At 31.7% G+C, this 54,621-nt stretch overlaps 5 protein-coding genes across 6 annotated transcripts; all 5 read left to right on the top strand.

Annotated features, from left to right (window-relative positions):
- Window positions 1-8,887: 8,887 nt before the first annotated feature.
- LOC125832061 (topless-related protein 4) lies at window positions 8,888-18,191 on the top strand. Of its 2 annotated transcripts, none has more exons than XM_049511193.1 (26): window positions 8,888-8,999; window positions 9,123-9,278; window positions 9,380-9,559; window positions 9,687-9,800; window positions 11,092-11,250; window positions 11,398-11,575; window positions 11,706-11,826; window positions 11,978-12,093; window positions 12,373-12,541; window positions 12,643-12,752; window positions 12,840-12,909; window positions 13,382-13,455; window positions 13,560-13,655; window positions 13,743-13,838; window positions 14,354-14,481; window positions 14,568-14,802; window positions 14,889-15,053; window positions 15,127-15,225; window positions 15,402-15,545; window positions 15,798-15,908; window positions 16,039-16,218; window positions 16,320-16,448; window positions 16,543-16,638; window positions 16,978-17,166; window positions 17,401-17,561; window positions 17,695-18,191. In XM_049511193.1, exons 2-26 carry the CDS (start codon window positions 9,199-9,201, stop codon window positions 17,885-17,887), a joined length of 3,393 nt encoding a protein of 1,130 aa, XP_049367150.1. In that variant the 5' UTR covers window positions 8,888-8,999; window positions 9,123-9,198; the 3' UTR covers window positions 17,888-18,191. The 2 variants fall into 2 exon arrangements, with proteins under 2 accessions (XP_049367150.1, XP_049367148.1); XM_049511191.1 differs by having other exon boundaries at window positions 17,689-18,191.
- Window positions 18,192-21,066: 2,875 nt separating this feature from the next.
- Window positions 21,067-23,339, top strand: LOC125832573 (phosphatidylcholine:diacylglycerol cholinephosphotransferase 1-like). Its single transcript, XM_049511756.1, has 3 exons — window positions 21,067-21,478; window positions 21,630-21,767; window positions 22,649-23,339. Exons 1-3 carry the CDS (start codon window positions 21,092-21,094, stop codon window positions 23,003-23,005), a joined length of 882 nt encoding a protein of 293 aa, XP_049367713.1. The 5' UTR covers window positions 21,067-21,091; the 3' UTR covers window positions 23,006-23,339.
- Window positions 23,340-30,295: 6,956 nt separating this feature from the next.
- LOC125832541 (palmitoyl-monogalactosyldiacylglycerol delta-7 desaturase, chloroplastic) lies at window positions 30,296-32,783 on the top strand. Its single transcript, XM_049511715.1, has 5 exons — window positions 30,296-30,918; window positions 31,003-31,143; window positions 31,226-31,366; window positions 32,231-32,337; window positions 32,454-32,783. The coding sequence occupies exons 1-5, from the start codon at window positions 30,337-30,339 to the stop codon at window positions 32,653-32,655; spliced, it is 1,173 nt and encodes a 390-aa protein (XP_049367672.1). The 5' UTR covers window positions 30,296-30,336; the 3' UTR covers window positions 32,656-32,783.
- A 7,244-nt stretch (window positions 32,784-40,027) lies between these two features.
- On the top strand, window positions 40,028-41,480 carry LOC125832474 (pseudo histidine-containing phosphotransfer protein 6). Its single transcript, XM_049511626.1, has 5 exons — window positions 40,028-40,272; window positions 40,365-40,495; window positions 40,761-40,904; window positions 41,009-41,081; window positions 41,414-41,480. The coding sequence occupies exons 1-5, from the start codon at window positions 40,204-40,206 to the stop codon at window positions 41,465-41,467; spliced, it is 471 nt and encodes a 156-aa protein (XP_049367583.1). The 5' UTR covers window positions 40,028-40,203; the 3' UTR covers window positions 41,468-41,480.
- A 9,919-nt stretch (window positions 41,481-51,399) lies between these two features.
- Window positions 51,400-52,380, top strand: LOC125832345 (protein LURP-one-related 5). Its single transcript, XM_049511486.1, has 2 exons — window positions 51,400-51,737; window positions 51,846-52,380. The coding sequence occupies exons 1-2, from the start codon at window positions 51,513-51,515 to the stop codon at window positions 52,254-52,256; spliced, it is 636 nt and encodes a 211-aa protein (XP_049367443.1). The 5' UTR covers window positions 51,400-51,512; the 3' UTR covers window positions 52,257-52,380.
- The last annotated feature ends 2,241 nt before the right edge of the window (window positions 52,381-54,621 follow it).

Genomic DNA, 54,621 nt, shown 5'->3' with positions numbered 1-54,621 from the left:
GGTGTCATTTGTGGATTAATGCACTCACATTTCTCAATTTCTAACGCCCAAATCAAATATATAGAGTACAAAAATAAAAAGTGTGCACTCGTGGAATTTAAAAAGTTCTTCGTCATTTCATTTTACTTAATTCTTAAATCAAAAATAAATATTTTCTTTTATTTATTTATTTAATTAATTATAAGAATTTTATTATTAATTTTAATATTATTTTTAGTATTAAATAATTATATAAATTAATAATAAAATTTAAAATTCCAATAGCTAGCGTTTGGCCATAGATTTCCAAATATTCTTGGCAAATATTATTTGGGTGAAATTTCACTATGTGTTTAGTCATAGTATTTGGGCAACATATTTCACTTTTTTAGAAAAATATGATTTATACCCATAAGTTTTAAAAACTATCAAAACTAACCATAAGTTTGTATTACAAGTCAATTGGATCTTCGTTGCAACAAATAACAAGTAGTGTCCATGACACTAGAGCAATGTGGTAGTTTGTAGTGAGTACAACAAGCATCATTCCATACATCGTGAAGTAGACAAAGACATGACTTTGTTACCCTGAGCCGACTGTTCATCATTTTCATCAACAACCATATCATCACTTTCATATTCACCGAATATTTCATCACTACTTTGGTGTTCACGTAAAAATTATGTAATACAACGCAAACAACTACTATAGAGGGTGTTTTTGTAAAAGATAAAGGTTTGATGTAAAATTTCACTTTTTAAAAGAACCCAAATAATGAGATTTGATCCATTACTAGAAAAAACTAGTATTTTGGAATTTGGAATATTTGTCAAATAATGACAAATTGTATGAACGAACACTATTTGTCAAATTTTTTCTCAAATATTACTTGGAAAATCTATGACCAAACGGGTCCTAGTTTAGCTTAGTAAAATTTTCCCTTTGTTTGGGAAAATTAAATTCATAAAATGAATTGGCTTTGTGGATATTCTCAATATTTGGAGCTAATTTTGTCAAACACATCAGAATTTAAAGGCACGTTGACAGCTCTTTTATCGTACTAATTTTATTTTTTTTCTAGTAAAAGATAACACTGACAAAAGTATAGAATTAGTGAGTTTGATGATTTTGTATTTTTGTGGAACAATGAACTAGTACCCTCCTCTCCTATTATTAAAATTAAAAATATTTATTTTAAATTATTTGTTAATTTATAAAATTAATTTAATTTATTCTAGCCTGCCCTTATTTTTTATTCTTTTTTCAAAGTATAAAAATTCTAAAGTTTCAAAAAAAGTTCCTTTCATCGTTAATTTTGATATTGATGGAATGTATTAAAAAATCAAAGGGTAAAAAATTGGTAAAAAAAGGCTCTTTTTATATATGAACTTGGAAAATAATTTTCAGGAAAGCACGTGAGTTTTTTTACTTATTACTCCCTCCATTCACTTTTACTAGTCACATTTTGACTTGGCATACTCATTGAGAAAATAATTAATCGTATAGGTATTTAGTATTGAGGACAAAACATGAAAATAAATTATTGTCTTTTCTTGATATGTCAACAAGTAAAAATGAAAATCTATTTCAAAAATAAGTAACAAGTAAAATTTTACCCTATATTGCTCTGTTAAAGTTTTTCTCTTTCAATTTATTCAATGTTTCTTCAAAATTGTAAGCGTGACAAAAAAAAAAGTACTTTTTGATGTTCTAAATATAAAAGAAAAAAGACATAAAGTAACACTTGAAGTTGTTCTGAATTTTTTAAAAAATATCTTAATTATGTGAGTGTCCTATTACCCCCTAAACTATTTTGAATTGATATTTTTACATCATTTTTCGATCAGTCCCAAATTTTAAAAAGCAAGTGTTGTCACACACAAATTATTACGTGATACGTGTTTACTTAATTTAAATATTCTTTTTCATTTTAAGTTTTTCTTTATTCTTTTTTTCTCTCTCTTACTTTTTGACTTATTTTATTTTATATTACTTTAAAAATAATTTCATCTTAAATTTCACTTTACCTTCCACCTTCACTCCACCCCACGTCAAGCTAAACCCCTCCCACAACAACCAAATTCATGTTGAGTTTAATCCAAGAGTACATAAGACTTTGAATACTAGAGATGTCTTTGTTCATATCGACAATGTTGCTCCAACAATTTTGATCAAGTTAGCATTTGAAGCATTTGTTTATAATGATTCCGAAATTTCAAATCAAGAAATCACTCTATACGCTTTATTTTTTAATCCGAAAAATATTTCTAGATGGGGTGCTGCACCAGAGGTGTTTGGAAGAGAAAATGAGATTAGCATGAGTGGACAAAAATTTGACATATGGGTTTATCAAATTGTTCGAAATGTAAAAAGATATTTAAATAAAGTTTTAAAATTGAAGAGAGTTAAACTAATAGTAGTAAAAGAAGAAGGATGGAGCTATGGTAAATTGGTGACATTGAAAGTGAGGAGTTTTAATGAAGATGACATGAATTTTTGAAAAAGAAAGAAGAGAAAATAATAAAGAAAAAAAAGATAAAATAATAAGAAAAACAAGAAATTATATTTTATAACAAAATACTTGTAAAAATAAAATTATATTCTTTATTTTAGGTTGTTCACGTTTTTTATGGAGAGTGCATACACTCTCTATGCCAAGTGGACATAAAATGATATAATAATATCAGTTCAAAATTATTTAGTGAGGTAATAGGACACTCGCATAGTTAATGTGTTTTTTTGAAAATTTGATACAACTTCAAGTGTCACTTTATGTCTTTTCTCAATATAAAATAATACACACAAAATTAGTTTATATGTTGTTTGGCTTTTTGCGAGTGCTTAGTTTGGAACTAATAGCAGAGAATAATTTGCAATATTTTTAGTTTAAAAACTTGGCCAGAGAAGAAAGAATCAAGTATCTGACTGAGACTATTAATTAGATTATTATTGAAATAATTTAATTTCAAGTAATAGTGTAGCACTTGGCCCATGATAAACTAATTTAAATAAAGATTACGAAGTTATTGATATTTTATTACGCTAATATGAAATTTTATTTTAAACGTTATCAATAACAATTCAGTTTTTAATACCTAAATAAGTTTGAGAAATTTTAATTTACATTCGAAATTCCTTGTCCTGCCCCATTTATAATTTTTGAAAAATGTATTTTAATCTTTCATGTTCTGCCCTAACCAATAGCTTTTGTCTTGCGTTATTATAAATTTTATTTGCGAAATTTGTTTTCCTCATGTCAACTAAGAAAGACATTTTCTAAAAAAGAATTTATTTCTTAGAAAAAAGGTATTTCCAAAAAGAATTGATCGAGTAAATATAAAAAAAATCAAAATATTTTCAAATTCTCTTATATTGATGCTAAAATATTTTTTGTTTTATAATATGTCTCATTCTCAAATGAGTGGGTCCTAGTATATATGTGAACTACTAACCATATTTATTTTCCTTTTCAGCTCAATCTAAACTATCGTTATTGCTTCAATGGTAAACATTCATGAGAAATTTCTATCGAAAGCGTAATGTTAGGTAAAAAATGCATATATTTAACTGTTATGAAGACCTCCTATGCGTTCTTTTACCATCATTTGATCATTCTTAGCATTGTTATATGCTTATTATGTGAGTTTCTTTGCATAGCAGATTTATCAGAGCTAATAGGTATGTCCGAAGGGAAAATAGACTTGTTATGGAGCTTTGAAGTCTGAGTAAAAGCCCATTGAAATGATCAAAAACGCATTCAATAGTTGCTGAGCTAAAAGAACTTAGAAAATGAACAAGAACTTGAGAGTGCAATAATAGGTCGTGCGCGAAGTGGCCACGTTATCAGGCTCGTTCCACGCTAGTTGAAGGAAACCAAGAAAATTAGCAAATAGTGGCTTCTGGAAAATTGGCCGTGCTCGGAGCGCGCCACGATATCTGGCCCGCTTAGCGTACGACCAAAATATGGCCAAGTGTGAATTGTTTTGGCTGAAGGGCATTTTTGCCCACAAATTAAATGTGTTGTATAAATAGTGTATTAACTCGATGACCTACAGGAGAGGCCGTTTTGGGTGGAGTTTTGACCTAATGAGAGAGTAGGAGCTGCCGCGGAACAAGGAAATGATTCGACAACAAGTTTTTCCTTTCTTCTTCCTATTCCATTATTTGTTATGAATTTTAGTATTGTGTTTTCACATACTTTTACGAGTATCTATTTTTCTATCTAGAGTTTTGATGGAATATTTTTGTAACACCCGACTTTCCGAAACGTCTAAACTTACTCGTATCTCCATGGAAAGACAAGGAGGATGGGTAATAAATTAAGAATGACGTGGTATGTCCTATTTTAAGTGTTCAAGTGTTGCATCTCAAGTTTTGAAGTTAGGTAAGTGGCAAAATAAAAGTTGGCGGAAGTTATCGTAAGTTCCTTCTTAAAGATTTCTCTGAAATTTGGGTCAAATGTCTTGGAGGTTTTCTCCCAATCTATAAATAGTTATGGGGCCCACAAACTATCGTATCGAAGGTCTACGAGTCTAGTTTCCAACGCATCAAACCGTTTGTGCATACGACTTCAGAATAGAGAGATATTCGTGTTTTCGTAGGACTGCGCAAGCAAGCACGTGAGGTGGGGCCCTAGGTCGGTGGAAAGTTGCATATATCGTCTTTTTCGAATCTTTTCTTCATTTTTAAGCTAATAACCAAAGAAATTAGAGAAACCCATTTCTAGGATCAAGTGAAGTATAAATTTTCTTGACTTAAGTCCTTGACGAAAGTTGTTCTACGCGTTGGGCTCATCATCGTGGTATAATTTATTTTATCGATTTCGAAGCATATCACACTTTAGTGTTGTGACAGCAAGGGTTTGAATATATTTGAAGGTTTTGAGGCGTATTATGAACCTAAGATCGAGGTAAGACCCTTATTTCATCGACTGTAGCTTTTATAAGCAGCAAATAGCAATTTGCGACGGAAATACATATCTTTTATCGTATTGTCATGGTATCTTTTATTTTGTGTGTTGATTATGGTCCTACCTTGTTGTAGTATCGAAGGAGTTATGAGTAAAAATCGTTAGCCACGTGAATTTAGTGAAAAAGGTATGTTAAGGTTATTCCCTACTTACGACATGCTCCTTAATATACTTGATATACTTGTAGCGTTATTGTTGATTATTGGCTGCTCGAGTTGATCTAATTCTCCCTTGTCGGGATTCTTATTCATTTAGTAGTGTCCCTATGTTGGACACGACTTAGAGGCTATTTGTACAGGTTCCTTATAACTAGATTGCTCGCTTTTAACGATTTGATTGTTATTGTTGCCCTTGAGGCTATTGTGGTTAGCTGTAGGAATATGATTTATGCCTAGAAGGGCTATGTTCTGCCTACGAGGCCATATGGATAACTAAAAGGGCTATATGTTGCCTACGGGGCTATATTGATGCCTAACAGGGCTATGAGTTGCCTACAGGGCTATATTGACGCCTAAGAAGGCTATGGGCTTCCTACATGGCAATGTTGTTGCCTAAGAGGGCTATGAGTTGTCTATAAGCTATGTTGATACCTAAGAGAACTATGTGCTACTATGGGGTTATATTAATGCCTAATAGGGCTAGGTGATTGCCTACAGGGCTAGGGGACTATCGATAGAGGTATATAGACTGATTGGCACCTTCCAGGCTTATAGGGGCCTGAGTAGGTGGTCTTGTGTGCTGTTTGTACCTACCGAGCTTATGGGGGCTCTGTTAGGTTGTTGTTTTATTATTTTTGATAAATTTAGATTTATGAGCAGGTCAGTACACTTATCTTATCCTTGATTTATTTATCGGATTATTCCAGTATATTAAGATACTTGATCATAGCCTATTACCTTTCATACTCTGTACATTATTTTGTACTGACGCCCCATTGCCTGGGGGCGCTGTATTCATGCATGCAGGTCCTGACAGACGACTGAGTAGACCTCCTCAGCAGCAGGGTTGACTTCTATCCCGTTGGCTAGCCCCTTTCCTCCGGAGCTGCCAGTGTTTGGAGGTTTGTTAGATTTTGTTGTACATATTTTTATGGGTAGGCTGGGGCCCTGTCCCACCAATCGTTAATACTCTTAGAGGCTTGCAGACTAGTGTGTGGGGTTTATAACTACGTTATGGCCATGCTGGCCTAGTTTGTTGGTTTGCTGAAGCTTGTTGGTTGTGTGATACGGTCTTGTTATATACATGCTTTCAGTTTTGATATAGAGATCATGGTGGCCTTGACGGCCCAATCAGGACTTTTGTGCTAGTTGACAATTTCTTGATATGAACTCTTGGGAGTAGCTGTTTCTTTTGTAGATCTGTTGATAGGGGCCTTGCCGGCCGAGGGCTTAGTTTTAAGCCGATATATACTTGTTTGTTTTCTTAATTGCATGTGACTGCCATGCGCTAGTAGCAAATAGTTCAGCAAGGTCGGCTCGGGCCTGAGTTTTGGCATTAGGAGTCAGTTGCGCCCCTTGAGTTTGGGGCGTGACAATTTTGTTGGATGAATTCTTGTTAAGTTTTATATATTTGAGTCGGTTTTTTTATAATATAATTGTTCAACTACACAGTGATTTGTAGTGAATTGACTGGCTAGCAATTAACGATGCCGTTATATCTTGTTGTTCTCGAGAGAGTTTATGAGATTAGGTTTTAGTTGAACAACGTCACTTCGAAGTATTAAGAGATTAGTGATTGAGATTTAAAAGTGGAAGTTAGAGATAATGAAGCTTTGATGCAATTTAAATAGATAGATTAATCGGCTAATCAACTAAGGTTCATTAGAGAGAATAATGATAATAAATTACTACACTTGGTCAAGATATATTTGTAGTAAGGGGAGATTCATAATTGATATTATAGAATCCGACAATTGGGGAAATCATAACTCTAGGACTCCCCTTAATCTTGAAGTCATCCCATTTTTTTTAGTTGATAATTTTTGTTGCTTCATTAATATTTATTAGAAATAAGAATTTTAATATTTGAAATTAAATAACTGTTCAAACCTATTTTCTTAGTGATATTTAATAGTCATAACTAAACTTTAGTTCTCTATGAGATTAGACTTCGGACTTAAAAACTGAATTGTATTCGCATCCAGGGGCGGAGCTACAGTAGCCGATGGGGGTTCGGCCGAACCCACTGGCTTTTCCGTAGACCCTATATTTGTATTAAATTCTGAAGTAAAATGTATATATATATATTTCTTGCGAATTCAAAATAACACTGAGGCATTTGGCCCAATGGTCACTGCGCACCCAACGAAGTCATTCGTCCGCAATTAAAAAAATAATTATTAAATGAAAAAAGAAAAAGAAAAATAGTATTTGTATCGTACTCTGAAACTACAATATCTGACTATTAATTTTTACTCACATTCAAAAAGTTTAACTCATTTTTTTTTCAAAAGTTAGGGTTCTAACTTTTATTGTTGATCTAATTGCTGCTATCCAACATCTGGTCTCCGGTGTGCATGTACTCTTGTCTCTCCCTTTTTTTTCTTCCTTATTTGTTTGCTTTGACATTGTACAATTAGTTATTCAAAAATTGATTTTTAATCTTTGATTCTAGGGTTATCCAACATATTGATAATTGATTATATTAAATTAATTATTTTGCTTTTAAATTTTTTAACTTTTGATGGCATTAATGGCTCGAGATGATAGTGAAACTAGTAAAATATTTGTTTTAGGTGCCAAAATATTAATGCTGAATTTAATAATTTTAATCTCACTTAGAACAATATTGAAGATTATACTAAAAATGATAAAAATTTTAATTAAAAAAAATATTTATCTTTCATTAAAAATGACTTGCGAAGCAGAATGGACGATGACTTTTTAAATGATTGTTTAGTTTGTTATATAAAAATGAATTATTTGAAAGTGTACCTAATGATGTGATCATTGATCGTTTTCAAAATATGACAACTCGTCGAGTGCAATTGTAATGATAATGCTTTTATATATATATATATATAATGTTTAAGTAACGTCGTTTTTAGTGAATTAAATACTTGTATTTGTTCGTTAATTTGATGATTGTTACTTTAGGTTAAGATCGTTGTTCTTTTTAAAAATTTAGAACCCATTTGACATGAAATCCTGGTTCCGCCTTTGTTTGCATTGACCTCTTATCATTTTTAGGACGAGTTTTGGGTGTGATCAGTGCACTACTCTCAGAATGAGCCTTGTTCAAAATTTAGTTTGGACTGCAATACATATACCAAACCTCACGCGAGAAACCCAAAAAAAAAATTAAATATTTAAAATTGTTATTTTAAAAATCTAAATCTCAAAAAATTGAAATTTCAACTTTTGACTTCGATTCTTACCAGATGTACCATCACTTTTACCAACCATAATGTCAAAAACATTTATTTGTTGAAAAAAATTTCAAATACTTGTATGTTAATCTATAGTCTATACATAGTAAATCATCCTTGAATAGAAGCTAATAATTGAAGAAAAGCAGGGACCACCTATTTATCAGTAGATCGAATTATTAAAGCACATTTAAGAATGGTGCTTTGGTCGCTGTACCTTATTCTTTCTCTCTAACACGCAATACTTACAACTGATAAGTAGTGATACTTATCATCAGTATCCACTTATCGTATAATGGAATCCAATCCTGATAAGTATATTGACTTATCATTATGATAATGACTCTTCTACTTATCACCACTTTCGCATTGCGACGTGGCGATCTGTTGCATTTGTTCAAAAGTCGACGCGTTTAATGGACCAAAATTTATAGTGAGATCGTGTAGTTCACGAGTTAGGGAGGCGCGTAAGGAACATTCTCGTCATGCTTTTTCCATTTTTCTTTTATCTTTTTATCTTTTTTTGGTTATATAAATAAATGCAGTGGGGAGAGTGAAAGAAGAAGCACAAAATTAGATTAGAAAGAGAAAGAAAGAAGAGGGGAAGGAAAAAGACGGAGGCCCACCGCAAAAGCCCAAAAAAACCTCACCTTCTTCATCGTCTTTGTTGTCTATGTTCTTCTGTAAGTTCCGATCTAGAAGTTTTTATTGTTGAATTTTCAGGTATAATTTTGATGTTTGTGTTGGTTTGATTGTTGTGCTGTGGTTTAATTTCAGTGCATGTTTTTTTTTTTTATAATTTGAAGCGATCGGTTGTGAAAACCCTAAATTGAGGTCGGTGATTGAGGGATTGTGGTGGATCTGTTTTGATCAGTCAACGTGATGACTTCTTTGAGCAGAGAGCTGGTGTTTTTGATACTCCAGTTCTTAGATGAAGAGAAGTTCAAGGAAACTGTGCACAAGTAAAGGCTTTTTTTAAAAATGATTTTTGTATTCGTGATTTTATCTTGTAAAGATTGTTTTTTGTTTGATGTTTCTGTCTTTTTTTTAATCGATGATGAAGGTTGGAGAAGGAGTCAGGTTTCTTCTTCAACATGAGGTATTTTGAGGATTCGGTTACTAATGGAGAGTGGGATGAGGTGGAGAAGTATTTATCTGGGTTTACTAAGGTAGATGATAATCGGTACTCAATGAAAATATTTTTTGAGATCCGAAAACAGAAGTATCTGGAAGCACTTGACAGGTACTTTAGGCAGTTTCATTTCTGTGCTTCTTTTTGATTATTTTGGGACCTCATTTGCCATTTTGGTTTTTAGCCGTTTAGGTTGGTTTGATTTGGGTGATTTTATTTTTTTTCTTTTTTGTTGCAGGCATGATCAAGCTAAGGCTGTGGAGATTCTAGTGAAAGATCTGAAAGTATTTTCCACATTTAATGAAGAGTTGTTCAAGGAAATAACGCTCCTCTTGACATTGCAGAATTTTAGGTATAGAATTTGTATGTTGAATAATTTAGAGGGTTAGTGGTTGTTAAATTTAAGATGCTAGCATTCATGATTTGGTGTGTTGTTTTCTTTGGTTGAGAAATTTAGTATTGTTTGAGAAAAAATGTGTGTTCAGCACGAATGCAGAACCACAGTTTTCAGTGTAGTCTGTTGTTTGTTGGTTTGGTATATAAATCGCTATAGGAAAGTGAGTTTGTTGTTAAGTGGACAATTCTTTGCACATCAGTAGTTTTTCACTTGCCGCAAAATACTCTAGAAGTCGGTACACTATATGAATGCGGATCTACAAGTCTATATGTCATCACCTAAATCTTAGGATTCTAGATATGCAAAGGATTACAAGTATGGGTTTCAGGATTTGGCTATAAATGTATAGTACTACATTGATAAGTCATATTCAATCATTAGTGAAGTCATTGAACTAAAACTAGTATAACTACATTCTTCTTGAATACCTAGTAAGATATCTCATACATTAGCAAAATGTTCTAATACTTATGTGAATATTTATACTCTCACAGACGCACATGTTTACCCATAAAATGGAAACCAAAAGGCCAACAAACGTATAGTTCTTGGTCATTGTAGTATTCAAAGCACCCAAGATTTGTTGACTAAGTCCAATGTTTATCCCACACCCGCACCCACACCAACATCATCTTGGATCGACATGGTGCTGCAAGGGAATTTGAAGGATCCGTGCAACATAAATTTAGAAGATCTGGCTATCATTTCCTTTATCCGGTCCCTCTTTTATTTGCTTTAAAGCCAAAGGGTTGTCCCTTTGCTTAAATGAATTTGAAAAGAGGATCTTTAAGAATCTGATTGCTACTATTCATCAACTACTCGCAAAGATTACACAAGGAGTTCATTTCTTGCTTTGCACGGGAGGTCTAATTTCGCCTACGTCTAACTCGAGATGGAAGGTTGCTAGGTTTATTTCTATGAAGTGATTTTTCTCTGTTGTCTCGATGGAATTGTCAAAATTACTTTGTACTTGTGATATATATGCTGACGTTCTTGGGAGCTTGCACTTTTGCTCGACAAAGTTGTATAAATAAAAACATGATGCCTAATTAGGAAGAGAAAATATTTCTTCTTTCTCCTATTTGTAAGGTTACCATATCAATATGCCAGTATCTCTCTGCCTATAGTTTGTTACCGCGGTGCAGGAAATTATCTGTTGGTGAGCAGTTGGTTACATTCTTTTCCTTCCAGTCTATCTTGTTCATTTCATGATAAAAAATTTATGGTGGAAAATATGTAATGTTAGGGAGAATGAACAGCTTTCAAAGTATGGAGATACCAAGTCTGCTAGGGCTATAATGCTTGTTGAGTTAAAAAAATTGATCGAGGCCAATCCTCTTTTCCGTGAGAAGCTTCAGTTTCCTAGCTTAAAGAACTCAAGGCTGCGGACATTGATAAACCAGAGGTGACCAAGGAGCACATTTATTAATATTCTTTTACTCTGTGTTTCTCGGCAACAGGAATGTGTTTTTTCTTCTGGCCGAGTTTAAATCCTTTTTCTGTTTACACCATTGTATGCTTATTATTATTATTTCTTTCTATTATCGTGCAGTTTAAATTGGCAGCATCAGCTATGCAAGAATCCAAAGCCCAATCCTGATATAAAAACACTCTTTGTTGACCATGCTTGTGGGCAACCAAATGGTGCTCGGGCTCCTTCGCCAGTTGCTAATCCAATAATTGGTTCTATGCCTAAAGTAGGTGGTTTTCCACCTATAGGCGCCCATGGAGTATGTGTTCCTTGAAATTACTACCTCCTTTCTTTCTTAGTTTCTCCCTTTTTAAAAAGTAAATGTAAGCTCGCTGAGTATATTATTTAAATTTGTTGTTGAAATTACTGTTGTTTCTTTGCCTGAAAAGCCATTCCAGCCAGCACAAGCACCTATTGCTTCGCTTGGAGGATGGATGACCAATCCTCCCTCTATGCCACACCAAGCTATTTCAGGAGGACCAATAGGCTTAAGCCCTCCTACTAATGCTGGTAATTTTGCTTTTCCTACTAATGAATGTCATTTGACTGTTACCTTTTCCTATTTCTATATCAGTGTTAACATCTATTTCATGTTCTTTAATTCCCCCGTTCTTCCCTCTGGCTGATTTTTTGGCTTCTTTCGTGTGTTGCAATACGATAGCATCCATGCTAAAGCATCCTAGGACTCCTCCTGCTACTAATGCTGCATTGGACTACCAAACTGCCGATTCTGAGCATGTACTGAAGAGGCCAAGACCCTTTGGGATGTCGGAGGAGGTACATAATATGCCATTTACACCCTCTCTCTCTCTCTGTTTGGTTTTGTTTTCGTGTGTGTGTGGGGGGGGTGGGGGGGTATTGCCATTCTATTACTTGGGTTAGTTTAGGAGTTCTGGACTCTTGATTGTGTTGAGGTACTTTTGTTGCGTTAAGGGAATTATTAATTCCTGCTAGTCTTTAGGTTTCCTTTTTATGTCATCTTAGCTTAAAATGTCAAACTGTGCTTTATCAAGGGATATCCAGTATTCACTTCTTGATTTAATTGGACTTCTGCAGGTCAATAATCTCCCCGTCAACATCTTCCCTGTCACATATCCTGGACAGAGCCATGCTCATAGTTTGCATTCTTCTGATGACTTGCCCAAGACTGTTGTGGTGAACTTGAATCAAGGGTCTGCTGTTAAGAGCATGGATTTCCATCCTGTGCAACAAACTCTTCTTCTTGGTCAGCTTTCTGTGTTGCTTAATTATTCAGATATATACTGCTTTTCACTCTAAGCATATGATGTTATTTTTCTGAAGATTGTGCTCGTCTGCCTTTTTCAGTTGGAACAAACATTGGTGACATTGCTATATGGGAGATTGGTGGCAGGGAAAGGCTTGCATTTAAAAATTTTAAAGTTTGGGAGATAGGCAACTGCTCAATGACTCTGCAGGTTAGTGCATCTCTAATAGAGTATTTAACCTTTCATGGGCTTCCTTCCAGTTTTGATAGATATTAATTTTCTCTTTCTTACTTATAGGCTTCTTTAGCAAATGAATATACTGCAACAGTCAACCGTGTGATGTGGAGTCCTGATGGGAACCTTCTTGGTATGTAGTAATCATCCCTCTTGTAATGTGAAGTGAGGATTTTCCTGGGCAGCATTTTGACAAGGGTATTGCTATGGAGAAAGTACAAGTCTGTAGATTTTTTGATGGATTGAGCTCATTTTTAAATATTAAGAATTCTCTACTATTTCATTTGATTTTCAGATTCTAAGAGGAAATTGTAGATGATTGAATTTTGGTAGCTTTGAGTGTGATTGTTTTTTTTCTTTTCAAACCACTAGTCGGTTTTTTATCCTGGTTCGAATCGGTTTATCGGGTTGGTGCGGTTTGTTGGTTTTCTTTGTACACTATACCTCTAGTGAGAAGAGTATTGATTTCCATCCATCAGATTTTGTGACAAGTGGATTGAGCACTATTTCTTCTTTTATTATGTGATATTACAAATGAAATTTATGAGGTCAGTGGTTTCTGTTAGTCAATCATGCTATTTTCTTGATTATCTATGTTGATCCAGGTGTTGCATATTCTAAGCACATAGTTCATCTATACTCCTACCATGGTGGTGATGATTTGAGGAACCACCTTGAGGTGTGTTTAACCTTCAGATTTCAGTTATATTAAGCTATATTTGTCTGATATCTTGTCACTATTTTAGAAGCAACTATGATCTGATTTTCTTTTATTTGTTCTAGATTGATGCCCATGTTGGCAATGTTAGTGATCTTGCTTTCTCTCATCCAAATAAACAATTATGCATCATAACTTGTGGAGAGGACAAGGCTATCAAGGTAAGCGTAGTTATTAGTTGTCAGTTTTCTAAAGCTGAATTTTTATCATCAAAAGGTCTCATTTTGGAGCCTATTTTGTCCACTCAGGTGTGGGATGCTGCCACAGGCTCTAAGCAGTACACTTTTGAGGGCCATGAAGCGCCTGTCTATTCTGTGTGTCCTCACTATAAGGAAAGCATTCAGGTACCATCTAATTTTTGTGCATCTCTAGAATCAGAATGATGAGATATATGGATTGTTGGTTGCATTTTTTAATTTTTGTTGATTGACTTAAAGAGTATCTAAAAGTGATATGTGGACAACCAATGCAAGTTTATCCCCCTCCCCCAAAAAATTGTGGACAATAATTATAAGATGAAATGCTATGTCAGCAAACTTTTCCTATTTTTGCTAATACATACTTGCCATCGCTATTTGCCTTTTTGACCACTGTATACTTTCAAACTTGCATTAACAAATGCTGGATTTTGATGTGTTTTTTATTGTGATCTTGTCTTTCTGTTTACGGTTTAAGCATCGTTGTAGTCATCTCCTGACTACAATTTATTGGACATAAAAGTTTGTGTAGCTTCAACTATCTGATATGTTATGTTGTTAAGCAGTAATAGACAATAAGACAAGGAAATTTTGCGTATTTTTCTTTTGAGATCCAGTCTTGAACTTTTTTTTTCTAATCAAGGTCTTCTTTTCTGCATTAGTTCATTTTTGCAACTGCTGTTGATGGGAAGATCAAGGCTTGGCTGTATGACAACATGGGATCCAGGGTTGATTATGATGCTCCAGGCCACTCATGTACTACAATGGCTTATAGTGCTGATGGAGCAAGGTAAAAGTCTAGTTAGCCGCCTCTGTTATTGAAAATGGTGAAAGATTAAAGTGGCTAAATATATTTTATTTGTCAAAAAACTGTAGGCTCTTTTCTTGTGGCACCAGTAAAGATGGTGAATCATACCTTGTGGAGTGGAATGAAAGTGAAGGTGCTGTTAAACGTACTTATGTTGGTCTTGGAAAAAGATCTGTCGGGGTGGTGCAATTTGATACTACTAAAAACAGATTCTTGGCTGCTGGCGATGAGTTCATAATCAAATTTTGGGACATGGATAATACAAACCTCTTGACTACTGCAGATGCTGATGGCGGATTACCAGTATGTAGTTAAAATCTTATTACTGCTTTGAATGTTATTGTTGTAAAATGTCGAGCACTTCTAAAAAGATACAAATTCACCTTTAGGCATCTCCATGCATCCGATTTAGTAAAGAGGGGACACTTCTAGCTGTATCAACCAGTGAAAATGGGGTTAAAATATTGGCAAATGCTGATGGTGTTCGGCTGATCCGTGCTATTGAAAGCCGTGCTCTTGATCCCTCCAGAGTTCCTCCTGGTGCTGTTGCGAAGGTATATATTATTATTATTATTTTTTGGGGGGGGAGGGTGCTTCATTATCTCATTTTTCTTTAACTGTTGACAGGCACCCATGATCAGCACATATGGTGCTTCTAGTTCAACTGCTGGAACTAGCATTAGTATTACGGATAGAACTGCACCAGTGACGGCCATTGTTCAACTGGTAGGTTTTTATGCTTAGCTCATGCAGTTGGATTATTCGGTTTTCACAGCTGCATTCACTGAAAACATTCCTTTACACCTCTATAATTAATGTTTACACGTGCAAGATATTGTATGTTTGTCAATTTGCACTCTTGATAGAATATTTTGTTAACTATTTTTAAAACTACCTTTCAGAATGGAGATAACCGCAGCTTGCAAGATACCAAGCCTAGGATTCCTGAGGAGCTGGAGAAGTCCAAAATTTGGAAATTGACTGAAATTAGTGAACCTGCTCAAGTTCGTTCCTCGAGGCTTCCAGATAATCTACTGTCCGTGAGGGTAAGGATGTGGTACCTATCTGTTTAATTTCTTCTGCTTGGGGACCAAGGTGTCTAGGAGTTCCCCATTAACTAGTTGTCCCAGAGCAAGTTTTGTCAAGTCTATTCATTTAAGTTTTTGTCTGGTTTGTTCATTTACTGAAAAGGAAAAGATAGGTAATTCATTGTGGTTTTTAAAATTAGGAGTTTATATTTCCGATATCTTATGTAACTTGACTTATTGTTGATCAATTTTTATATTTTCTGTATTCAGATCATTAGATTAATGTATACAAATTCTGGAGGTGCAATTCTGGCTTTGGCATACAATGCTGTACACAAACTCTGGAAATGGCAACGGAACGAGAGGAACGTGACAGGAAAGGTACTGGGACTTTTTGCTTGAAGTTTTTTCTCTTTCCATATATTCCATAGTGAATAATCTGTCTGTTTCCCCTTTAACCTTGATCTTTAATGTTTCTTTTCTGATGACCTTTTCCAATTTATCTCTCCAGGCATCTACTGCTGTCCCCCCTCAATTATGGCAACCTTCCAGTGGAATTCTGATGACAAATGATATAAGCGACACAAACCCTGAAGAAGCTGTTCCATGCTTTGCACTTTCCAAGAATGACTCATATGTTATGTCAGCATCTGGTGGAAAAATTTCTTTGTTTAACATGATGACTTTTAAGGTATTTATAAATCAATGTGTCTGGCTTAGCTGGATAGCTTGTGTATCAGTGTGATTGGTGGTTTTAAATCTGAGGCTTAACATACACTTAATGCCTTGCAGACAATGACAACTTTCATGCCCCCTCCACCTGCAGCAACGTTTCTTGCTTTTCATCCACAGGATAATAACATTATTGCCATCGGAATGGAGGACTCTTCAATACAAATCTATAATGTTCGCGTTGATGAGGTCCTGAAATAAATTAGGATTTGGATATCATAATTCATACAGATACGTGATATGTGCATAGCATAATGATTTAAATACTTTTTTAAATCTACAGGTGAAAAGCAAACTCAAAGGTCATCAGAAGAGAGTAACTGGCTTGGCTTTCTCTAGCGTTTTGAATGTTCTGGTATCATCTGGTGCTGATGCTCAGGTAAATTCCATGTTATACTTAGAATATCTGCAGGACCCAGATTTACTGTTGGGACTTGCTCAATGCTTTTTTGGTAGACACTTGAGAAATTAAGTGGGTAATAGAGTGTAGAATTTCTTATAAACAGCAAAAAAGCTTTCTACCTTGTCATCAAGTTGCTTTCTATTGTACTTATTACCTGATTATGGCAGGAAAGTTAAAACACAACAGTTCCCTTCCAAAGTGTTTCCATTGAATTCTCCAGAGAATTTCCATCCTGTAATTTTATTGGAGCGCAGCATTAGTAGTGTGGACTGATATCTCTCTTTATCTTGGTTTCTTACCTTTTACATTCTTCAGCTATGTGTTTGGAGCATGGATGGATGGGAGAAGAAAGCCAGCAAGTTTTTGCAGATCCCCTCTGGTAGAGCAATAAATCCTCTTGCTCAGACACGAGTTCAGTTCCATCAAGATCAGACGCACTTGTTGGTTGTTCACGAAACACAGATAGCAATATATGAAGCATCAAAGCTTGAATGCGTGAAGCAGGTTTGTAAGACATATCTTGTTTACTTGGTGCTTTGCTTCTTGGTGGGTTACGATAATGTTGTGTCCTATGTTTATTTGGCAAACATTCTATTATTGCATGGTGGGAGATAGTACTTTGATTTTTCATATAAATAGACCCCAAATCACATTCTATTAGTCTTGGTATGTTTGTCTGATCTGATCAACTCAAGGAAAGGAGGCTGTTGAACTCACATAAAGTTTGGTTCCTTGCAGTGGGTTTCACCAAATTTTGCAGTTACTGATGCGACGTACTCGTGTGATAGCCAATCAATTTTTGCAAGTTTTGATGATGGAAGTGTGAGTATCTTTACTGCTGCAGCACTCAAGCTGAGGTGTCGGGTGAATCCTGCCGCCTACTTGCCTTCTAACCCAAGGTATGCATCTTTCTTTTTCTATTTTTTTCCAAGGTATGAAGCATATCAGGGACAATAGACTAATACTAGGTTTAGTTTCATATTCTCTCATGTCTGTTTCCTAGTTGCCTGATAATGTACTTGACAGCTCCAGAGTATATCCACTTGTCGTTGCTGCTCATCCATCTGAATCAAACCAATGTGCAGTAGGACTTACTGATGGTGGAGTTTATGTGCTTGAGCCTCTAGAGTCGGAAGGTAAATGGGGTACACCTCCTCCAAATGAAAATGGTGTTGCCCCTGGCATGAGCTCTGCTACCGCTGGTCTTGATCAAGCATCAAGGTAGCGGTCTGCAGTGGCCTCTCTGATGCAAATGCTCCTGTGCTATATTTTCGGTGGGAGCTGTAGATTTTCAGATCTAGGATACAACCTCTTGACGCCAGTGATAAGAAGTTTGGCAGTGTCTCCTGTGGAAGCAGATACAGTATGGAAGATCAGTATTCAGTTAAAAGAAGGATTCAAAAAAAGACAAAATGTTGATAATTATAGGTAGATTAGGGATTCAGTTCAACCTCTGAGAAATTTTGCCTGTTAAGTTGTTTCTGTTCAAGCACTAAACTATGGCAGTGTAATTATTAAGAGCTCAAGCAAGTCAGTTGTTTTCTCTCTCTCTCTCTCTCTCTCTCAAATACAGTCATGCCGGCTAGATGAACATTAACGCAACAATAAGCTGATCAAAGCTAATGCATTTGCGTAACTCTACACAAATGTGCTCGAGTTACGCAAATGCATTAATCATTTATCAGCCTGTAGAATTTAACCAGTTTTTCATGAATCGTCTCCAGCCTATTTACGTCTTGAATTGCCAGAGAAGTGTCTTGTTAATATTGTGCCCTTTCTACTTGGTCTGTTTCAGCATCACATCTCAAAGTGGATAACTATGCTTCTGCTGGTAAAAGTTGAAACATCCCACATGATTTACTCCTTGGCCTTTTGGATTAACTTGGTCGGACACTTTCTAGCCTGAGATGCACCTATCTTCACATATATATAATGTATACTTAAAAAGTGTAGGTTAACAACTCTTGTATTAAAGTGTATACTTATAAAGTGTAGGTTAACAACTCTTATATTAAAGTATTTTTTTAATTTTACAAATATGACAATATTATACATGATTTAGAGAGGAAAATAAACTCGAGGAAATTCCTTAGATATGCCTCAGCATATAGACGGTCACATGATTGGATATACCGACCAGTTAATGCATTGTGCCCACGCCCAACATATCGGAATAAGACTGGAGACAAAAATGTAGAAACGAATTAAATAATGACAACCAAGTTCGAAGGTATTGTATAGTTAATTCCTTGTTATAATATATTATATTATATTAATAAATGCTAGGGACCTCAGTATCTACTCTCTAGATTAATTTATATTTATAATCAACAAAAAAACATTACTATTTCATGTGGTTCGGGATATTTGTCGTTTTTCTATTGTATTTTCTTTTTAAAAGTGTTCTAGAAAAACAAGAAATAACTTATCAAATTTTAATCTGCATTTACAGTGAGATATTGAAAGAATAAAGTTTTAAACATACGGGTTTATGACTAAGACTCTGCAATATCTTTCTTTAAAAGAATAAAAAAGTAGAGATAGATATATTTTGTACGCTGATCTAAAAGAAATTTAATTGTTTTCATTCATATACTGAATCTTCATTTATTTGGGATTGTGACAAAATTATGATTATATATTTGAATATTCTTCAACTATTTTTTTTTTAGAAATTTTTATGAGTAGGGTACCTTAAGGGTAATATGTGTTAGATGGATTTAAAATTAAATTAAGGGCGTAGGATCAGATGAATTTGTTATACTGTATACTAAAATAAAAAACATCCCTACTTTTGAGTCCACAAGTATTGAAACAGCTCACCACTTTTGTGTGATTCCATGCTAAACCTGTATATTTACCCGTTTGGCCCCACCGAAAAAACTTGAAAAGTGGTGTTTGGTCATATAACTTGGTAAATATATTTGTCAAGTATACCAAATTCTCAAATATTAGAAAAAAACTACTAGTATTTGTGCCAAGTTTTAATATTTGAAAATTTTAAAAAATTCAAAAAGTACCCTTAACTTTTATATTTTATAAAAAATATCCATTATTTATTAATTTCAACTAATATTTGTTGCAACCTCCTCCAAAATAATTTGAGTTATTTTTTTCTAAAAAAATATTAAGGGATAATTCCAGAGACCTCAACGTTTAATCCTATAACACTTACTTTCCTTGTGGTTTCAGATATTACACTCACCTCCCTTATTTTTAATTTTTTGTAATCAAACTTATTTAAATGATAATCTTTCAACCACAATCCAAAAATACCCTTTTATGACATTAATATAATTATTTAATACTTCTATATGATTAATAACCTAAGCAATATTTCATTCCAGTTTTTAATACTATATTTGAGCTTTTTTAGCTTGAGCTTGGATTCTAAACGATAAAAATAAATCAATGGGTAAATTCATTTTTGGATAGAAAAGTGCAACCTGCATACTTGACCTCCAAATATTTGTATAAACATTATTTATTTCATTTGACATGCGATAATAAATGTTTAGTTTGATAATTTTTTAGATTTAAGAAAAAAAACTTATGTTCATATATATATATATATATATATATATTAAATTTTCTGCACATAATTACCAATATTTTCCGACCCTAAACAATATTTTTATAATAAATTTTCAACATTCTTTTTGTACTTAAAATATTGCATATGTATTAACCGTAAAAATTACAACTAAATTTAATATGTTTAAGAAGTTCCACCAATCAGCAAGTTCGATTGTTTATAATGTTGTGTTTGATAAAAAGAAGAAGATAGTTTACAAGGAAATACATAGATGTATCTAATGAAAGATGGTAGCACCATCAGTAGAGTATTTTACGTCAGTTAAAATATTTTGGAAATTTTCGTTTAAAAAATGAATAAAAAATAATGTCAAGAAAGGGCAACTTTGAAATATTGAATGAGTTTTAATGATTAATAAAAAATAATGGCAAGAAAGGGCAACTTTGGAATATTGGATGGGTTTTAGCATTAAAACTAGTTTGTTTTTGGTTACATAAATGTGAAAAATAAGGGAATATCTGAAGCTAGAAGGGAAATTAGTGTTATAAGGTTAAACTTGAGGGGATCCTTGAAATTATCCCAAATATTAATCTAAAAATTATAATTTCGTGAACTATAATACCAAATTACCAAACTACCCTGGATAGTCCCTATTTGGCATTTTAGTCAAAAAGTTGGTTTGCCGATTGTCCTGCATTTGCAACACTTGCAATTGAAACGAAAACGATATTCCCATCCCCTCTGATTTCTCTGATATACGTATCATCGCCAAATTAAATATCTACGACAACGACCTTCGTAAACTCCGTCACTTGATCCCCATATATATATATATATACACATTCACTAGATCCACAGTCACCATGTTTTTCTCCGTCTCAATTTCCGGCAACGATGAACGGAGACACATTTCATAATCGGAACAGTTCTTCCTCCACTCTCAGCAAAAGGAACAGCACTGAAAGGAAAGGTGACGTTACAGAAATGAAGAAGAAATCGGCATCGGCAACGGCAACGGAGGTTGGTGGTTATGGGCGGTGGTTAGGTAATGCGTATTTCATGAAGTGGAGGATGGAGGATGTATTCGGTGTAGTGAAGTACCATCCGATACCGTGTATCTTCGCTGCTTCACTGTTGTTTTTTATGGGAGTGGAATATACTCTTCGTATGATTCCAGCTTCTGCTCCGCCTTTCGATCTGGGATTTATTGTTACAGTTCCTCTTAATCGATTGCTTGCTGCTAAACCCGCTCTCAACACTCTTTTTGCTGGACTAAACACGGTACGCTATACGCTACTACGCACATCACCAAATCGGTGCATGACGGTGTTATCGATCTAGTTATGAACTGGATCTACAGTTTTAATCTACAAAAATTTAGCATTAATCAAAATTCATTCAATTTTTTTTTTTTCATTTGGGTTTAATTTAGGTGTTTGTGGCGATGCAAACGGCGTACATTTTGGGGACTTTTCTAATTGAAGGACGGCCTCGAGCGACAATATCGGCGCTGTTTATGTTCACATTCAGAGGGATTCTCGGGTATGCTACACAATTGCCGTTGCCGGAGGTACTTTTACTTTCCCTTTTTTCTATTAATCCACCCCGGTATACAAGCTCTTTCTTTACAGCTAGATGCCTTTTGCTTTAAAAACTTTTAAAAGAGAGTTTCAATATCTTTAGCAAATCACCTTTATGAATTGTAGACTAGTTGTAACAGGTAACTATCTCTTGTTTTTTTTAGATTACAAATTTTATATTTATTTTTAAGATTATAAATTACAATTTTATATTTTGAGAAGGCTTATTTCTAAAATTATTAGTATTTGAATAACTTAATAATTTGACGTAATTCACCACTTAAAAAATCGTTCTTTCCGCTTTATTCGCGTAGATCACAAGCTAACCATACATTTGACTTACATACTAGTATGGATGGGACTATCTTGAACTTTCGCGTAGCCTCGTGCTCATAGAAGGCTCCCCGTTTTTTTTTACTTGGTCCATATTAACTTACATGAGAAATATTTACAAATAAGCTTTGAAAATTTAATTTAATCTGAGTAGTATTGGACAAGTAAAATTAGTATTCAAATAATATTCTATATAACAGAAATGTTAATGTTGAATAAATGTTGTTTAATACTAATATTTTTTTCCATAAAGTCATATTGGGGGCCGGGGGCCATATTATAACTTTAGCCTTAATCAGCATATATAGCTGTCTAACAAATAGCTTGGACTTGTCCTAGCTAATTAATGTTAATACTGCTTGTAGTTGGACATTACATTAGCACCACCCACATTTGAAACTGACTAGTGTACTGTGTACAGTGTCATTCTCTACCATTAAACCTCCATGTTCTGAATTATTTGAATGTATGATTCAATTTAATGCTATGAATACTAAATTTCGAAAATTGCAGTGATATATCAGTTTCTGAATTGTAGGATTTCTTGGGGTCAGGGGTCGATTTCCCAGTAGGGAATGTGTCGTTTTTCTTGTTTTATTCAGGGCATGTTGCGGCCTCCGTAATTGCTTCGCTGGATATGAAACGTATGCAGAGATGGGAAATGGCTAGAGTATTTGACGCATTGAATGTATTGCAAGTTGTGAGGTTGTTAAGCACTAGGGGCCATTACACTATTGATTTGGCTGTTGGCATTGGCGCTGGCATTTTGTTTGATTCTATGGCCGGAAACTATGTGGAGACTAGGACAAAACTATCTGCTGCTAATGGTATTGGGGTGGAATACTCTCCTAAGCATGAAAATGGAGTGAAATACCAAAGTGTTTCTTCAGATTAAAATAAAATGTATCCACTCAAATGTGTGGTGGTGGATTTTAGGTTGAATTGTAAAGATAAGTTTGGCTTTGGTCCAATTGTAGGGTCTTGTCTTAGTGCACCTCTGCTCCAATTAGGTACTTTGCAAACTGTAACTGCAGCTTCCCACTCACCCACCAAACTCTCCATGCTTTTCTTAATTTTAATGTTATCAGCTTTCTGTAGATCCCTTTTATATTCTCCTAATGTAGGGTAGATTTTAGTAATCTTGACATGTAACTAAAGACGACTCTGGCTTGGTGAAATCGTAGGCTATTAGAGCACCTATATTTAAATTATGGGTTCTTTGCGATTGCCACTGCGCCTTTTTGTGCATCTTTATTTCAATTACTTTTAGTCGTCTAACTCTGGATTTTCCACCTACTTTAACAAATAATAATAATTCACATAATTATTTTACTAGTTAACGCTAAAAGTAATACTCTCTTCGTTCACTTTTCAATTATTAGTAAAATAGATTTTAGTTTTTACTTTGACACTTTTGACATATAAAAAAAGAAAATAATTTTATTATTCATGTTTTACCCTCAGCATTAAATATTTGTTCTTCAAATTATTTTTTAAGACCTAATTCTAATCATCAATTAATAGGGATAATTTGATAAAATACCTATATTGCAATAGTTATTTTCTTAATGAGTGTATCAAGTCAAACATTGACAAGTAAAAATAAACAGACGGAAAAAAATTGTCTTTTTTATTCATTTAATATGTTAAAAATGATAAGTAAGTAAAAATCTATTTAAAAAATAGTTAGTAAAATTGAAGAGTGGGAATAGAAAAACTAATAAGCTTAAATAAGTCGCTCCCTCTGTTCAGATTTACTTGTCAAATTTTGATTTGACTCACTTATTAAGAAAACATAATTAGTAATTTAGTATAATGAGTTCATCATTTTATCTCTATTAATTGATTGAGTCTCAAACATATTTATCCATTATAATTTTCAAAGATATTAACTCAATGTAAATTAATTAAAGATATTATAGAAAGAAAATTGTACTTTTTTTATTTATCAAAAATAATAAGTAAAAGTATAAATTACATTAAAAAATATTTGACAAATAAAAGTAAATAGTGGACGGAAGTTACAACACACAACAAACATATATAAGTCTTCACCCACCGCCCAAATTAAAAGGAAACAAGTTGCGTGTTTTTCTTGCTGTTTTAATCACGTTAGCAGCATGTATGAAAATTGAAATTATGAAAGCGGACTTGGTCTCTCTTTCACCATATTTTTTTTTTTTTTAAGACTATTTTCTTTGAATAAGTTAAAGAATTAATCTTGACGAAATAATATATCCTAAAAATATTTAAGGTCTTATAAATTTCCAAAGAGTGCAAAAGGAAAAGGAAAGAAAAAGATGTAGTACCAAATGATGTGAACGAATGGGATAAAATCTATTAGAATAAGCACTTGCTCAACTCAAATAATCTTCTCATTAGCAATTCAATTATTGAACTAGGCATTAAAATGATTAGGACTACAAATATCAAAAAAAAAAAAAAAAGTATCCTTGAACTGTGCATTAAAATGATTGGGCCGAATTATAAAATGTGGCAACTCTACCATCGCAAAAAAGGACCACACTCGTGATTCTTGTGGACTCAACTGATCTCACCATCACGAGTTGGGACTATAATCACGGTTATAGTCTCTTCTTTGCTTTTTTTTTTTTCCTTTTAATCATCTGATTTTGATATTTATATTTAACTTGATTCTCATATTGCAGAGTTCATTTTCTGTGAGTTGTGAATATTTTTTTTCTTTCCTAATTCTCAAATGTGAGACCTCTTATTATGAGTGAAAGAATCTCAATCATTCTATCATAATCCACCATCCAGTTTACTTACTTTGAGCTTGTGGATATCTTGAATCTTGGTCTTTTCTTTGTAAACATCCATTTTAATTTATTATGGATTTTGAAGAATTGAAGTCTTCTTTTCATAATCATTTAAATATGTTGATGGTTGGATTAAGACTCCGAAGCCCATGATATCGATATCCACCTTGGATCATACATAAAGCAATAATTAAGGTGGATTGCGGCGCACACAACATGAATTAACACATTATTAGCATGGGTTGATCAGGTCTTCTCCGTCCAAGAACAGATCCATCACTAATTCTTGAATTAACGAACATTTAATGGTACGGATTGATACACACTTATCAAAATTTGTCTTTCTTTAACCCTACTTTTGATCAAATCAATTCTTTTTAATTCTATGCTTTGCTACTATCATAACTTCCAAATTTATTATATATTTATTTATTTTTTTGGAAAAATTACTTGGATAAGTACATTTTAATAAATAATTATTAATTTTAGTGATACTTTTTTATTTATTACCATTTATAGCAATACATAACAATACTATGATAAATTTGCAATATGTATTAAAAGTTAATTATGTATGCAATATATATGTATTATAACTGTTTAAAAATATATTATGATTGTTTGGTAAGAAATTGACACATTGTATTAAAATGTGTGATAAATATATTATTTATAAATAAAACTTGCATTGTATGTGTTTTATAAATTGTTTTCTGTAATATGGATTAAAATTGTATTCGAAATGTATTAAAAGTGATCGAGTGAAAAAAAAAATGTTATTACTATAAATGATAAATATTTTCTTAATATAGTATATTTATGCAAGATTCTCATTTTTTTTTTTTAATTTTATAATTTTGTTGTCAATTATTTTTACAATATTTTAAATGTACTTTTGAAATAATATATGTGGCACATGTGATATTTGAGAGTCCTAATTTGCAAGCCGTCATAATAAACCTAAAACAACTAAATTATCCTCGAACTTAGTGGATATTTACGGAAAGTAAACACGTCAACTGAGACGTGTGTGCCTATTCCTTCTTATATATTAGTAGTGGATATTCTCAAAAACACATACTTCTCCATTTTAAATTATCTGCATTTTTTTTCCTTACACACCTATGAGAAATATTTGATATATCTTATATTAATTGTCCACATAATAATAATAGATGATCTAAATTACTTGTCAATTTATAAAATCAAGGTAAAATGAATTGATTTTTTCTCATTTTAGCCTTATAATTATAATTATTTTTTAAAAGTGTATACAAAGTTAGTAAAGTTAAAAAAGTTTTTATAAGGTAAACTAGTAAAAATATCCTTCCTATTTATGATTTCTTAAAACAATATAAATGGAAAAATAGATAAGGAGTATTAATATTGAGGAAATTTTTGATTAGTTTAATCTTATATATATCTAAGGTATATCTCTCTGTTAAATGTTCACTCAATATATATGTCATCTTTATTAATGAGTATATATGCAATTACAAAAATCACCTTGACCTATTAACAAAAATTAGTAGAAAATCTAATAGACATCTAAAAAAAATATTAAATTAACAACTTCAAAAAGTTAACATTTGGGGAAAAAATAATAATTTTGCTTTCATAAATAATTTGAAACGGAAGAAGATTTAATAAATGTTGAAGCTATACCAGTAGATACTTGTCGTATGAGAATCGAAAATAAGAGTTACATTACAAAAACAAACAAGTGCCTTGTAATCCTATATTTTGACAATTGGTTCTGCTTTTGTTTTTCCTTCTTTACTTATAAATCACTGACTTGTACGTCAACATAACAAGTTCCCAACTACTTTAATTTTACTAAGAAAAACAATTCCCAACCAACAATTGTTGTGATGTGTCCACTAAATACCAGCATAAAATCAATGTTAAAAAATAGGGAAAATTTTGGAGGAGGATCAAAAGTGCACCAATATTGCAAACATGATGGACTATTAGTGCTCCATGTGAAAACTCAAGGATGACTTTGAGCCTTAGCCCAAAGATGAGGGACTATTTTGAGCCTTTCCTCGAAGCACAAATATACAGAGTATTAGGCTAAACTATATCAACTTTTAAGTTTAATTAAGGGTAATGCTAAGGGCCGTTTGGCCATGCAATAGAGAATCATGATATGGTATCATGAGATGAAATTGAAGTTTTTCTTGGACATGCAATATGAAATTTTTGTGTTGTATATTTTCTCATAAACATAAAAATTCCATCAGTTGTAAAACTATTAAAATAGCCCCAATTGTTTATTCAATCTTATAAAATAAACAAAAAATTATAAAATCGCATAATAAATTATTACAAGTTATTTGTTCTCCACTTAAGTAGTTGTTTCATCTAACTTTAATTTAATAAAAAAAAATTGAACATAAATTGTAGTGTACTAGTCTTTAATAATCCTCCCACATAGTACGGACAATTTCCTCTCGTTGAACTTGCATTTCTGATCATGTGACCGAGAAGACAAACCAACATTGTTACTTTGAGCCATTTGTTGGTGTATCATCCGTAACTATATTTTCATGCTCATACACCATAAATATTTCATTAGTACTTTGGTATTCTCGCAAATAATTATGTAACACTACACAACCTATGACAATTTTCACTTGTGTATCAATATCATAATGGTCCATGCCTTGTTTCAGTATTCTAAATCTATTTTTCCAAGCTCCAAAAGTCCGTTCAATCACATTGCGCAGAGATGAATGCCTATAATTAAACAGTTCTTTGGCATTTTGAGGCTCTCTTTCACTTCCTCGGTAATTAGTCCTTTGTATGGAGCTAAAAATCTTTGTGTTTTTCGGAAACCAACATCAATAACATAATATTTATCTACCAACAAACATTTTATAAAGAATTACTAAAAGCATATGTGACGTAAATGAGACAGTTTTGTGTAAATAAATAATATTTATTCTAAGGATGTAATTTAAAGTGATCATGTGGCGGAAATGAAAATTGTGACGTTGGTTCAACATGTGTAACAAAGGTAAATCGCATATCAAAATCACAAGCGCACATAAGACATTTTGTGATGTTCTTCCTTTGCGATTACGATATGCTTGTTGCACCACTTTAGGAACCTCCCCTTCTATATATGTTCCATCAATCGCACCAACACAGTCCTACCAAATAAAAAATACATCAATAATATTTTAGTGAACATAAAATAAATTGAAAGGCTTATAGAATGCACTTCATAAAAATAATGTTTGTAAGAGTAATAAAAATAGTGCTTCCAAGACAATGCAATGTGATTATAAATTTTATTTACATATGAAATAAATGGTTAGTAGATATAAATGTGGGTTGTTTTAACAAAATATAAACACGTGGATCAATTTTTGTATTAAAAATCTCAAATCATGATATGAAATTCTCATCTAATTCCATATCATGGCTTTTGGAAAATATGAAATCACATCTCATGATATGAAATTATGAGATGAAATCAGTGTAAAATCGCATATCCAAACGCTAATTCCATCTCATATGGTATCGCATAGCCAAACGCCTATTAAGAGTTTTACAACAATCAGATTACCTAAAATACATCAATAAGTCGTCCATGTTCATTGTGCAGCATTTATGAATCACTTTGAAAAGAGTAAAAATAACTTGTGCAGAAACCATGCTAAACAAGTAGTAAAAAAAATTTAGTTGCTAATATGTGCCCTGTCTTGCAAGTATTATAGATTCACATGTAGCTCTAGTTATAAAAATAATTATAAAAAAAAAAGAGACTGGAACTGTACGAAGATAGCTGAATATACAGTAAAATCTCTCTAAATTAATATAGGTGAGACTATAACATATTATTATTTTATAGTGGTATTATTTAATCGATAAACTAATATTTATTAATTTAAATAGTGTTTTGACACCGAAAAAATTGTTTAGGGATGACATCTCAAAGAATTTGAAAGAACCCGCTTGTGAAAATGTCATTCGTGAACTTGAGATCATGATTATTGATCTCGGTTACCGCAATAAAATGGACGTTAATAACTCATTGAATGAGTGAAAATGATACATGTTCAGAGGTCCAAAGCTTTAAACAAATTTTGGAATCCTTGGAGAAATAATGTTGATGATAAAGTTGAAGATGATACAATACCTTTGAAATCAGTTACGCGTAAGAAAACACTTATCACATCTATAATTCTTCACAATTTTATGGTGCAATTAGAAAAGACAACATTAAAACTTTTGGATGCAATAAGAAAAGTTAGAGATGAAATTTAACTAGATTAAAATTTACAGAACATAATAGAATAATATTCACTCAATTGTCTTAGATATATTTGTACTTTTAAAGAATTATTAATTTATAATATCAATGGGACTATATATTTATATAGGAGCCTTTTGAAAATATATTATTTTATTATCTTATCGAAATGAGTGATTTTTTCTATTGGCCCAAGTCGGGACCGGAGAAAATTATTATCTTAGAGCGATTATTAATTAATCGAGTATTAATTTAATGAGGTTATACTACTACTAAAAATCTATATCAGTTTTTCCTTCCCCTGAATAGCAACTTTTTGTACCTCAGAGATACCTAAAATGCTCATGTTAGACCAAGTCACTCATCATAAACAAGTGACTAATTCCTAGATCTTCATTATTGAAGCAACAATAATCAGTTACCTGTAATTCTGTAAACTGCTACTCTGAATTACAAATGAAAGCACATCGATTCATACACAGATCACGAAAATTCCTTAATAGAAGTTAAAAACGAGTTTATCTTCACAATTAATCATTAAAAAAAAGTAAACAAGAGACAAACCAACTATGTGAATGTGACAGAGGAATTGGCATTACTATTAGAAAAAGAACGAGTAACAGATAAATGATAATATAGTTAACCCGATAACTGACGGTGAACTCAGTTATTAATGTAGATTTGTCACTTCAAATCAGGGGCGGAGCCAGTATATCATAAGGGGGGCTCTTGTGCCTAGCTCTTTATATTTTAAACCCCATCGGTAAAAATTCTAATTCCTTTGAATCCATGTTGCCATTGTTGGGCAGAAAGAGTAGATAGAGACTATTTCAAAATGGATAACACACCACGCGAGGTATAAAAACAGAACCACACAAAACCAACTCTGCGTTCGCAGAAAGTTAGTAATATCTCTGACAAAATTAAAGGAGGAGGAAATGTACCGAAAATCATGGTTCACAGACGTAGCCAGGTAGGCGGTCCCAAAAAATCTACTACGCAAGCAATGGCCTCTCACTAATTCGATTCCCAAATTGTAAATGCCCCACCGCCTTATCAGTTACTTATCACCTTCTTTGTCCAACTTGGATTCCCCCCTACTTGACGTTAAATCTCCACCATTAACTCAAACTTACTTTATAAACCAAGCAAACCCCAAACCAAACAATTGCCAAAAGCCCAACAATGGCCCTCTTATCACCACCGCCCTCTAAGTCCAAGCCTTACCCATTTTCGCCGCTTCCCCAAGCAGTTCACAGGCCGGGGAGAAGCACTTTCCCTGCTCAAACAACCAAAAATGTAAATTCCTTGTCTTATACTTCAATAACAACAAAAATTGGCGAGGTTAACAAGTGGAATTGTTATGGACTGGAAGGAAAAGTTAGATTTAGCAGAAGAGTAATGCTAATGCCAATTGTGAGTGCAGCAGTGACGCAGCCCGTGTCAGAAAACGAAAGAGAATCGAACTTTAAGAGGATTCTTCTTTCTGATGTAGTGGTAACCCGGCCTAGGGAGGTGCTTTGGGGTAGGAAATGGAATTCAGTGGATATGGCCTCAGCTGCGGTGGTGGTTTCTATGCATTTGCTCTGTCTATTTGCACCATTTACTTTCAATTACGCTGCTCTTGGGATTGCATTTGGGTTATATATAATCACTGGACTTTTGGGTATTACACTTTCTTTTCACAGAAACCTCTCTCATAGAAGCTTCAAACTTCCCAAATGGCTTGAGTACTTTTTTGCCTATTGTGGTGCCCAAGCACTTCAGGTAATTCAATAAACCCACTACAAGTATTCTTTCTTATTTTCTTGTATTAGGCATTTGAATTTACTATGTCATGTGTGATTGTAGGGACATCCAATTGATTGGGTGAGTACTCATAGATACCACCATCAGTTTTGTGATTCAGAGAAAGACCCTCACAGTCCTTATGAAGGATTTTGGTTCAGTCATATGAGTTGGATGTTTGATACCAACACCCTTACTGAGAGGGTAAGTCTTTCATTCTATAATCTATTTGCCTACTTATGAAATGGAAGGAATTCTTGAGTACTGATGTTCTATTTATGTGTAGTGTGGGAAGCCCAACAATGTGGGGGATTTGGAGAAGCAAGGTTTCTATCAGTTCATTCGTGATACTTATGTGATCCATCCCGTCGCGCTTGCAGCTCTGTTGTATGCAATGGGAGGATTTCCTTACATTGTTTGGGGCATGGTAAGTGGAGCTTTTCTTAGTTTGCACAACTCCATTCATGGAGAAAGCTTTCATTTTCCCCTTTTTAACATTTTGGGAAAACTATTAATTGGGGTAAAATGAAGAATTGGTTGATAAAAATTGTACATTTTTTCCACATAACACTACCATAAAGATTGAAATATCATGTGTACAAATGAGGAAATACAATTTACAATTTGAATAAGCTTGGTTTTTCTTTTTAGTCTTTGGGTATTTAAGATATTGTTAAGCAAGCTTTGTTATCTGTTAAAATCTCCAAATGTGTTTGTATATGTCCACCCGCCTAGTTCAAGTTGTGACCCGATTTTGTGTATTGTATTTTCTTTATGTGTCAAATCTCCCAATGGCAAGTTGTGAACCAATTTTGTGGAAGAAATCTACAGTTGCATCTCTCATTAGACTACTGTTTCTTCCTGTGTCAAATCTCCTAATAGTTTTGGATCTTTCTCCCTGCCTAACTCAAGTTGTGAGCCAATTTTGTGGAAGAAAGTTGCTGTGTTATCTGTTGGTAGGGTCTTTCATTTTCTTAACAAACTACTGGACAAAATCAAGTGCTAATTGTTGCTGTTCCATACAACATGTCTTTTGGATCTCACTGGCAATTAACTGTAGGAGTTAAACGATGTTCAACGATAGTTCTGTCTTTGAAGGGTGAAAGAAATAGTAAACCAAGAAAAAATCTAGTACCTTTCAAAAATTGATCAGAATGACCTTCCGAAATCAAACTTGCAAGAGTCTTGAAAGAAAGTTTAAACTAGTAACATAGGCAAAATTTTGAGTTATATGCATTTGGTGCAATGAGATTTTGAAAATTCAACTGCTAAATTTGCGCTGCGTGTGCAGGGGGTGAGAATTGTGTGGGTATACCACATAACTTGGCTAGTAAATTCAGCATGCCATGTATGGGGAAAGCAGGCGTGGAATACTGGTGACTTATCAAGGAATAACTGGTAAGCTTGTTTAGTTTTATACTTTAGTGTATAAACGTTTAAATTTATTTGTCTTGTTGCTTCTTTTCTTTTTGTCCATTTTTGGGGACTTCATCAAAATAATTTGTATAATATAGGTGGGTGGCATTGCTTGCATTTGGAGAAGGTTGGCACAACAACCACCATGCGTTTGAGTATTCAGCTAGGCATGGATTAAAATGGTGGCAACTTGACATGACTTGGTATGTCGTAAGATTTCTTCAAGTTATTGGATTGGCCACTGATGTCAAGTTACCAACTGATACTCATAAACAGAAGCTGGCGTTAGCTGACAGTTAGGGAAAACACAATATGTATCACGAGAAATTTAGATTCTTGAGTGACTAATTACTGTAACTACGTGGGTGAAGCTTCTTTCTTCTGCTCCTCCATTTTGTAACTACTTGGAATGAAAGCTACATTTGCTAGTACTTGCCTATAGATTCTCCATAAAACTTATTGCAACACTGAAGCCTTGCTGCATTCAAATTGTTAGCTCTTGTTACGGGGGAGAATAAATGAAAATGGGTGAATGATAAATGGACACGACACAAAAGAGGAATGGTAAGTTTATGTCCCACAATATTACACTAGGTTTGTTGTTATATTATGATACAAAATAACTCCAAGTCCCAAACAATGAGAAAAAATATACTTTTCCCAAATAATGAGAAAAAAATATAATAGTACTTTTCATAAAACGTGAGCAAGTCCAAACAATGAGAAAATGTGAAAAAATATATTTCTCATAAAATGTGAGCAAGTCTCAAACAATGAGAAAAATATACTTTTCCATAGAATGTATCCGTCTAAATAATATATATCTTTACGTATGAAAACGGTTGTTGGAACATATAATGAGTCAATGGAATGAGGGTTGGGCCTATTTTACAAACAATTGATTTCATCCAATCAAAAAGAAGCCCATTTAAATCAATTGCAAGACCAACTCTTGTTATGGAGATTGAAGGGTAGAGATAGTGGACAACCATTTAAGTGATACTTGTACGTGATAATTTACATTTTATAGGTGTTCATTCATTTTTGTTTAAACTTCAGTCAAACATATAATTCACAGAATCAAATTGTAGAAATATCAAACGACAAATTCACAAATTCTGTTTTTTGACATTTTCAAATCGATAATTTATTTTTCATATCATGTTGCTCCAAACAGTTTCTATCTATATGTATAGGTATGAGTTTCTTCTTTGAAATTCGAAATGAGTTATTTCTTTTTATATAATGAAAATCGCAATATATTATAATAATAGGCAGCAAACGACAATGACAAAACCTGGGAGAGGTTATGTTTGATTTTTGGACGAGTCTATTATTTCATATAAGATTGGATGATGATAAAAATTATTTTTTGAAAAAAACTAAATATGCCATTGTATCCTCTCCGAAAGAAAAAATTAATTTGAATTGAATTATTTGAGATTTTTTGAAGGTTCTTGCTTTACATGTACGATAACATTCACCGATAGGATGCAAATTATGAATACAAATTATTTGACACTACAACTAAAAAAATCAAGTTTATATTTACGGAGTAACATTCCAAGTTGGGTAGTGGGTACCAATTGAGCTTATAAGCTCACATCTACATTATAAAAATAAATATATAGAAGTTTCAAATTATAGATTATGACATCTTTGTTCAACTTTTTGCATTAGATGCGTTTTTACAGAAAAATAATTGTACACTTCTTTTGTTAAATATATTATCAATCAAAAGAATATTTAGAGTGATCAGAAATGATAGACATCGATCAAGTCCATATTCCTTTGATGAGTGTATCACAAATTACAATAAATAAATTGATAATTAAAATGACAAAAATAAATAAATTTATATTCATGCCTACTCCAGCATAATATACATCAATCCAATAGAATGATTTTTTATCTATCCCCATTTGAATACAACGACCTAACAAATCAATAACATTTTGTTACTTAATCAACTTTGAATTAGTTAAATAGTCCAAAACTTTATAAAAAAAAACACCTTCATTCAACATAAAATTATGCTTTTTTTCACGGTGACTAAGTTGGAAACATACAGTTTTTTCTTAGTCTCAATTATCTTTGTACTACACTAATCTTAAAATATACTCCCTTCATTCGCTTTACTTGTCACGGTCTGATCTGGTACACCCATTAAGAAAAATAATTAATAATATAAGTACTTTATTAAAATATCTTTTATTAAATGATGTCTGAGAAAATGATTTGGAAAATACTCCCTCTATTCACTTTTATTTGTCACATTTTGACTTGACACACCCATTAAGAAAATGATTATTGATATAGGTATTTATCAAACAATCCATAATTAAATTATGTTTAGTATTAAGTCTTGAAAAATGATTTGAAGAAAGAGTATTTAATGTTGAGGTAAACATGGAAAAATATTACTCCATTCTTGATATGTCAAAAATGACAAGTAAAAATGAAATCTATATTAGAGAAAAATAACAAGTAAAAGTGAACGGAAAGAGTAAGTATTTCATGCTAATGGAAAAAAATTATCGTCTTTTCTTGATATATCAAAAGTGACAAATAAAAATAAAAAATTATTTTAGAAATAAGTGACAAGTAAAAATAATACGAGGGAGTAAACACCATAGTTGTACCGTAATTAACAGACATTCTCTTCACGACCCATTAAAATTTAATCATTAATTTATCACTCTGATTTATTTTTAAAAAAAAACAAAAGCGCTATAATTAGTTACCCGCATTCTCACAAATGAAATTATGAGACTATGGAGTAACCTTGGATGACTATAGAATATAGGTAGACAAATAATTACATTTCTATTGAATTCTGTATTATATTGCACTCATAAGAGCTAATCAGACAATAAAAAGGCAAAATAATTGTGATCTCGAGCAATGTAGCAATGCCACTAATATTTTGAAGCACAAACGTGACATGAAGAGGACGCAATTGTGTCCTAATTAATTAAACTTTTAGGAAGCGCACGAATTATTAGATTATTGATTAGTTGCCTAAAGTTTTAATTTCAAGTATACATTTAGAATTTCTAGGCCAAAAGATATCATAAGTTGTCTATAATTATAATATACTCTTTCCGTCTAAATTTTTGTGGCACATTCTTTAGTTCGGTCACAAAAAGTGTAACCTCCACATAATTTAAAACAATTTAATTTTAAAATTTGATTTTTATCATCAATTAAATAAGTTATACTCCACACACAAATATCTATAATTTGTTTGCACACTTTAACTTGACCTCATTTGATGTTTATGTCTTTCAACTTTAAATTTTCATAAGTGGGGCGCACCTAAACTTATATTGATTTAAACAAGTAGATACATGTTTCCACATGTATTATGTCAGATAGAACACATGTGTCTAATTGTTTAATATTATACAAATTTAAGTATTCACTTGTGCACATTATAAATGGAGAGAATAAAAGTCATGGCTAAGACCAAATTAAAAAGCATATATATATATATATATATAATACCTTAAAATATCTTCTATTAAATTTTATATCAAGCCAACGACGCCAAAAAGTAATACTACTAGCAAACATTTAGAAAGTTGTAATTTGAATGGAGAAACAGCTACAGTAAATAAGCACGGGAGCATAAAGCATGATTATGAAGTCTATGCATTTATATTAAAAAATTGGAGAAGCATTTTGGACATGGGCGTCTTCAAAAGTGTTGTATTTTTTAACTTATCAACATTTGTGTAAGGGTTCATCTCCCAAGCTATGGAAGTTTGATATTTTTAATTCCAAGCATGCAGTAATTTTTAGAATGTTTGGGATAAAAATATGATAAAGAATGGGAAATGTTTGTTCGGTTATCGAAACTTTTATGGTGTTTTAATAATAATTAAAAAGAATTGGCAATTTTAGCTACTCACCACATTATAAAAGGATAGAACTTGCACAGTTGCACTACTAATTTTTTTTTACTATTTCTTTATTGAAAATTTCAGTAAAAAATATGTAATGATTATTGTTACAAATATATTGATTGAAGGGAAAATTTGTATATAATAACAAACTATTAATTCAAATTAAATGTTATAAATATAGTTTGAATTAATTGTACCCTATATCAAACTGTTGCTATTTCGCCTCTCTCCTGGTGAATCTCGCTCGCCACTCTCGTTCTCTCCCTCCCCTCTCGCTTTTTATACAAACGCAAATGTATAAAATGCGTTTGTGTTTGTATAAAGCGAGAGAAAATTGTATATATACATATATTTTTGTTCCCCTCTCCAAGATCTCGCTCGCTCACTCGCCTCTCTCACTTTATACAAAAATGCAAATGTATAAAATGTGTTTGTGTTTGTATAAAGCGAGAGAAAATTGCATATATACATACATTTTCATTCTCCTCTCCCAGATCGATCTCGCTCGCTCACTCACCTCTCTCACTTTATACAAACACAAATGTATACATTGTGTTTGTATAAAGCGAGAGAAAATTGTATATACAAATACAAATGCATATATTTTCGTCCTATACACTTATGATTATACAAATACGATCTTCCCCTATCCAGTTTTCTTTTGCCTTTCTCTCTTTCTCGCTTTATACAAACACAGATTATACTATTGATCTTTTGTATATGTATACCAAAGCAGATTATACAACTGCTTTATTTTATATATGTATAACGAAATTATACAACTGCTTTCTAATGTATATGTATAACGAAATATACATATTTATGTTTGTTATGGGGCGCAATTATGCAAACTATAGCTATAACATACAAATATAATTTTTGTGTTTGCTATATGTGAAAGTTGCTCTTGATCGAATCGCTAAGAGAAAAAAATATTTATCTTTTACAAGAAAAAGTTAGAAAGCTTTTCTAGCATTTTAGTAACAATCTATTTTTTTTGCGTTTTAATAACAAATTTAATGTTATATAATATAAATTTCTCATGAATTTCGTTGGCTTAAAAACTATATTTCTATTAGTATTGGAGTAACAACTAGCTTGAATATTATTTCCTCCAATCCAATTTAGGTGTTTTACTTTTGTTTTTAGGTTGATTGTACCTAGGTATTCTAATTTCAACAATATATGTGACAAACATAATAGTACCACAAAATTTAAAGAATTACTCGCCATTTTTGTTATAAAATTTTGGTATTCAATCAAACTAAAATACTTAAATTGAAACCGAACATAAGTTTCTATCACATTTCAATTAATTTATTTGATTCCAATTTTCATTATTTAATAAATTTGCTTAATATAACTTTCCAGCAGGGAGCAGGATCCAGCTTGCCACGTCTTCACTTGAGCTGTTACAGAGTGAAGAACATTGCGACTGCAGCATGTTTAGCAGTGACCAGAAAGTTAATGCTTTGGCCAAACTCCAAGACTTGGTGAGCATGGAGGTAGTGGCATAATCAAACAATTCTCTCTTTTTGCACTCTCAAAAATGAGAAAAAGTTATGAAAAAAGGTTACTCCGTTAAGGACAAAATTGGGAGTCAGATGAAAAGTGAAAAACCACAGTCGTATACAGTGTGGTTAACATTTTGGCAGTATACAGAGTGAGTGAGTACAAAGGCAGGCTCACTAATTATTGGCGCAACATATAAAAATAAATAGTGATGGAATAAAAAATAATTATGAATAAAAAATTTATATCTTATTTTATTGTCATGTTTGAGATAATTTATCATATCATTTTGTATATTATAGCGATGGATAAGTTATTTCATATACATGGGATAAGTTATTTCAGAATAGCTAACCACAAGATAACTTGTTCCCAATCAAACAACTCTTATTATCTTATTAAACAATAGTGTACTTCTTTTGTATAAATATATAATTCAACTTTACAATTTTTATTTATTTTTAAGAAAAATAATTTATGATCATACTGAGGAGTAATATTTGTTATTGTTCAATTTGTTATCCCTAATATTCTATTTTCCTATTGTTTTTTAACATCTCTTTTTTATTGTTACTTTTTCTTTTGACATTTAAGTTTGATATGTTATATAAAAATCGATGGTTATCAAAAATATTTTTTTCTAATTTCACAAAGTATAATTAAATTGTATATATATACTATCCTCTTGAGATATATTTATAAAACTAATTATGTTATTTAGTAATAAACCAGACTAACTAGTATAAAGTGAGATGACAAGGTAATTAAAAGGAGGAAGTGCTAGGTGGTAAAATAAAAGGAGATGGGATGGATATTAGAGTCAGAAGGAGCAGGGAGTTGTCGGGTGAAAGGGAGAGAGAGGATTGAGGAAGCTTAAGAAGGCCGCACATTACACCAAAAGCGGACAGCACGCGGAGGAGGAGACTGACTCAGTACTGGGTCAGAGGCGAAGTTAACTAGGGTTCGCGATTGAATTCAGTAACATTTTCATTGATCATATATGTATATTAGAAAATTATATAAATATAAATGTATATTAACTTGTTTACTTCTTATAAATTAATTAACGATTTAGTGAGAAGAAAAATGTTATAAAAATATTTTCCACACTGGAGTTATTAATTTGAATCTTACTATGAACAAAACATATATATTTTTTTCTAAAATTTAGAACTCCAAATTTTTAATCCTGACTCCGTCTTCAAACGGGGTTCCAAGCAAGTTGCAGGTCACCACATAACACACCATATAGGTATAGCCCAAGCAACTCCAACACCAAAAATAAAAACGACTGCGCCACTCTCTAATCCTGCAGTCACTCTGAATGTTGTATGTACATAGATCATCCTGAGTAGGCCCGCCGGTCTACATTATTCCCCACACTCACCTCGATTACCTCATCCCATTACTTTGCAATTTTTAAATATTGCTTAATTCATTTAACTTAATTTAATTGCAAAGATTTGTTTAATTAATTACTGAAAAACGTAAAACGACATATAGATTAAAAGGAAGAGAGTATCCACTTGATTAAAATTGAAATGCACGGAAGTAAATTAATTTGAAGTATAAAAAAAGGAACATTTGGTTAGCATGTGAAGAAATAATAACACGGGAAAAGATGTACGCACTGTTTTCATTTTTTCCGAAAGGAAAAGATGTACTAGGTACTTGCATTATGGAAAAACGAACATGTTGGATGGACAAAATAAGAATGCGTGTAATGAAAAAAAGCTTTAATTTGTCATTTCATCCCTAGTTAAGTACTTCTAGTTTATGCTTGTCAAACTATAATTTTAATTAATAGGAGTTCAATTTACCATGTTGTAAGCTCCTTTTTCTCATTTTTTTAAAAAGAAAAAGAAACAACTTAGATAAATAGTACATAACATAAAACAGTACTGGCAATATTGTTTCGAAAAACTTAACCAAAATAGTATATTAAGTGTTTCAATTAGCTTTGTCTTATTTCTTCAATCTATTTTAAAAAAATCACTTTTCCCACTTCCAATTTTAATTTTTCAGACATATTTATGCAAAACAAATTACAATGAAAAGAGCATGATTTTTTAAAATTATTTAGGGCCAATTTAGAAAGGTAAACGAATAAAACAAAAAAAAAAAAGTAAAAGTGAGAGTCCATAGGATAGGTGGGGTCAGATTCACCGCCAGATGGTGATCCTTTATAAGCTTAGTCTCGGCTCTCACCTCTCACCTGACTTGACTGCAAACAAATTAAAGCAATTACTGCCATTTTTACACCCTGAAATAAGAAACGACATACACACTCCTCTCGAAAGCAACTCTCCTTTCGCCCCCATATTTAGGAAAAAAGCCTGAGACTAATTTAATTCTATCTCCTTTTCCTTCTCTAATACTACTATTCCCTCATTTACAAAAAGCAGCCAAAACGGGTCTACCTCTGTGGATGCTTGGCCTCGGCGTCGAACGCTTGCGAGGTGATATGAATCGCTTGCTCGCGTTACTCTTCCACCAGGTTCCTAATAATTTGCTATTGTTAGTTCTCAGATTTTCGTTTTTTCGCACAGATGCTAAATGTGATTTTTATTTGTACGTAAAATAAAATAGGGAGTATTAGACGAGCAATTTTTGCAGCTGCAACAGCTTCAAGATGAATCCTCTCCTAATTTCGTCTCCGAAGTTGTCAACATCTACTTCCAGGAGTCCGAAAAACTCTTACGAAATCTCAGATCCTTGTTGTGAGTGTTTTTTGTATGTTTTTTAGTCGAGATTCTATTGAAAATAGTCTATTATTGTTTCAAAGAGGTGAACTCATAAAAGCGATTTTACTAGTACTACTTTATTGTGGGCATGTTTTATATCAAGCGTGGGAATAAAAGGAGGAAAAAGTTGAGTTTTTTTTGATGGGTTTTAATACCTCTGAGTTTGTTATCTTTTCTTTTTCTTTTCATCTTTTACTGATGGAGTGGTACTCTTTTTATAATATGGCGAAAAAAAAAACAGAATGGATAGAGAGTTTTCGGACTACAAGAAAATGGGAGTGCATTTGAATCAGTTTATAGGAAGCAGTTCAAGCATTGGTGCAAAACGCGTCAGAAACGTCTGCGTCGCCTTTCGCGTTGCGTCCGAGCAGAATAACCGACTTGGGTAAGTAACCAACTTTTTCTTATTTTTAAATAAAATAATTCGCCTATATACTAGGACCACTAAAACTGAAAAAAATAATTGTTTTTCTCTTTTTTTTTTCTCAGTTGTTTGAGAGCTCTAGAGTTGCTTGAGCATGAATATTGTTATCTCAAGAACAAACTTCATGAACTTTTCCAGGTAATTATTGACCGTTTTGACCGCCAATATTTTTTACATTCCGAAAATCATGGTCTATCATAAATTTTGAAATTTAACAATTTTGCCTTTTGCACTACAAAGAACATTTTTGAATATTTTTTTTCTTTTCAAAGTTCACTACCAAACAAATCCTAATAAGTTAAACATCGTACACATTTTCATCCTAGCTACTTTTACACTATTTGTATTGATGAAAGTACGACATGCATTAATAAGTTAGATAGTATTCCTCCAGTGTTTCTATAAAAAGTTATTGTAATGAACTTTAGCATTAAATAGTTCTGATCAATGATCATAGTTTCGTGCTACAGATCGAACAGCAAAGGCTGCTAGCCGCTGCAGTCAGGTACCCAGTTCAGCACTAAAACAAAACCGGAGTGAGATACCGTGTAAATTAGATTTAGAGTTTTTTTGTTTGGTCGTTTTTAACTTATGATCATAGGTAATGGATCAATGGGAAGTAGCTAATGAATGTTTTGGGAAGTTTGAATGATGTGTGTAAAATTTGATTCTGGAATTTAAGTTTGTAGATTCGGCTTTTAATGACTTAACTTTATGGAAATGTCACTTTATTTTTCTACGTACTATTAACAGCAAAAGCCAAACAGTAGCCAATCAAAATCTTGTTTATCAATAACATCAGTCAAATTGAATGTGTTTCTGCATGTAAAGAACTGTTTGTATCAATCAACGTCGATGTCGACAAGTTCAAACAGTAAAGGATCATTTGAAGATTCTGCATTAAATGTGGGCGTTGCTGCAAGCTAAACAGTTAATGCAATTTGCACCATAATTTGAAAAATAACTTTGACAGAAAATTAGAATCGAAATTCCCTAAATTTGTGTTTCTTTGAACCTTTTTGGATATCAGTGGACTTAGATGCAGGAATGATAATTGATTCATTTGATACTCCTATATAATTAAGGCTGTGCTAGTCAAGAAATAATATTCCTTGATCGATTTATTAAACTAAATGATCATGCATTTTTCATTTGTTTACATTGACAATGAATCAAAAAAATCCTGACGCTCTACTAGCCATACCTCATGCTGAACAGGCTATGTGGATCTGGATTTCGCTATTTGATAATACTTGCAAAAATTTAAAACATTAGGAGAAACATGTTGTCATTTCCTTCAAAAATTGTAACATTTGGGAATTGCTTTTTTTTTTCTATGATTATAGTGTTGTAGAGGATAAAATTCATAAAAAGCCACTTTTCTTTTTCAATATCTATAATTGACAAATACCTTTATTATGGACTTACAAATTTCACACGTGAAACTCTAAGATATAGCTTGAGCTATTACTTTTCATGTGGAGATTCAAAGAGAGTACTCTTGGATTTTTAAGGCTGGGCTTGGTGAATGAAAAGCTGGATCGGCCCAAGCTAACCCAGTTTATGATTGGGCATGTGCTCAAGCAAGCACCTTTTAGGCCCAGCCCAGTATTTTCCATGCAGAGTCCATATTTCTTAGATACTGGGCTTTAGATCAAGTCTGAACAGAATTTTCTCGTTTGGGGCCATTTGTTAATAGGCATACAATTCTATTGCTCAACAAAAGCGTAGAGGACAAATATTCCAGCTCAGCAGTATTATTATTGACAAATGATCATCTAATTTTCCAACTCAGTTCTTAATGACCTGGTTTCATTTTATTTTAGATCTAGAGTTGGAAGTATCAGAAGTTTACTACTCCGTCGTCCATGTTTACTTGTTCATATTTTACTTTATACATCCTTTTAGAAGCAAGACGTAAAATTGTAATTTTAGTATATCATCTTTATTTATATTTGGATGTTGAGAAATGAATAATGTACTAAATAAAAAATATAAATTATTAAATTATCTCTTAATTTACCTAATCAAACAAATAAAAGTGGTTAAGTAAAATTAAAGGCATGGGATAATTATTATAAGAAGAAATGTTTCTTTTGGCCAAAATGCTCCATGAATTGATGTTCTACAAGTTCCATCTTTTTTTCTTCACTTCTTTATGGCGCAAATAATTATCTAATCCCATATCTGTCCAATTATAAAGTGGCAAATTAAAAAGCATGTGACTACTTTTTCTTTTATTACTTTCCGCGCACATTCTGCATATGCGCTTTCATTAAAAGAAGCTTTCCAATATGTTTATTGATATTTCCAATTTAAGAAATTCAGACCACATAAAAATAATAATGATAGAACGTAACATCTGAATAATAGGGGTTGATTTCTCAATGACCATCTAACAATTATTATTTCAGAAAAATATATTCTATCAAAAAAGAAAAAAAATACTTTCTATAATACATATAAATTGAGTGACCAATTGAAAAGTCAACTCACAGATACTTGATTAACGTGTATTTGTTAAAATGTCAACATTTCCTACCACGTTAATTACATACTAGAACTATAATATTTTGAAAGAAAATTGAGAATACTTCCAAATTTCTAACATAGAGGGTCAATTGGGCAACGCGCAGATTGGTGCTCCACACATTTCAAATTGGCTTCCCAACTACAACCATATATTCATTTGTCTTAAGATTTTCCCAATCTTATTAGTCGGTTGACCTAAAAAAAAACAAAGAAAAGTAGCACAACCGCCAAGTAGAAAAAGTCTGCCCACTTTAAAATGGAGCAATCTACAAATAGTTACAGTTGAAAATTGAATATTAATACAAATTCACAATGTATATACCAAGTTAAGTTATATCACTATCACTATTAAATGTCATACGTGAAATTTTGTCAACTGTACGTAGTCTATCGTAGGATATAATTGCGGCATTAAATTTTTAGTTTGAAAAATTTAAGGGGAAAAAGTTTAAACAAGAATTTTTTCTAAACTCAAAAAAACCGAGTTAGTAAACTTACTCTAAATAAATGCCACCGCCCACCGTTGTTATTCGATACTCCTCCGTCGTAAATGTTCATACTCGACCTGAACGAGCAATAATTAAAATAATAATTTTATTACATTTAAAAACATTAACTCCCTTAATAAATTCAAAGTCTAATGAGTTAAAAGAGAAGTGCTAAATAGCCAGAAAATTTGGCAAAAAAATAAAAAAAACTATAATTTTTTTTTTAATTTTAAAACAAACTGATCTTTTTTTCATTATTTAGTTAAAATATATTTAAGTTAAAAGGGTAAAAATGTTCAAAAAGTTAAAATAACATAGAAAAACTATTTTTCTTGCCAAATTTTTTGGCCAAAAAGATTTTTCCCAGTTAAAAATATTGTCTTTTATTGATTCCTAAAAAATGATAAATGAAAAGTTAAAATTAAACTAGTAAAAAGAGATATTTATAGTAATTTTTACACATATCAATGCTGTATCATTTGGCACTCAACCCAAATTCATCCAAAAAATTAATATGGTAAACTTTTATTAGGGACACATATTTTCCTCCTTCTGAACAAGTCTGATTTTTTCAGACAAATCCTTAATTTTGTATGGTTCTGCGATTAGTTAAAAATATTTTCATCATATTTAGTTAAAAATTAAAATTTCTCGTAAGAAGTCATGTAATTTTGGTGAAAAATTATACTCATCACTCTGTTCCTAATTACTTATTCACTTTTGAATTGACATACCTATTAAAAAAACAATTATTGACATAGTGAGTTTACCATTTTACCCCTATTAATTATGAAGTAGATGAATTAAAAAGGCGAAATGTTCTGATGGACCCTTGTACTTGTATGCATTTGTATTCTGGACCCTTCTACTTAACTATTTGTCAATTGAACCCTTAAATTCAACGTAACTTAGCATTTTAAACCTCCTTGGCTTTGCGTGTACTTCAAACTCTCAACAAAAATGACACATCATCATCCACATCAGATTTAAAATTACACATCATTTATTATTTATTTTTAAAAAATATATCAATTGTGTTTTATCTAATAAAAAGTAAAACAATAAAATTTAAATTTATTCCTTACGCTAAAAAAGAAACCCAACATATTTCCAAAATAGATTAGGCAATAAGCTCTTCAACTTCTTCTTAACTTTGACAATGGTGGTGCTTCTATGGAGGAGATCAAGCTGCTGATGCGTTTCTTCCTTGGAGGGTGAGTCCCCATTCCCATCGTAAAACATACAAAATCTACTATTTTTCTTTCCTCCTCCTTCAACCATCACATAACTACTAACCTAAATCGCCAGCGCCGCAGATCTAGCCGAAAGTCTTTTCGCTATCGTAACTAAATCCTCCAATCCTCACCCGCCTCATTCTCCACCGACTAGCACCGTCTCTCTCACTCTACTGCGAACTAGTTTTCTCTGATGAGCTCCACCACTATCGACCTCTCCCACTAGCGGTGATTCAATGGACTCAAGGAGGTTTCAATGCCAAGATCTTTTAAAGATGATGACAATAGTATGAAGAAGAAAAAAAGAGTCGAGGCATGTAGATGGCTGCAAATGAAGGTGGAGTGGGTGAAGAAGATGGAGACTTTTTAATTAATTTTTAAATTTTTGTATTATTTTATTCTTTTATCAATATTTTTAAAACTAAAATATAGTACTCACTCGCCTTAAGGAGCGTGAAGTCACACACTTTCGCCAACTCAGCTATCTTAAAGACACACAAGCATGGTCAATGGTCAGAGAGGTTCGATAAATTGTGTTTCATTGAATTTAAGGGTCCAGATGACAAATGGGTAAGTAGAAGGGTTCAGAATACAAACTGGTACAAGTACAAGGATCTACCAGACCATTTCGCCGAATTAAAAATTTAAGACTTTCAAGAAGTTCTACCTTTTTCAAAGTAATTAATTGAGGGTATAATAGGTAAGGAATTTTTTATCCTTTCTTGATATGTCAAAATGGATAAGTAATTAAAAACAATTAAAAAAGGAAAAATAGATAGGTAATTAGGGACAAAGGAAGTATTATTTGTAGCCTAATGAAATAAATTCTTCCCTGTAAGCCTAATGAATTTTTTCTTGTCAAATCTCAAATTTTAATACCCATTTTCAGTTTCAGTCAAAAAAAATTCGAACTGATGCAATAATAAAAAAACAATTTCGACAAAAAGCTGTAATTTCGTCTTTCGATGTTGGATCGAAATGTTTTCCATCGAGGTGAAGAGATGGAAGAGTTATTTTTTTCTTTCTTCCGATTATGTTGTCTTTTTTTAGAGGAAGATTTCGAATGTGTTGATAATGAAAAAATATATTGTGGATTAAAAAAAATGAAAAAAATGAGAAGATAAAATATTGTATAGATGCTTCTAGCAGAGTTTCCATGGCAAACTAGAGTTGCACAGGTGTAATTATTAAAGAAGAGAGGGGGCTAGAGAGAGAGAGTGTGTGATTTTAGTTAATTAAATAATTTATTAATTATATAGTATCCAATTAAAAAATAACAGTTGTCAAATTAACTAATTTTAATTTATTTATTTGACTCACACTTACCTTCAGGAAAGTGAACACACTCGCTATGACAAGTCAACACTTAAAGAGTGTCAATATTTCTGTTTAAAATACTTCAAAGCGGTAATAGGACTCCCTTGAAGTATTAGTGTGTAGTTGAGAATTAGGTAATAGATTAGAGGAGCATTTGGCTATTTTCTATATATAATTAGATGAACATTTTACTAAATTTATTTGTCCCATATTATTTCCTTTGTCAAACAATAATTGTCCACTATACTATTTTGGGATGTTCAATAATATTTATCCACTTTATCAAATCAATGGATAATTTTACACTCAGTTCCTATGTTATCCTTATCATTAATTATAGTCATTTTCCTATTACATTTTACAAGACAATGCATTTATTATATTCAAAGGGTGATATAGTAAATTAGCCTTCTTATTTGATCACTTAATAAATCAGGATGAAATTAGTTAATTTTTTTTCTCATTTAACCCCTACAATTAATATGTTATGACCTTTAGAAGTTTCAATAAATTTTAAAGATCCATTTTTTATCAAGAGGTTAATTAATATGAATAAAGGACAAAATAATAAAGTTGATTATTGTATTAATAATTTCTTAATTACCATATTAAATAGAAAGTATTCATCTAACATAAAACGAAAAGAGTATTATTTATGTACAATTTCATAAAATAAAAAATAGTGACACCTGCATTTGCATGCAATGCGTCGCTCTCTTGGTTGCCAATTCAATTAATTAAAATTCTTTAGTTGTTGAAAATCAGCGTCATTTTCATTTTGTCTTAAATATGCACAATTTTAGAAGTGTGTGATCATTCCCAACATAGATATATATCGTATACAAGATATTTATGTTTATATTTTTGAACTCTGCATTGGTCATATATATATGACACATGTCTATTTTATTATAGATGGGTTTAGTAAACTACATTATCCACTATTTCTTTTTTTATATATACTCTATCTTCTTATCTTAGATATTCCAACGATAGTAAAATCTTTACTTTATACAGTAGGTTTAGAATTGATAATGAAACCTGAGTAAATAGATTATGCTTAGTGATAGAATTGCTCTTTCCTTAATTAGTAGTTACAGATTTCAATTTTAACCATTGAGAAAATTTTGTTAGAAGCGTTATTTCTAAATGGACTATTGTAATCGTCTAAATTTAATCGAAACTTCAATGCAGTTTACGAACATCGAAAAAACTATGGTCATGTGTGATGGGAAATTCTTCAGCTAACCGCATTGTATTTCCTTAAGTAGGTAAGTTAGTTTCCATAAATGTCTTTGATTTAGGCTCCTTATCTGACTTTAATAACATAAATTATAAAGATTTATTTTATTTATAATGTAATTTAATCGATTAAGTGCTCTCTCTTCTTTTTTTTCAAATTTATGAAGACATCTCTTAAAAATTGCTCCTTTCATTCACTTTTGTTTATTTACAACTATAAAATTAGATTTTTATTTTTATTTATTACTTTTAATATATCACTGAAATACAATTGTTTTTTTTTCCTTATTTTATTATATCAAGAAAATCCTAAATCATTTTCTAGACTAATTAAAATTATACATCAATTCATATCAACATGGTGTTAAAAGAGTCTTACTAAACTTCGAAAGATATGTTTGAACTTTTTAACTTCAATTATTCGTATAAAGTTAAAAATAACTTTAATTTATATTTATGATTAAACAAAATTTCAATTTTTCATTTTTACGATAAAATATAGTCAAACAACTATCTATTCATATTATCCCCACAAGTACGAGCTACATGACGTTGTTACGAAAAAAGTTATTCGGACCTAGACGATTATATTTTCTATACATGTCTTCTAGAGTATGTGTAAGTATATTTAATGTGAACGTATTTTATAGTACTAGGATTTAGATGGGACCTCTTGTGAGGATAATGATGAGGAGTCATTTGTTTGGAAAACAATTATTTGAGAATTAATTATTTCACGGTATATAAGTAATTTCATCATAGACATGAAATAATTTATTTTATCAGTCACCATTTTTATAAAAATAGTGAGATAAATAATTTAAAAACTATTTAATACCTCTAATTAAATATGAGATAAAATAATTTTTTATTTTATTTCAAAATTATTAGTATCTTCCGATTACATTAGAGATTCGAATAGTATAAAACAATTGGCTATTTGTGATCTCCACAATATTTGGTTCCCATATACGTGCTTAAATATATATATATATAACTTACATAAATCTCATAGTGTAAGGACCTAAAATACATTTTATTCCTACTCTTTTTTAATTTACAAAAATTCCTTAAAATCAATGCTATTTGGATACATAGCAGACAAGTCAGGTACATTAAATCTGATACATTAAAACAAATTCAATTACACTTTTAAATGATAGAGAATATAAAATTGATTGTGAGTTCCCCAAATCACGCTAATCTAGTTGATTTCAATCTCTCCCAAATCTTAACAAATTCAATCAAATCAAAATTTAAATTTAATTCTCTCAATTCTCTTCCAAATCCGTCCACCTTTAATTCAAAATTCAAATTTTCTTCTCTCAATTCTATTCCAAAAATTTGTCTGACTTCAAACAATTTAAATTTTCTTCTTTCAATTCTTACCCAAATCGTAATAGATTAAAAAAAAGAATTCGAAAACAATAGCCAATACATGATGAATACATTCAAGAATTTGGGAAATCAAGGTGAGTTATGAACGATATATAAGTGATGGATTTCAAATTTCTTCTCCCAATTCGTCAAAGATCCTTTCAATTTTGATTCAAAATTATCAAAAAAAATTGAGAAGATACATCATGAATATTTTGATTTTGCTGAGACAATGAAGAATCTGAAAAAAATAAATATGACATTCAAGAATCTGAAAAAATCATGAGCCTCGATTTGCAATGTAAAAAATAGATCAGAGTTTTAATTTCATAGTAAAATAGATTTGACAATCAGAGGTATGAAATTACATATATTACGTTGTTAATTCAATTTTTTATTTGTGTTTTCGAGATAACTATACAATCGTGATACATTAGTATTTATGTTTCTACTATACTCCTATTAATTAAATACATTAAATAAATAATTTTGCATTTAAAGTGTTTGCTTAGAGATCGACAATTGTATTAATTTAAATATTTGTATCGTGACCAAATATTTAGCATGATACATTACTATTTTTGTATCTTGTTGTGTTTGTGAAATACTATACTTTATGGATGATACATTATAGATGTAATTTGTTGTAAAAACATCAAAATGTTCAAGAATGAGGGTATGTATCATATTGTAGTTATATTTTGTACCTGATATTAAGTATAAGTTTAGTTGTTTGATTGTTTGTGATTGATACATAGAAATAATTATTTTATGGAATGTATCACTAATTTCTTTATGTTAACAGGTTATTGCATCACTTGAGTATCTTTATTCAGTGTATGATTCTGAAAGAAGATACATTGAAAATCAAGTATCAGATGCGTAGAACAAAAAACGATTGTAGCAGTGACGTATTAGTTATAACACTAACAAAGACTAATTCAAGAATCAAAATAAACGAGATACATTGTGTCTTTGACAGTGATGGTCGTGTAATGACATATCCAACTTTTTCCTTCTCTTTTTTGAACGTTTTTTCAATGGTAGATTTAAAACTCCGACATGTATAAACATTTTAAATCAAATACGACTTTCTAGTTTTTGATTTATAACATTAGATTTCTAACAATATGTAATAAATAATTAAAATATTATTTAAAAATAAAATTATCAAATACGGAAAAAAATAAAATAAAAAATTCCCAATATAATTAAATAACAAAATATTTTTCCATAAATATAGTAATTTGTGATTGATAAGGTATATCAATCAATTGATTTTCTTTCTATTAGTTGATTTTTATTTTTGTTGTTATCCTTCTTCCTATTTCTTTCTTCCTCGTGATTCTCAATCAGTTGGTAAAGATTTTTCAAATTTCATCACCAAAGAGTAAAAGAGTTTTTCCAAATCTTGATTCAACATGTAATTTTTTTCAGATTCAATCAGTTTATTATTTATTTATTTTTTGCCTTTTTATAAGGTTTTTACCTTGATCTTGTTTTTTATTTTCTTAATCTGAAATTTGATTTTTTAGAAATAAGGATTTTGATTTTTGAAAATTTAATTTCGTTTTTACTTTTTTATATTATGATTTGGAACTTTATTTTGAGAAATTTTGATCTCATTTTTGGTGTGCTATAGGGAGTAATTTGTGGAGTGAAATAAGAATGGGATAAGCATTAGTTTTGTGAGTTAGAATTTATGTATCCAGCATTTGGGGTTTGAGAGTAAAATAAGGAATTTTGAAAAAATATAAAACTGATAGGGAATAATGGAAATTATGAAGAAAAAAAAGATGTGTATATAAGTAATTTATCCTAAAAATATTACTCCGCTAAATTTAGTATTATAATGCAACATGCAAACTTTAATTAAGTTAATTAAAATATTAATATTACTCTACTTGCTGTATGCGTGATATTACAATAATTAATACTACTTCGTAGGTACTTTCACACCTTAATTACTTGTTCATTTTGACAAATCAAGAAAAAATATTATTATTTTTATTTATTATACACTTAATTAATTATTTTGAAAAAGATAGAACTTTTTGAAAATCTTAAATTTTTAATTCATCAATTTCATAATTAATAGGGATAAAATAGTAAACTTATTATGTCAATTATTATTTTCTTAAAAAGTATATCAATTCAAAAGTGAATAAGTAATTAGGAACGGAGTAATAAATACAGTCACTTTACTAATAAATGCACACCACATGTCTCTGGCGATTTTTGTACCTCTTTCTCAGACCTTCCTTTTGGTTTCTTCACTTCATAAATATCTCATTTCATTTCTTTGATTTCTCAGAAAATTAAAAGACTTTTTTAGTTTCCTTTTCAAAGTCAGATTTGAAGCAAAAATCAAGAAGAAAATGAAGAGTAAAGTTGTTGTTGAAGATACATTTGTTCACAGTGAAGAGACGAATCTTACTGTTCGGAAAACTTCTCTTTTCTTTACCGGCGATGGATTCACTGCCTACGACTGCAAAGGCCAGCTAGTTTTCCGAGTTGACACGTACGGTCCCGATTCTCGTGACCTGGGTGAACTCGTTCTCATGGACGCTACAGGCAGATGCCTTCTCACTGTCCGCCGTAAGGTATAAACTCACTAGCTCAATAATACTTTTTCTGATTTTGCGATTTAGGGCAAACCGAGTTTACTCAGTTATAGCAATTTCTGATTTCGGTGCAATTTTTGAAAACAGAGACCGAGTTTGCATAATAGGTGGGAAGGCTATTTAGGGGAAAGAGAAGAGGGAAAAAAACCGATATTCAGCGTACGTAGATCTTCAATAATCGGAAGATCTAACGTTACAGTGGAGGTATTCAGCAATCCGACGGAGGAGTATCAGATCGAAGGATCATTCGCACAGAGAAATTGCACATTCTTCAACGCCGACAAGGTATCTGTGGCTGAGATTCGACGCAAAGTGGATGCTTGTGCTCATGTGGTGCTTGGAAAAGATGTCTTCTCTCTCTCAATAAAACCCGGGTTTGATAGTGCCTTCGCCATGGGATTAGTTCTCGTGCTTGATCAAATCCAAGTTGATGATTTTTCTGATAATCGGGTCGATGCCGACCCAATTATCTCCGATGATCCTAATTTTTCTTCTTAGTTTTTTCTATAAAAGAGTTTTAAATTATATATATATTTGGTGTATAGTTTTGAACTCTTTGTAAAATTAATCTGTTCCTTTTTGTCTTTAATGTTAAATACGGAATCCTACTAACTGAATCAAAGTATAATAATTTGGCCATTATTAGAGAAAAGAATCTGGAATTATTCTCAATTTTTAGCGTTGTCTTTATAGTATCATTGTTTTGCTGCATCAGCTATCGGAACAAAAAATATTGTTACTGAAAAGCATTGATGTTTTTTTTTTTTTTCACGAGATATTTATCATCAACTTTCTAATAACAATAAATATCAAATAATTTTGTTCTTCAAAGCTTAAACGTATGAGAAATTCATCTAGTATTTTTTTTCTCTATGAAATTTGAATTCTCCGTTCTTAATCCACTTTATTAATTACCTAAAAAAAACACCTTTGATTGATTCAAGTTCGCCTATTTGCCCTTTTTGGATTTTACTTAAATGTTGAATTCGTGGCAAATATATGACGTTGGCCTCTGATTATAGTAGTGGAATAATAATTATCCTACAGATAATCCAGGTTAGGAAAAAATGGAAATTGTGAAGATAGCAAAAGTGAAGGTTATTTTCATTTTATATTTATTTGGCTTTGAATTCTTTTGTAATCCCATAGGCGATAAGCATAATATGCAGCCACATATTCCATATTTGTTTTACGTATGGCGATTCTTCCACTCGTTAATTTGGTGCAACCAGGGTCGTCTCAACAAGTTTGGGGCCTAAAGCCAAACATTATAAAGAGGTCCTATTTTTTTAGTTGATAAATATAAATTGAATAATTATAGTATACTAGTGTAATTCTACAAATGAGGTCTGAAGAAGCAGGATATATGTAGATATTATGAAGTAAGAACGCAAATAATGTTAATTTTCAATGAAAATGATATAATATAAAGTTGGAATAATACATGACTCAAAAATTAAAAAATATGATGATATTAAAATAGTGTAGCGATGAATTTGATAAGTTAATAAATAATATTAAAATAGTGTTGATTAGTTTTAGTGCTTGAAATTTGAATAAGACACCAAAAACAAATTTGATATTTTTATAAACACACAACAATACATAATGTTGAATGTTTGAACGTTTGAGAGACTTCAAGATATTCAATAATGAAAGAAGGGATAAGGCACAAGTACCCCCTAAACTATGACTGAAATTCCAAGACACACATTAACTAAACTAAGGTCCTATTAGCCCCTAAACTCATTTTATATATAATATTGTACACCTTTTGGCTTATGTGGCACACCTCGTGACTCTATGCAGTTGAGGCGCGTGAGGTATATTTGAATGCCACGTAAGCCAAAAAGGTGTACAAAATAATAAAATAAATGAGTTTGGGGGTAATAGGACCTTAGTTTAGTTAAGGTGCGTCTCTGAGATTTGGGTCGTAGTCTTGGATCATAGTCTAGGGAGGTACTTCTACCTTTTCCCACTAAAGAATAAAAAATAGTGGAAGGAGAATAAAGAAAAGTTGGTATAAGAACACAATACCGTTGGTTCATGATAATCGTCAAAATATAAATGAGCTAGACAACAAAATAGATAGTCAAATGCGAAACTAGAAAGGATTACTACAATTAACTAGCCACATAAGAATCTAGAAAAGACACTACAATCAACTAAACTATATTCAATTTCTCAATTATGTTTTCTATACAAAAAATTATTTTCAAATTTGTCAATACATCAATTTTTTTTAACAATATATATATATATATATATATATATATATATATCTTTGAGAGAAAATGGAGGCCCCAAAAAAATTGGAACCCCAAGCGATTGCTTTAGTTGCCTTATGATCGAGACGGCCCTAGGTGCAACTTGTGGTGTCCAATGTAACTCTCCCAGTAACACTTGTTAATTTCTCGATGATCACAATATTTGACGCTGAAGTTATGAAGTCGGGTTGTTTGTTTATTATGCTTTGATTATAATAAAGGGATTATTATGATGTAATAAAAACGAGTCAATTATTTTACCATGATTAATAATGAAAGAAAGATATGTTTATCTATAAAAAGTAATTTTATGTTGATAATATTATTCGCATTATAGTAATAAATTTTTTTTAAGGCAAAAAATTTGTATTAGGATTATTATTACCCCTTTTAGTGTATTGTATATGGTTCAGATTGATGTTGGCAATAATAAATGACTTGTCTTAAAACCAATCAACCGCAAAGAAACGTTAAAATTGCTTCAATCAATTATTGCAGTATCCTTTTCATTCTTTCCTTGTCATAGTGGACCTTTAAATGGGACTGCTAGAATCATTTTGCCCTTTCACCCAAATCTATAAAAACAAAACCTTAGA

The sequence above is a fragment of the Solanum verrucosum genome, unplaced genomic scaffold, assembly GCF_900185275.1.
Source record: "Solanum verrucosum unplaced genomic scaffold, falcon-dt-bn FXZP01000009.1, whole genome shotgun sequence".
Classification (NCBI taxonomy): domain Eukaryota; kingdom Viridiplantae; phylum Streptophyta; class Magnoliopsida; order Solanales; family Solanaceae; genus Solanum; species Solanum verrucosum.
The sequence above is the reverse complement of the archived record's forward strand: the minus strand, read 5'-3'. Positions and strand labels throughout refer to the sequence as shown.

Coding starts and splice junctions, on each gene's coding strand:
- LOC125832541 (XM_049511715.1), top strand. CDS start 30,337: ATGGCCCTCTTATCACCACCGCCCTCTAAGTCCAAGCCTTACCCATTT. Junction 31,144..31,225: donor CCAACACCCTTACTGAGAGG/GTAAGTCTTTCA, acceptor ATTTATGTGTAG/TGTGGGAAGCCCAACAATGT. Junction 32,338..32,453: donor GACTTATCAAGGAATAACTG/GTAAGCTTGTTT, acceptor TGTATAATATAG/GTGGGTGGCATTGCTTGCAT.
- LOC125832061 (XM_049511191.1), top strand. CDS start 9,199: ATGACTTCTTTGAGCAGAGAGCTGGTGTTTTTGATACTCCAGTTCTTA. Junction 13,656..13,742: donor GAGAGGACAAGGCTATCAAG/GTAAGCGTAGTT, acceptor TTGTCCACTCAG/GTGTGGGATGCTGCCACAGG. Junction 15,909..16,038: donor AGAGGAACGTGACAGGAAAG/GTACTGGGACTT, acceptor TTATCTCTCCAG/GCATCTACTGCTGTCCCCCC.
- LOC125832474 (XM_049511626.1), top strand. CDS start 40,204: ATGCTTGGCCTCGGCGTCGAACGCTTGCGAGGTGATATGAATCGCTTG. Junction 40,905..41,008: donor GAGCAGAATAACCGACTTGG/GTAAGTAACCAA, acceptor TTTTTTTCTCAG/TTGTTTGAGAGCTCTAGAGT. Junction 41,082..41,413: donor AACTTCATGAACTTTTCCAG/GTAATTATTGAC, acceptor TTCGTGCTACAG/ATCGAACAGCAAAGGCTGCT.
- LOC125832573 (XM_049511756.1), top strand. CDS start 21,092: ATGAACGGAGACACATTTCATAATCGGAACAGTTCTTCCTCCACTCTC. Junction 21,479..21,629: donor TTTTTGCTGGACTAAACACG/GTACGCTATACG, acceptor GGTTTAATTTAG/GTGTTTGTGGCGATGCAAAC. Junction 21,768..22,648: donor CACAATTGCCGTTGCCGGAG/GTACTTTTACTT, acceptor TCTGAATTGTAG/GATTTCTTGGGGTCAGGGGT.
- LOC125832345 (XM_049511486.1), top strand. CDS start 51,513: ATGAAGAGTAAAGTTGTTGTTGAAGATACATTTGTTCACAGTGAAGAG. Junction 51,738..51,845: donor TTCTCACTGTCCGCCGTAAG/GTATAAACTCAC, acceptor TTTTGAAAACAG/AGACCGAGTTTGCATAATAG.